A 72,089-nucleotide genomic window follows, 5' to 3' on the forward strand; every position below is an offset into this window, starting at 1 on the left:
TTCAATGCTTTCGATTCTCCGCAATGGACGGCATGTAAAACCATTAGTTTCCGTTTCATTCTGCAAATCCCCAATTGTATCTAGCAATCCCAATTGTATTTGGCAAGACAAATTGCGTTTTCCACCTCACAAGCAATCTTGCCTTCTTCTTTTTCGATGTGTGCAGCAAACCGTCAATCGACATAAAAGGCATCATTTGTGGGACAAACATTTTCTTAACCTGCCAATGACAAGGAGAAAAACTGTCCTCTCACGATTGGCTCGTCCTACCGGATCTTTGCGGTGCACCACCACCGTACGTGTAGGGAAACTGCAAGGACGGAAACTAATGAATCGAACAATGGAAGCATTTTCCAGCCAGCGTTGGTGATTCATTCGTTTGACCGAATCAGGCAATTTATTTTTCCAAGACTGTCCACCTTTTTGCTGTTTGGCAATCAGTAAAAGGCAACTTCGAAACGCTGTCAATAGGGTAAACGTTAAAAGTTTTGTCAAATTTGGTTTTTCAACAACAACAAGCGGGGTGTTATATTTTTTTTACTTGTCGTCACAAACGTATTTTTTTTCTAATTAGAGAATAAAATAGGATACCCCTTCTTTCGTAGCAAACTTTGTGTGGTTAAATTGGAACGTTGAATATGAAATCCGTATGAATTAGTGATAGTTCTTATACTTGGTAGGAACAAACAAATCAATTATCTTTGCTTTCGAAGTCTAAGTCTGAGTATAAAGTTCAAGGCAGCGTTCGAGTCACTTGACCAAAATTGATTAAGGTCCAAACTCAATGGACGTGGGTTTGGCTACATTCCAGCATTTCATCAATTCTCTCATAGATTATTTGCCAAATTTTAGGAACCCAACTGAAACTATGTCATTGTGTTTAAGCCGTTACGAGGACCTACCCTACCTTTTTACGGAAACTAATCAACGTATTGCAACAAACTTTTTTGCTTTGTTGAAAGAAATTTTAAATAGAATTTCACAACTTTTGAGCTTTGTAAACGAAACACGGCTTGGGAAAAGAGAAAATAAGAATAAAAGGTTAACAAAATAAAACACAAGTCTTCTTTTTTTCTCTGATGTTACCAATTCACAAATATTTTAATGCTTCTGCTCATGCACGTAATGATTTAAAAATTTTAGTATCGTTAGTATAAACAGTAGACATTGTTTTCTAAAATAAAAAAAAGTAGCGGTCCCAAGTTGCTACCTAAGCCACATTGATTGGAGAAGCAGATTGTGAGGGAAAATCCCTTTTGACACAAACACTTCTGTTTCAGGTTGATTTGATAAAGCAACATTCATCGATAAAGTCGTCACATAATTTTTCGGTACAAGCAAGCAGGATTCGCACCACGTATTCCAAACGACACCAACGAAGAAAATACGGCTGAACATTCAATGGTTATCAGCAGAAGCAGTCATTGCATAGTACTGTCGGAAAACTGATGAGCGGATCAGTAGACTGGTTGGAGAGAACCTGAACGGGTTGTAGAAGTACATCCACGATGCGACCAGTACTACAGCGCAAGAAGTGTTGGGTGCTACTGTGCCAGTGTCAGTGAGTGACTGACAAGAAGAATCGAGCCAGAACACACCGCTCAGGAACTATTTACGAGCTGGTTGGAAGGACTCATCCCAAGTAACAATTCCAAGTTTTATTACGTTCGTATAGTGGTTTTCATGACCAATTTCATAAAACCGCTTATAAAACTATGAACTCTACCAGAACTTTCTGATGACCGCTATAAAATTGCTTTCTGACCACTTGGCCCGCTTCTCAGAATGTTTTCATAACCTCTGTAAGAATCAAGTTATAAGCTTTAGTAGACGTATCACGCTCTGCTGAGAGCAGCAATAAACCCGGTTAAGCTTTCGCTGCTTGACAGCCATCGCCCTAATTTAATAAAGCTTTTCGTTTTTCGCTCTGGGAGAAGTTAAATAAGTTCGCCAGCTTTATCAACTTGAAAATACATCCGTGAGCAACAAAGTTAAAGTTTTACTGTCAGATTATTATGTTCGATTTGGTTTAGGTATAGTGACCATAATAAAATATCCCATAGAATATTTGATAAATTTTAAGCAATTTCGTTGGTTTGCAGCATGTGCGCATTTAATTTTATCGTGCCTATTGATATGATAGGTGGATAAAATCAACGCGCCACTGAAATTTTACAATTTTCGAAAACTGGTTGTTTTAACAGGCTAAATATATTCAGTTAGTCCATCTCAATTTCTAGCAAAATCATTTTAATTGCTTCCTGTGACAGGAAAACCGATTGATAATAAATTTCTTTCTGCAAAACACTTGGCTTAAATGAATTTTTGTTGCGAGCTAAAACAAAATACTAGAATATGACAATAGTGCCTCGCAGAAAAAAAAGGATTTCTACTATTCTTCATAACAGCAGCAAGAAATCTGATTGGTCGTGGTGTTTCCGTTTTAATAACTCTTTAAAACAAACAGATTTATTGCGACAATTGTATTGCTACGCCATACTTATGGTAAGTTTATAAGAGACGTGGTGCAGCCAACAAGTTTTAACGTGGTAATATAAGCAATCATAATAAATTTGCTTTATTAATAGTTTTATTATGGTTTTCTAGCTAGCTATAAGTGTGTTTGAACTCGTATCCTCTTGGTATTGCGCAATACCACAACCTTTATAAAATTCAAGTAAAACCAAGTGGCTTAAAATTGTTACTTGTGATCAGGGTTGCTAAAGCACAGATTATTCAGATATTTGAAAGAAATCGCCTGTACAGAATCTGTATGCATAGAATACAGATTTTCGCCAATTACACAGATTAAACAGATTTTTAAGCTATTACATGAGAGTGAAAGAAACGGCAATAGTCAGCAAAATGACATTCCGTCTCTTTCATTCTCATTGTTTTGCATTGGACAAATTTTTGCACAGATATTTTTCCTCGTTGTATAGATGACCAGATTTTTCCAACAAAAAATACAAATTTATATGTGACATCCCTGCTTGTGATATGCCCTATTTCATAAATGGCCACCGACACGAATGCAGTAATTATCAAGGCATTACACTCCTCAACTCTGCATGCAAATCTCTCTCCCACATCCTGTTGCATGGACTGAGACCGTTACAGGAAACTTTTATTGGTGAATATCAGAGCGGTTTTTGCTCCACGACGGACCAAATGCCAACTAAACACATTTTGATATTTTTAACATATTATGTAACAAATCGAAAATAAACTAATGAGGACGCAAATTCAAGTTTGTAACAGATTCAGATACAAGTAGCACATTGAGTTATGAATGAGCTATATAGATTCCACCACTAAGCATGACACATTTCGCTTTAATAACAAAATATGTTACTTGCAAATTACTTTTATAACAGTTATTTGCAAAAATTTTTTTAATTACCATCATAATTTTAAAAATATATTAAATCCGTCACTTCACAGTTACTAATACTTGCTAATATATCTTTATCGGCTGTGTTATTTTTGGAATATCTTGAAATGTTGACAATGAAGCTTTAACACAATGTGTTACAATTAAGATAAAATCATTACGTGGTGTGTTATGATTCAGGTATTAATTATAGGCAGTTTAGTTATAATTTTTGATATTTTAACCACTTATGGAGGCTAATTTATACCAACGGTTGTTATAATATGATCAAATATATCAAATTAACCCATTATGTTCTAGTGAATGAAATATCATACCCCGTCTTCAAAACCTGTTTACTGCTGAATTTCAATAGTTAGCATTGTTAAAATATCACTACAAGAGAGATAAGACCTCACTCTGATGTGTGTGTGCGATAACCTGTCAGTTTTTGTCATTTCATCCGTATTTCCAACAGTGCAAAGTTGTGATAAATGGCGGAAAAAAGTTGAAAAAATGACGAAAAAACCTTTGTTTCCAAAACGCATGAAAAAGTCTATATTTTGTGATGAACCATTACCTGAAATGTAAAATGATATTTATATGTAAAGTCTATCACAAAGTTCGATAAGAAATACGTAAACAACTTTGTAATTTGTTTGTTTGAAACTGAGCGTATGAAATATAGAACCCGCGATATTTTGGCCTTGAAACCATTCCAAACGACGATTTTGGGTTTCCCGACACATTCGAGACATAATATAATAGATTACACAGTTTTACTTCATTTGGCCCAAATTTAGGTATACCCGGGTCATAATGGGTTAATAACAACTGTTGTTAGAAAATTTGATAACAAAATAACAAGATCTGTTATAATTTTGATAGGTCCTCCTGATCGGGCATCTTACGACAGATACACGAAAAATTTCAGGAATTTAAATTGCAAACTCACCATTTCTTTATAGACATCAAGGCCGCGTACGATTCAATTAAACGAAATGAACTTTTGCGAATTAGGCTTGAACATGCTTGGTTTTCAAACAAAACTGATTAAACTGATAAAATATGATAACATCTACCGAAAACAACTAAGGAAGCTAATCAAACTAATTCAATCTACGATGGATGGTACACAGTGCTGTATTCGGATTTCGGATGGATTGTCAAGTTCATTCGAATCACACAGGGGGCTTCGTCGAGGTGCTGGTCTGTCATGCCTGCTGGTCAACATGGCGCTACAAGGTGTTATGATCCGAGCGTATATCAACGCGCTTAGTTGATTGGTCATCAGTGCACTGAGTGTTAGACGTTTATGAAGCATATGTGTTTGACGATACAAATGTTATTACTGGTTTTAGAAAACCTAACCCTGATGGAATTCCTTCGATTGTTTTGATCAAGTGCGCCGATGTTATTTGCGCGTCTTGAAAGTTCAATTTTTATTCTATCACAAGCAGTTTTTCCGGCATGCTAGAAGAAATCAATAGTATTCTCAATATTGAAACTGGATGATAAATCCAACCATGGAGTGACCTCTTTATGTGCGGGATCTAAACCTTTTGAACTTTTAATAGCTGAAAAATCATGCATTTCCCAGAGCGACACGAATTTTTTCCTGTTAGATAGACACCGTTGCTAATCTAGTCCAGTTCACATCGCTGTGCCTAGTGCTATTATTCGTTATTTCTAACGTTTTTCGTGACCATGTAACTAATTTTTATATAAATTTATAGGTATAGTCCTTAGTTTATAAACGTTCATGTAGACTGACTATCCAATGAATGTGAACGAAATAAATAACAAACATGAAGAGTTTTAAAGAACACGATACCGTATATATTCTCCACGAAAAATTATACTCATTTAGTAACAAACTGCAAATTCAGTTAAAACGTGGAAAACAGTTATTAAATCTAATATTTTTTCCTGTGTGGACTCATCACTGCGACCAGTATAGTTGATCTATTGTGATATCGCTGTATGACCTGCCATGCATTTCGTTTTACTATAATCGCTATTGAATGAGCGATATGCTTTTTAAATTTATGAGTGCTTGTGTGTATTGGAGGTTACCTTTCCTTCAAAGCTTGATCTACTTTACCCACTAATTCCTCACTGCCAGTACTATCCCGTATTATAGCCGTCCCTGGCGAGGACTCATTCGTTCCTCTGACCAGTACACTTAACTATAGGAGGGACTTTTGCACTGTCAAGAGGCTTCAGTGGGTAAATTTAGAATTCAGCATGAAGGGTAGGGTAAATGAATCTACCCAGGTAACCGCTAAGCACTGAATTAAGCTTGAAAGCTGCTCTAAATTTGCAAGTTACATGCTGCCAGATATAATTCAGCATTGTCAAAGCATAGCAGCTTTAAAATGGCATTCTCAATGCTGAATTAATATTTACTTGAAGCACTATGAAAAGCTGATTAGATGCTCTAAGCAAGCTTTATTGCCGTTACCGGCATCAAAAGAGATTTTGAACACTGCTCACACTTGCAGGAAATCTCCATTCGAACGTACGCGTGATATCAGAAAAAATGCTTCCCTCTCTTTTTGTCTTACGCAAAATCCTGCACCGCCGATTGAATAAACATCAACACGAATCTATAGGGCATATGCATACGGATAACATGCAAGAAATATTTATATACATGTATGCCATCACATAAAAAGAAAATAAAAGGTAGGTAATTCTCCCAAAGCGCAACTTATGTAAGATATGTGAAAAACAAAATCTTTCCCTCCATTCCGCCTTGATAAGCAAATCAAACATCCGAGTTAAGAATTTCGGTAATTTAAGTAGAGCTATTGGCAGCTGACTCGCAACTACCGTTTACAGATCAACTGGTAAAGGCGTTGCCCTTCTCCTCTATTCGTATTCCTATCGACAGATTGGCTGGCGGTTCAATTCTAACCGAAAAATAAAATAACAAAAAGCATTCTTGAAACGTCAACAAAGTACGCCATATAAGCATAACAGAGAGGGAAGATAAAAAAGGATGTACAATATATTTTTCGCATTTTTTTATGTTTGACGTTTTACCGTTACGCAACAGGCGTTACTTTTTATGACTTTTGTAAAGCTCCAAGCACTAATATAGCCGGATATTTCGCCAAAACCGGCTTTCTAGCAGCTTTTTATAGGCATATTGAACTATGCTGCACGATATGGTGTGCACCATAGGCTAATGAAAAGCTAGATTTCTGCTTCTTTAAGTGCTCACTGGTTACTTGGGTAATATTAAATCTAATATTAACTAAGGTGGTATAAGTAAAAGTTATGCGATTTAACAAAAACTTTTTTTGGAACAAAGTAGGTGCTTCCATTGATCGAGGGTCATTTTGCTTGGAATGATCCATTCATCCAACGATGAATAACGAAACAAATAAAATGTTTTTCCTTTGAGATCCTAGAAACCTAGACTCTATTGTTTCGTGATAAAAAAAAGTTTAATTAGACAAACTCTGCACTCTCGCAAAGCTTTTCTTAAATTATTTTCTTCCATGAATGAATTCGTGCGAAATCCGTCAGTGTCAAAGAGTAAATTAGTTTATTCAACAGCATGAACAGACCCTCGGAGAGATATTGCAAATTAAGAGTTTATTTCGATTTCTTTTTTCAGCTCTTCAAGTAATTATCCGTTTTGCGCAGTTGAACTGCTGCACTGGTTAAATGTAAACAAATCAAACACCAGCGAACACCACGGACGGAGCGGGCTAGTCTTTCATTACCAATCACGCAATTGCAGCTTACCGGCAAGTTCGAACTAAAACGATTTTAAACTGCACATGGCTTTGCCAAATTAAACCTCGCTGTGCGAGAAATTTACATCGGTACAAAGCGGCCAGGTCCAGATTCATACCACAATTGTCTAGAGTAAACCGAAAAAACTACGCAAATGGAAACTGGAGGATTTGTTTAAACTAAAGTATCCGAATATATTTAGGTATAATTCAGCAGGTAACGTTGCGCAGGGATCATCTATCGTTCGAATCTGAGTGGAACAACCGACCCTGTGGCATCCACGCATTCGTCGAGTTGCTGTGATCAGCTGTAGTGTATTTATAGCGCTAATGTAAATTAATGCGACTTGAGTACATAAACATATGTCTAAGCAAATGAACTATTTTTGCAGCTAGATTACAATTTAGACGAAAACATTAAGGTACGCATTAACCTGACCCTACGGTAGCGTTGAGTTCGTTTCAAATTGCTCCAATAACCAAGGCTGCGAATATAAATTAAAGTCATGCCAATTACACCACCAGACAGACAGCTCAGGCGTACGGTGTTGATATGGATACAAATGCTGTTTGATGCAGCTATGTTTATACATATGTACAACTAGGTATAGTAGCAAAATTAGCATCAACTACTGAATGGCGTGCACCGCGCACGTCTCTAGCGAAAGTGAAGTAATCTCATTGAGATGTTAAATTCAGCGCTCGCTAAAAATAACGTGATTAAAATAAACTAAAATCCAAGAATAATCCTCGGGCAGAATAGCACGAGCGAAGGGATTAGTATTTTTAAACATTAACCATCTGCAAGTATGTAGAGACGTAGGAGAATTTGTTCGCCAATAAAATATAATTGATAGATTTTCCAGAAAATCAATCCTAAGTGAGGTGGAAACTGTGCTTAATGTTTAAATTATGATATGTGAATTTTCATAATAAAAAAAGAGAAATGAATTGGAAACAGTCTCTGATGCTAATGGTGTCTGCTTTTAGTTACAAATTCATCGTGCTCTCTATGACGTTACAAATCATGATGATTTCTTTATTGTTATTTATTTTCTTAGCTCGCTCTGTTTGTTTCCTTTTTACCCTGTGAGGTCGGACTTTTGCTTTATTTTCGCAGATAAATTCGCAGAGACGAGCTTCCATTCAGTAAACGGCAGTCAAGAGAACCGTGCATGACTCTGCTGTGACTTGTTATTGTTGATATTTACATCTTTAGGACATTGAGTTTATTTTTCCTTCCGCCATCGTACCAACCACTATAGTGCCACGCATGAAGTATAGGCGTGTTATTAATGATCGTTTCCATTTTTGCGAATCTCTCTCATCCATGATGGTTCGCTTGCCATGTATTCGAACACATAAAACCGAGGACTTTCCATGGTAGCCACGTGGATGCTGCTCTGCTGGATTTGCTACATCGAATCAAGAAGATTTTTCGCACGGGCTTCTCTCCGTTGTTGGTCGAAGCAATTCACCAGTGATGCTGACGAAGCAAACTCATAAGTATGCTATCTACCTGTCAACCTGGCAAAAAAATAAGCCAGACGTGGCTTTCGACCTTAATGCGCAACACGCGCACCATCGTTGTCGTAACCCCCCCGGGGGGCTATTCCGTTCAATTGAACATCTGCCAAACCGTGATGAAAGTGTGTTGGCTACTGTTGTAATTCTACTTAATAGTGAAAACGAAAAAACATAGAGCGCACGCCAAACCAAATGGTTTCCATTGAAATTGTAGTGCAAGTTATAGGTTTTAGCGTGATGGAGAAAATTAACTGAAGTCGATAGTTTCAATTCAATGTGCAGTCTGTGTTTTTGTTTATTTGATGAAATTGCAACAAACAACGACGCGACCATAACAATTTCATCATGGTTTGGCAGATGTTCAATTCAATTACCCATATGGTCTCCGCAGCCAGGATTAATTGAGCCGGACTGCATGGTAGTAAACTGAATAGTTCCATAGTGCAATTACGCTGGATAAACCCTTTTAAATGCATTGTTTAGGATTTGATGAAATATGATTCAAGGAATTTATCTTTTATTGTAATCGGGTGTTTTGTGACAGGCTACATTTGGCGGCTCACTGAATATTTAGTTTAAAATTTTGAATAGTTTGCTAATTGTCCAAAATTGGAAGCTAATTGACCCAAGCGGTACCAAATCGCAGTTTCTATACGGCCAACTATCATTGCCAAAATCGAACGCAGTGTGTAAAGATCGATAGTTGTATTTGAGAAGTTCAATTGTAAGTTGCGTTCTCTTGTTGAAACTACGAGTCTTTCAAGCAGCGATAGTTCCATCACTTAGATTCATTGGTTAGTACCGTCTCAGCCGAGGAATGCTTGACAATGTTATCTATGGGACATTTGTAGAACTAGTTTTTATATACAACTTATCTGAATAACGTTTTGCTATACCTTTTGCATTTACCGTGCTACAATGCTGGTTGCTCGATGATAGCACAGTGAACGTGCATGGCGTGGGACTAAATCGCAAAAGATGTGTAATTTTTCAAGGATAGTGCTTTTGGAAAACTTGATGTATAAAAAACGTATAGAGCATCTTTTTACACTAATCGAATTACCATGACCTATTAGGGAATTTATTAGCATATGAAAACACGCTGCGCTTTCACCATTTGGTGTTCCACAAGGCTGTAATTTGGGACCAATTTTGTTCGTTACTTTCTTCAAAGACGCCACTTATCCAACCATAAGGGTGATGCAAACTTTTGTTTGTTTCAATACTAGAAGCTGTCGTTCATGGTTTTATTCGTCGTGACTTCAGAAACTACCACAGACTAACCACCCTCTCTGTTGCTCCAAACTTTTCGTCAACGACCGTATCCCAAAAGCCTCGAAATTTCATATCCCTTCTGACCAAAATGGTTTCGTTTCCAGTAGATCGGTAACAACGAACTTTTTGGACCTTATTGCCTTATTATTATTAAAAGCTACTGAAGACAGATCGCAATTTTATGTCATCTATATGGCTTTGAAGCCGGTGATCGAGAAAATTGAGCTGAAAATTTCACTTCGTATACAGTTGCGAATGATCGCATTGAGCAGACTGGTGCCCTCATTTTTTGTCTACCTGACTAGAAGAATATTGTGTCTTCGCCTTTTGTTAATAAGTCTGGTATTGCACAAGATAGTAATTTGGAACTGGATGTGATTTTTGTTTATCACTTTCACATTGCCGCCTAGTTATAGATGCAAGGTTATTTACTTCCGCCGATGATTTGAAAATCTACGCAATAGTGCGTCGTATCGAGAGCCGTCTCCATTTACAAATATTACTAAACGGGTTCCGAAATTTGGGATTAAGTTTAGAAAATATGTTGACAGTATTGCTAACCACATCGACGGCGCTATTGTTAATTTCCTTCAAATTGAATTATTTTCAAGTGAACCCGATCTTTCTGTCTGTCTGTGACTTGCAAATATTAAGTGGGAAAATTTGTTCGTGTCAAAAGATAGATTCCAAAGTTGTGAGCAATGTTAACGAAATGCGAGACTTACTACGATCAATAAACATTTTGAATAATGACAATTGACAACATTTCATTTAATTTACATTTTTTGTAATTTTTTTACAAGCTTTCGTTTGACGTCGAAACAGGAGCATTGTACGGCCGTCATGTCAACTTTGTGAATGCATCTCTTGATTCTACTAGTCAATTATTTGCAATTCGTGGTTCTCCAGTTATTTTTGTACACCAAGGAACTCAAAATCGCGAAGAAATCTTCGATTGGGCTCACTGAGACAGATTTTTCGGGTCGTGGTTTTTGGGTAAAAATGGGATCGAATGGGTATTCAGAAACGATTGTGTTTTTTTTTTGGCGTAATGCGATGATGCTCTATCCGGCCAAAACACGTATTGCCCATCTGCATGTTTTTGTAGAAAGGGAACCAAAATTTTCCTCAAACATTTGTCTGGTGCATCTTAATTGAAAGCTAAATCAGAGGGCTTGTTGTTGAAGAAACGAGAAAGAGAATGATGTCCTTCTGCGTCCATAATTTTGGCTGGTCTCCCACTACCTTGCTTGCAAATAGTTGTTGGGCATCTTAGGATATGGTAAACAGTCGAAGCCGCAACATATTCACTTTTTAAATGTTGTACCGTGTACTTTTTGCCGAGATTTCTGTTGCAGTTCATAGAACTATACAACGCGCTTCCGAAATGCTTCTGGTTTCGACGCCATTTTTAGCAAAACTGGGCAAGCATAAACAAAACAAAAAATATTAACAAAAAGAGGAGAGAGAGAACTAACACATACATACTCTCATTTCTCTCTGAGCCCGTTTGTTGTTGAGCAGTCGCTGGTATTTCGCTTGTAAAACACGAATTCTTGAAGAACAAAACAGAGACAAACATAATTCTGTGTGAGTTTATCTGCTCATTCACTATGCACTCTAGAGTACCACAAAGTAGTCATTTAGAACCATTGTTGTCCTCATCATTGTGATTTCAATAAACAAATTGCCTGAGTATAGGTTCCTTGCGGTTGTTCTAATTTGCGCAAACGATGTATATTTCCTATCAAGTCCATAGATGAATGCTTGAAGTTATAACTAGACTGTTCCCGGCTGCGAACGGAATATTCCATGCGTCATCAATTTTATGTACGTGCAGCATAGCATCACACCATCCCATCACCACAGGGACAAAGCGAACGACGCATCAACGAGGAAACAAACACGGGGGGCTCTCATAAAAATGAAATACAAATTTCCTCATAACTCGAGAACTAATCAAGCAAATGGAACCAAATTTAGCATGTGGGTGTTTTTGTAGGCAATTTTTTTTCTATGGTGAATTGAGTCCCCTTCCCTCTTTAGGAGGGGAATAATGACCCCTCTCCCTTTTAAGAGGAGGGCTTTCTTACAAATGAAATACAAATTTTCTCATAACTCGAGAACTAATCAAGCAAATGGAACCATATTCGGCATGTGGGTTTTTTTGGAGGCATGAATTTTTTCTATGATGAATAAAGACCCCTACCTTTTTACGAGGGGGGCTCCCATACAAATGAAATACAAATTTCCTCATAACTCGAGAACTAATCAAGCAAATGGAACAAAATATGACATGTTGGTGTTTTCAGAGACAAGAATTTGTTCTATGATAAATTAGGACCCCTTTTTAGGAGGGGGCTCCCATGCAAATGAAATACAAATTTCCTCATAACTCGAGAATTAATTAATCAAATGGAACCATATTTGGCATGTAGGTGTTTTTGGAGACAATAATTTTTTCTATGATGAATTAGGACCCCTCTCCCTTTTTAGGAGGGGGGCCTCCCATACAAATGAAATACAAATTTCTTCATAACTCAAGAAGTAATCAGGCAAATGGAACCGAATTTGGCATGTGGGGGGTTTTGGAGGCAGGAATTTTTTTAATGATGGTTTGAGACCCCTCACCCCTGTGGTAGGGGGATAAGGACTCTCATACAAATAAAACAGAAAATTTTGCGTAACTCAAAAACTAATCGAACTCGAGAAATTTTAAACTCTTTCATAAAACATTAATCAATAACAAGACCACCAAAAACTACCAATAGTAACATTAGATAATTCAGCGCTAGACGGCCACAGGCGTCGGAAGCGCCGGCCACTGCGGGGGCAACCCTCCGTAGAGATCACCTCTATATAGGTTTATTTATTTTCTTAGATCTACTGACCTCTATAACTTTCCTTGAGTTGGGTCACCCCTGCGAAATGGTACTGGTCAACCGAGAATTGGTGTTCCGCAAAATGGTATTCGGTGAAATGGTTTGTAATGATGGCGAATATTTAAATGCTATCCGCTTTATTTTATTAGGCTAAGCAATGGGGGGAGTTGTTTTCTACTTTACTGTGAGGAAAATTTGTATATTAAAACACCCATGAACTCCCCAGAAACTTGCAAAACTCAAGATTGTGACAAAGGTCATCCGAGATTCACGATTTATGTACAACACAGTTTAATTTGTGGCAATTCAAAGTTTGTCGGGTCAGCTAGTTAGTTCATAAGTTTGCTGACCATTATACGGTATACATCGAAAGATAAAGTGTTAGATAACGAAATCTTGTGACTGTTTGTCATGATCTGTACGGATCGTGATCTGTGCGTGTGGCGATAACTCACAGATTTGATCAAAATCACTGATTTTCCATTCCTGGACAGCAGCAAGCCAGGAAGCGGTTAGGAGGTACCGCGCACCCACCCACCTCTATATGTTGGGAAAGGCGTCAACATAGACCCAGGAGCAATGTTGCAAATCGAGTGAGAAGCAAACGATGCCTACTGACGCAAGCGAACGAAAAACGACAGCTGGTGCTGTGTGCTTACATTCTGCTACCTGCACACTCAAAAACGCACTCTTTCTGCACAGCCTACTCCCGAGGTTAACAACTCGTGGGCAGCCTGCAGCCCACGTAGGCTAGCGGCTAGCTGGGATACAGGTTATGCAAAGCAAAACCTTGGGCTTAAACGTTCTTTCTAAGACTTAACCCTTCTTTATCGACAGACTTCACAGTCGGGTATTAGAGTACAGGACAGTTGCACGGAGCTAGTGCAACAATCCTACTGACTCTATCTAGCAGCACCGCACAGCCGAGCGTATGATGGAGCCGCACCGTACGGCGACTGGCATGTTGGACCAGCATCGTACCTCGAAACCAACTAAGCGGTTGTGCTCTTCTTTTCTTCTACGTCTTATGCCCTCGATTACACATACGGGTATAATTACGAGCGCCCACGAGTAATCGGTATCAGCTGATTGGGCTACCTCAAGGAAGTATCCTGGGGCCCCTTTTGTATAACATATATACATCTGACATCGCTCCCCTTCCAGATGGTGGAATATTGTCTCAGTTTGCGGACGACACAGCAATCATGTACGAGGGTCGTGCCATACGTGCCCTCACATGCAAGCTTCAGAGAGGTCTGGATACTCTGACAGAATGTTTTACAAGGTGATAGATTGAGATCAATGCGGCTAAAACTTAGGTAATCATTTTCCCACAATCGAAGTCTCCAACACTGATTCCGGTTGCGAACGTAAGCGTCCGGTTCGGCGACTTCGTCATACAGTGGTCCGCTTAGGTCGATTATCTCGGACTCACGCTAGACAGGCAGCTGATTTTTAGGCCTCATATTAACAAAATTATCAACAAGTGGAGCATACTCATCCAGTCTTTGTACCCGATGAAATGCAGAACATCTAAACTAAGCCTGGCGAATCCACTGGCTGTCTACAAACAAATTATCTACTCGGCAATAGGGTACGCGGTCCCGGTCTGATCCGGTTGTCCTAGGACACACAAGCTACGGCTTCAACGCGTACAAAATAAATGCCTAAAGATGATCCTGAACCTGCCCCCAGCACGAGAACAAGCGAAGTGCATGAGCTCGCTACCCTGAATACCCTGGTTTGATGCACACAAGCTAAAATACGAAGAGAGATGTTCCCGCTCAGTACATGAAATAATTTAGTTTTAAGTTAGATGAGTAGGTAGGATATATTTTTAATAATTCTAACAAACAAAAATGTTTCAACATTGAAAAATATTAGGTTAATTAAACAAACTAAGTCAACGGAAAAATCAAGAAGTATAACAAACATGAGAAGCAATATTTTGATGCAAAGCACTTAAAAATATAAATATTGTAGAATTTAGTCAAAAAAAAGAAAGACATGCTCATGCCGATGTGTTTATTAGATCGAGAACGCGTGTGTGAGAAAATTGGACCATACGAGTGTGGGCTTCGCAACACTGTCTAGGGCATGTTGAAAGGTGCTGCAAAAACCGGTTGCCCGCTTTTCTTCAACAGACACATTGACAATGTGTTCGAAGAGAGCTTGAAACTGTTTTCACTTGTAAGAAAATTTGGTCGTGTTTATTGTTAGCTAGCTGTAGCCCGCGTGGGACACCTCGCGTCTAGTCGTTCGTGAGTGAATCGGTGCTACTTTTTACTTACTTTACGTTCGCCGATCGGAGATACCCAATATACTTTTCTATTATTTTGGCGAAAAAAAATTGTAATATGATAATTTAGATTCACTATAACGAAGAGAACCGGAATGTATGACCGAAAAGCCTAAATGTATCTCTAACGCTATATAACTCTATGAGATGCAAGTACGTTACTGATGCTTATCTTGGATGTAAACTTAAATACAACCATGGCATTTGTTTGAATCTTCGCTTACATTCAAAGACTAAAAATTGAAAAGGACCCAAGTACAAAATGTAAACAAACCAAGTGAGAGTTATTCCTTGCTGGAATCTCGGATGTCTTGATTTATATACTAGTTCGACGCTGTCATTTGCGGCGCTGGGGTTTTAATCAGGTTACTGACGTCTGTAGTCTGTACATCGTTGTACTCAGGGGTTTGAAACGAACGTCAAATGCATATGATTGCAGTGTAACCGTTTTTTCTGACGTTTCGGTCCGAGTGACGACTAACGTTTTATTCAATGGAAATTTTAATTGCCGGCGAACTAGTTAAAGGATGCTCTCTTCACTCCTACATGAGAAAGAGATAGCATGATTACATACCCTTGGTTGTACTACGAATATTGTTCTGTTGTTTGCAGCACAAATTCTGCGCCTCTTAACTTTCTTGCCAATAATAAATCCTGCTCTGGATGACAGTGTAGTCATAAGGTCCTCGCACCGGCTGTAGGTGGTGGTTTAGGTGGCACATTACAGACAGAAAAAGGTGCTTATAGTTATGATTTTAAGGAGTGTGATTCACGTTGATATTTTACATTTTGTAAATAGGTTAGGAAACCCAGCTGGCCTCGAGGTACGATGCTGGACTAATAATCTAGTCGTCGTATGTTCAAATCTCGGCCGGTAGAGGCTATTAAAGTTTATAGGATTGTAGCACTAGCTCCGCTATTGTGCTGTACTCTAAAAGCTGGCTGCGAAGTTTGTTAAGCAAGTCAAGTCAAGTTTCGAAAGCGGAATGTAGCACCTAGAATTTGCTTCTCAATCAGCTAAAATATGTTAAACTCTTTCATGAATCTGAACATTGCTCTTTGCTCGGTGTAATTCATAAGTTTACCTTTTCTTCAAAGTGAAATGTTACAGGTTAATTTCAATCACTTACCGATTATATGACGTTGAACTTACCCTAATTAACACTTTGATGTCAAACGTGTTATGGAAAATTTGGTGCGAAACACTAACATAAATTTCAGCAATCGAAAACAAGACCAGTTGGTGCGAGTGCTGTTGGTGCTACAGAAAATAGTAGTTTAAATTATTAGCTGTGAATGATATATTCCTCTCCATAGTTCAAACTAGAAAATTCAAATTAAAAATTTAATCTCAATACACCACTCCATAAAACGGCAGTTGAAAGGCTCCAGCGAGTTCCTCTAGTGGCCTGCATTCAAGCTGGCAGGACGGATAATGAAATTGTGCTCTCCGGCTCCCAGCCAGCACTCGACCGGCGTTTGCAGCTGCAAAACTGGTGACTACAACTGCCATGAAACAAAAACAAAAAAAAACAGAAAACTTTTTCTCTCTGTGCACTACGAATAATCGTAATTGGACCATCACAACACTTCAGTGCACCAAAACTCTTCAAACAACAGCAGAGCAGAGTTGATGCTCGCTAAGAATTTCACCAAATGATTAATCCACCTGGTTTTCTTTTATCTGGTTTTTGATTAAAACCGAATAATATGGAAAAATGGCAACTATGTTGCCAGTTTGCTAAGTTATTTCTAACGACGGTTTTTTCGCCGCAAGTAACTAAAATAACAAATAAATAGTATAATACTTACTTATACAAAAATAGTATAAGATTTACCCACTATTTTCAATACTCTTCCACTTGATTTGAAAAGTAACTAAAAACAGAAACATTGTTAATATTTTATATTGCATTTACCAAACATGAATATGCTCGAGTAATCTACAACTTTCGGACTAGTACCTACCTGCTAAACATTCAATATAAGAAATAAAACGAGGGATAACTTTTGCGAACAAAAGCACACCTACAGCTCAACTCTTCCTCGGTAGCACCTGAGCAAGAGCAACAGCAAATTGGAGCTCTCCTCGGAAAGACAGAAAAAACTTTATCATAAAATCTCTCCAATTTTTCCTGATGCGTACGGGTGGCCTCTGAAGAGCAGGTTCAGGCTCCTGAAACAACTGCAGCAGTGGTAAAGTTGGCTACTTCTGAGCTAGGTACCAAGTAGCAGTCGAACAAGGCTCCGCTGCCCGAAGCTCGTTCAAAGCTGCTAGACAGCTTATAAAAAATTTACGTGACTACCAAAGCCGATGGGAGAAAACTAGATCTGATTCTTTGAAGTCGTCAAATTAGTTGGGTGAAAAGATGAGGTCGGTTTTTCCGTCGGTGACGATGCACTGCTGGCTACTGGCAATGTAGAATTTATTTTTCATCTCACCCATGTCGGAGCATGTCCAGTAATTTCCGAGGAAATCGGTTTCTTATTTTGTGGTGTAACTATTCGGTTAGGTAAATCAAAAATTTAAAGGTAGAGAACTTGTGAATTTTGCTGCAAATGGTATTCATTATGTACGGTATTTTAGAGAGATTTAAATTGACTAGACTTACCAACCAGGGCTTGGTTGCAGTGGTTACACCTGAAAATAAAAAAAGACAAACATGTAAGTTATATCTCTACTTCTAAGGAAAATTGAATCATTTTAGACATTTTACGAATATCGCCAACTTGGTAAACTTTACATATTCTGCAAATATCCCAAAAAAGTTTCATATTTAATTGAAATATTTTTTATAATAGTATCCCTCGTCGCTCATTTGACTCACCAGTCAAAGTTTCCAGCTTCTAAACTAAGGATCACGTTACGGAAGCTAAATAAAGAAGAAGGCTCTTCTTTTCTTATTTCATCAAGCGGAACAAAAAAGGAATCCGGAAGCAACAGCGCAGCGCACATCTTCAGAAACCACCACCGTAATTCTATTTGCAAGAGGCGGCGAACTCATTGCTGTACATTTGATTACATTCTAGATAAGCGGCAACCATAAGTACCGCCGGGATTAAGAAAGTAATTTATTTTATTGCGAAAGGCTGACGAAAAACTATTCTCTGGGATTTTCATGAAAATAGCACTGAATCTTGCCGAGCACTTGCAGGATTAAAAGCGGAAAATGTTTATCTGGAGCAACCGGGCTATGATTATAATCATCGCAAAAATGATATCCAGTATTACAACAATTGACAAATAATAAAGGCGCAGAAATTGTCCCACTTTTTCCGGCTTTTGCAGTCTGATTTTGTACGTACATAACACAACGGTAAAGCTTTAATCTAATTAAACGAGTATTTTTACCCACGAACAAGCTTTAGTAGGAAAACAACTGCCCAAAAATTATCCTATGTTGCTGTCTCCCGTTCGGCAGAGGGACTGCCTTGATTATTCATTAGTGATTTCACGGCCGGAATCGACCGTGGACAAACAGCGGAAAATAAATCCAAATTGTTTTCTCGTTTCGTTTTTTGGTTTTGCACTGACAGTAAAATGTTGATGAAGCTGCTGATTTCACAATTAAGTTTCAAGCTGATTGCACTTCTTATCTGCCGCAGGCCGTTTATATTGAGGAGGTGGGAGCTGAAATTTTGTTACATTAAGGACAATTCAGATCCATTACGTATCTAGATTATCGTTTTGTTTTTAACTCGAATTAAAGGCGCCAATTAGTATCAATCGTATTGCTTGTTTCATTGGGTACGCTTGTTAACGAAGTAAAGTTTTCCCCTTCTGGCTGGCACGACCTTTTCCTTACAGCTAATCGCAACACAAAACAAGTAATAAGAAAGTTTTCGGAGAGTTTGACACAGAAAAAATAATAACTAAGGGTACACTGGAATTACTTTTGGGTTGGTTTGGTGCGACAAAGTACTGAAAAGAAAAGAAAACCTAAGGTTTGTTATTTCATATATAGAAGAAATTTCCAGTGGGGAATAAGACGGCTGACCGCAAAACCACATACGAAATCAACGAGCAGGAAAATTCCTTCCAAACTTGTCATTGTTACATGCAAGAAAAAGGCAAAACCGTACCCGTTTGCAAAAACTTTTTTCCGAAAAGAATTAGTCAACTGGACGGACCTCTCCCACTGCTGCTGCTGCTGCTACTACTGGCCGCCCACAATTCAATTGACGATATTGTAAACATGCTCATTCAACGATTGCCAAAAATGTGCGAAAACGAACGATAAACAATAATTTACATTTTGATCGAAAAATTTCCGCCCCGGCCGGCCGGGTGACGAATCCTACCCCATTGGTCCATGAATTATCGCCCATGTTGCTGATTCATGTATTTACCCGGGGCATGTGTGTATCAACCTCCACATCCAGCACAGGGGATGCACGCCCGATGATAGTATGTATAGTCACCAAAGACATTTCCGACCGCTGCTGGCGCTGGCTGGCTGATGCTGCTGAGACGGCAGCGAGATCCTTCGGGTTTGGTGTCGATGATTCATCGCTTCGTATTTATTCAATTCGAATCTAAACACACGATCTAAATAAAGAAAACGATGTGCAGCTGATAAATGGCTGTCATATAAATAAGCAAGCTGTCGCTATTCGACTCAGCTTATGCAGTCAAAAAAAAAACGACGACAAGACGCGTGGCGAAGAGAAGTTAAATTTTAATGCCTTTATTATGGCGTAATCAAATTTAAAGTACTGTTTTTTTCCGGAAATTAAATTAGTAGCCAGATCATACTTGCGCGCACTTGAATTTAGAGACTATGAAAATAAACGTAAAATAAGTATTGAGTATAACATTTCAAGTACATGTCGTTCAAGTTGAGAAAGTTTCGCGTTCCTATGATCCTCGAAAAAAAATTTCTGCCTTTAAAGTTGATTTGATTAATCTGACAAGGAATCGAATTGCATATTACTAACGCGCTGTCTGAAACCAGAACAACACCGCTAATCATAGAGCCCAAATCTGGGGTAAATCCTGAGCTAGAACCCCAATCTTGCCAGTGAAAAATCCCATACAAAACTGGGGTTGTCGTCTGCAATCGTGCAATAAGCTGAAAACGAGGTGGATTGTCGACTTATAAGAAGATAGTTACTTCAAACCTATGTTAAGGCAGACCTCTAACAGCTTGCTGGGTGGGAGATTTTACGGAAACGAAAAGATAAATGATTGTGACAGACATTTTCAAGCATATGGACCTGTCCAATTTCGCTTAGAAATCTGATTGGGTAGGGGCGAGAGAGACTTTCAACTGTCTGTTGTCTGTGAAAAACGTCTATTGCCTTCCTTAAAGCAACATGATTGCTCCATGCTGTTTTGGCTGGATTTGGCATTCGGCCACTACGGAACAAAGACTAAGGAGCCCAAGGACAAGAATCTCACGAACTTTTGTCGGACGCGTTGGTTCGGAAGAGATAGTGCTGGTCAGAATTAATCGTTATCCTTGGATGGTAAATGGTTGAATAATGCGCTCCAGAGCCACCATGAGGTTTCACAGCCTCTTATTCAGCAACTCCTATCTCGACCTCCTCGTGGTACCATCCAGGATACGTTCCTTAGTAGAAATCGGACCACCGGTGGAAACTAGGGTCGTATGCGGACAGAGAAAGGGGCACTCATGAGAAGGCTGAAGTGTAAACTTGAATGGATAAACCCCTAATCCAAGGTGTGACGCGACCCGTGCCGAGGGATGAATGGTGGAGGGGGTTCTATAAATTCTCTCGCCGCAACGGAGCCTGTGGAGTACCAGGGCGCCCTCCACAGTAATTTGCCCTTGCTGCATCAAGCCGGTCACTGATACAGTGGACGATTTCTTACCGTGCAAGCTCTCTCTGCCGAAAAATAAAGAAACGAATGAGGTGGAGAGGAGAGTATGGGAGGAGCAGGACTTGAACGATGCGCTAGCAGGGGCACAGTCCTGATCCTCGTCTATCCTCAACACGCTGACTCGTTGTGAGTCGACAAACGAAGATGTGGCTCCAACTCTCTACTCACGGGTCGAGATTCACTCTGCCTGATCTCTGACTGTGTGCTGGAGGGTGGGCTGAAACAAAAGGAGAGCCGAACAGTTATGGCCAGTAGGATGGCTGTACAATCGCCCATACAATCTAAAAATATATAACGTCGAGTATGGAGGTTACTCAAAAGACGCTGAGTCTCAATAAGTGAGATCTCAGCAAGCTTACCGGTCTTGCGACAGGACATTGTCCGAGTAAATATCATCTTCGGAGAAATGGAATTTTGTGCAGTTCACCATACTGCAGGCTCTTGGGTATGAAATGGGGAAGGCAACTAGGAAAAAGCGTATGTTGAGCGCTCTAGCCATCCCAAGCCCCAGTTTCTAACCTTACAAATGTAGGTTTAGGCAACCATTAAACCACACGACTTTGGCAGCCTGGCTTCTGGTCTAAATGCCATTAGTTCATCCCTGAGGGTCCGGAGTATCACTTAACTTTTACTAGCAAAGATACTCCCAACGACGATAAATAAATCATTATATATGCATACTAGCTGACCCGAAAAACTTCGTATTGCCACAAACTAAACTGTTTTGTACATAAATCGTGAATCTCGGATGACCTTTGTTTGTTAATATACAAATTTTCCTCACAGTAAAGTAGAAAACTACTCCCCCCATTGCTTAGCTTGATAAAATAAAGCAGATAGCATTTAAATATTCGCCATCATTACATACCATTTCGCCGAATACCATTTTGCGGACCACCAATCCTCGGTTGACCATAACGTAGGATATAGAGTTTCGCAGAACACCATTTCGCGAAAAATTTAACGCGGGATGTACCATTTCACGGAAAATCTTTTCGTAGAAAGTACCATTTCGCGAGGGTGACCCAACTGAAGGAAATTATTAGAGGTCAGCAGATCTAGAAAAATAAATAAACCTAGATAGAGGTGATCTCTACGGGGGGCTGCCTCCCGCAGTGGCCGGCGCTTCCGACGGCAGGTCGCCGGCAACACTCGCGGCCTGTGGCCGTCTCGCGCTGAATTATCTAATGTTACTATTGATAGTTTTTGGTGGTCTTGTTATTGATTAATGTATTATGAAAGAGTCTAAAATTTCTCGAGTTCGATTAGTTTTTGAGTTACGCAAAAATTTCTGTTTTATTTGTATGATAGTCCCCCTACCACAGGGGTGAGGGGTCTCAAACCATCATTAAAAAAATTCCTGCCTCCAAAACCCCCCACACGCCAAATTCGGTTCCATTTGCTTGATTAGTTCTCGAGTTATGAGGAAATTTGTATTTCAAGTGTATGGAAGCCCCCCTCTTAAAAGGGAGAAGGGTCATTATTCCCCTCCTAAAGAGGGGAGGGGTCTCAATTGACCATAGAAAAAACAATTGCCTACAAAAACACCCGCATGTCAAATTTTGTTCCATTTGCTTGATTAGTTCTCGAGTTATGAGGAAATTTGAATTTCATGTGTATGGAAGCCCCCCTCTTAAAAGGGAGAGGGGTCATTATTCCCCTCCTAAAGAGGGGAGGGGTCTCAATTCATCATAGAAAAAGAAAATGCCTACAAAAACACCTACATGCTAAATTTGGTTCCATTTGCTTGATTAGTTCTCAAGTTATGAGGAAATTTGTATTTCGTTTGTATAGGAGCCTCCCCCTCCTAAAGTGGGTAGGGGTCTCAAATCACCATAGAAAAAATTCCTGTCTCCAAAAAGACCCACATGTAAAATTTTATTCCATTTGCTTGATTAATTCTCGAATTATGCATAAATTTGTATTTCATTTGCATGGGAGCCCCCCCTCTTAGTGGAAGGAGGGGTCTCTAACCATCATAAGAGCAAATTTTCACTCCGATCGGTTCAATAGTTTCAGATTCTATAAGGAACATAGAGCAGACAGAAATCCATTTTTATAGGCATAGATTTGTATGGGAGCCCCCCCTCTTAGTGGGGGAAGGGGTCCTTTGCCATCGAGATAACCTTCCGTAACCCCAAAAACCCCTACATGCAAATTTTCACGCCGATCGGTTCAGTAGTTTTCGATTCTAAAAGGAACATAGGGACAGACAGACAGACAGACAGAAATCCTTTTTTATAGGTATAGACTAGCTGACCCGACAAACTTCGTATTGCCACAAATTAACCTGTGTTGTACATAAATCATGAATCTCGGATGATCTTTGTCACTATCTCGAGTTTTGCAAGCCCCCCAGTGGGCGGCGCTTCCGACGGCGGGTCACCGGCAACACTCGCGACCGTCTCGTCCTGAATGATCTAGTGTTACTATAGATAATTTTTGTGGTCTTGTTATTGATTAATGTTTTATGGAAGAGTCTCGAATTTCTCGAGTTGGATTAGTTTTTGAGTTTCGCAAAAAATTCTGTTTTGTTTGTATGAGAGTCCATATCCCCCTACCACAGGGGTGAGAGGTCACTAACTATCATAAAATAAATTCAAGACTCAAAAATCTCCTACATGCTAAATTTGGTTCCATTTGCTTGATTAGTACTCAAATTATAAGGAAATTTGTATTTCATTTGTATGGGAGCCCACCCTCTTAAAAGGGAAAGGGGTCGTAATACACCACAGAAAAAAAATTCTGCCATCTAAAACTCTCACATGCCAAATTTGGTTCCATTTGCTTGATTAGTTCTAAAGTTATGAGCAAATTTGTATTTCGTTTGAATGGGAGCCCCCCCCCCTCCTAAAAAGGTAAGAAGTCCTAATTCATAATGGGAAAAATGGTTGCCTCCAAAAACACCCACATGCCAAATATGGTTCCATTTGCTTGCTTAGTTCTCGAATTATGAGGAAATTTGTATTTCATTTGTGTAGAAGCCCCCCCTCTTGAAGTGTGGAAGGATCCTAATTCACCGTAGAAAATATTTTTGCCTCCAAAAACCTCCACATGCCGAATTTGGTTCTATTTGCTCGATTAGTTCTCGAGTTATGGGGAAATTTGTATTTCATTTGTATTGGAGCCCCCCCTCCTAATGTGGGAAGAGGTCCTAATTCATCACAGAAAAAATTCTTGCCTCCAAAAACACCTACACGCCAAATTTGGTTCCATTTGCTGGATTAGTTCTCGAGTTATGAGGAAATTTGTATTTCGTTTGTATAGGACCCCCCTCCTAAAGTGGGGAGGGGTCCCAATTCATCATTGAAAAAAAAAATTGTTTCCAAAAACACACATATGCCAAATTTGGTTCAATTCGCTTGATTAGTTCTCGAGTTATGAGGAAATTTGTATTTCATTTGTACAGGAGCCCCCCCTCTTAGAGTGGGGAGGGGTCCCAATTCATCATAGAAAAAAATTTTGTCTCCAAAAACACACACATGCCAAATTTGGTTCCATTTGCTTGATTAGTTCTAGAGTTATGAGGAAATTGGTATTTCATTTGTACAGGAGCCCCCCCTCTTAAAGTGAGGAGGGGTCCTAATTCAACATAGAAAATTTTCTTGCCCTCGAAAACTTTCACATGCCAAATTTGGTTCCATTTGCTTGATTAGTTCTCGAGTTATGAGGAAATTTGTATGGAAACCCCCCCTCTTAAAGGGGAGAGGAGTTATAATTCCCCTTATAAAGAGGGGAGGGGTCTCAAATTACCCTAGAATAAATTCTTGTCACCGAAAACACCCACATGCCAAATTTGGTTCTATTTGCTTGATTAGTTCTCGAGTTATGCAGAAATTTGTATTTCATTTGTATGGGAGCCCCCCCTCTTAGTGGGGGGAGGGGTCTCTAACCATCACTAAAACCTTTCCTGGCCCCAAAAACCTCTACATGCAAATTTTCACGCCGATTGGTTCAGTAGTTTTTGATTCTATAAGGAACACAGGACAGACAGACAGACAGACAGACAGACAGACAGACAGACAGACAGAAATCCTTCTTTATAGGTATAGATTATGGAACATTTCGTATATACCGACCAGGAAAACCCCGATCTGCTCATCGAATTGCGAATTATCGCCGCTATGGTCGTCAAAAGTTTAAACATAAATAAACAGACGAGACACTCGCGCTAATTCCATCATCCATTCAAAAACCACTCATTTTCCAAAAAGGCATGTTTCGCAAGATGGCCACAGTGCGGTGCTCAAGTGTGGCTTCGAATTTTCAGTATAAAACCATACATAAGTAAAAACCCTGCTGATTCAAGCTTGGTTAAACTGACGGGTCATTGATGAGATTGGTGAGAAGGCAGCATATTGGATGGTCTGGAGATCCACCTGAAGCATAGTTCTTGGTCGCAGGACTCTAGAAGATGCGTAGAAACCGATTTGCGATAACAGATCCGGAGCGTCGTACTCTGCAGTATTCAGTTTTACGATGAACACAGCTTACGATGCTTTTCGACGCTGATCTAATGTTTTGATGCCCAACAGACGATCTTCGTAGAAAAGCAATTTGTGCGGATCATTCCAAGGTAGATTCCTCAGGGCGTAACGGACGAATTTGCGTTGAATGCTCTCTAGTCTATTAATCCATATTGACTAATACGGGCACCAAACAATACTGGCTAACACTGGCATGGTGCTAGTGAGCAAGTAAAATGTGTAGGACGATCGTTTTTAAAGGATTTTCTTCTATGTGTCATGTCAGTTCGTCAGTGGATTAAGGCTGGTGATAGGCATCGAATTAAACAGACGGATAGCATCTTGGTGGGTTGGGTGGTTATGAAATGTGGATAGTTACCTGGAAGGAGTGTGGAATATAACTATGGCCCTCTCAAGTCGCTACCAGAGGCCTTCTAGTAGAAGTCAAACGATAACGATCGATGATTATGCCTGAAAAGACTTCATGTACATACTGGAGTAGCTAAACTAGGAAGTGCGAATTTCAGCACCTGTTCCCCAAGTGAGGTTCGGCTCAAACAGCGTCTATCTTAGAGCAAGTCCATGGGTATAAACGTCCTTAAGAACTTGACTCTTCTGTATCGACAGACTTCTCAGCCGGTTATTAGAGTACAGGAAAATTACGGGGCTAGTGCAAAGATCCCATTGGCTCTACAGAGCGGCATCGCCAAGTGGAGATTCGAACATACGACGACTGGCTTGTTAAACCAGCATCGTGCCCCGGGGCTAACTAAGCAGGCAATCTTAGAGGGAACTGCTGAATATGCAAGATGGCAGACCCATCAGCTGAATGCAGTTATCATGATCGCGTTAAGGTAGTATACCGAAACTCTCATACTGTACAGTGGACCTCATTGCAGGCACTTCATTTAGGTACTACATCTACTACAAAGTAAAACAAAGCCCAGGTATTATATTCCGTTATCGAAAGTAGACCTTCTGTTTTTATACGATAGACTTCGCAGCGAACTGTACAGGGCAATCGCTGGACCAGTTGCTACGATCCTGTTGACTCTAACAGTCTCTCCCAGCCGAGATTCGAACATACGACGACTGACTTATTAGGCCAGCATCAAACCTCGAGGCCAACTGGGAGACAACATCTACTACAGCGGCGGCAGAAAGACAGAACATGGAATCGGTTTCGTAGTATTGGGAAAGCAAAAGCAACAAGGCCCGTAGATGACCCTATATGTGTGTGTTGAGAATTCAGGGCAAATTTTTCAACTACGGCCTAATCAACGTCTACGCACCAGCAAACGATAAATCCGATGATGATACTTTCCACGTTTGAATATTCGGAAACACACCTGAAGGCATCCAAATGGTGACCCTAACTCTCAGTTCGATCATGTCTTGATTGACAGTCGAAACTTATCGAATATCATCGATGTACGGTCTTTTCGGGGACCAAATATCGACTCTGACCACTATCTCGTAGTTTGTAAGATTAGCGCAAAGCTGTCGAACACGGCGAAGGCTCGCACTGAGAGGACACTGCGTTTCAACATCAAGCGCTTGACGGCAGATAGCGTGGCAGTGGAGTACGCCAGGAGGCTTGATCAATGAATCGCAGTACAGCAGGTAGAAGGTGAAGATATAAATGAGCTGTGGAGGAACATCCATGGTGCCATCGAAACAGCTGCGAGAGAGGTAATAGGCACGACGCGTGGAAGACAGCGTAATAGCTGGTTTGACGCCGAATGCCAGAGAGTAGGATAGATGAAATGAACCAGGCCAGGAGTCGCATGCTCACTGCGGCAACGCGTTAAAACAGAGAGATGTATAGAGAGATATAGTGGACTTTCAGGCGGTGTGCCATTGAGTCAAACGAAATGAGCTGTGGCAGATAATGCTAGAACATGGTTTTCCGACGAAACTAATTACGCTGATTCGTGCGACACTGGATGGGCCCAAATCATACGTTAGAATAGCGTGTAAGAGCTAAACCGCTTTCGTGATGTTGGACGGACCGAAGCAAGGGGATGCACTCTCTAACCTGCTATTCAACTTCGCCTTGGAAGGTGCAATGCGAAGAGCAAACGTGAAAAGGAATGGAACTATCATCACGAAATCTCACATGCTTCTTGGCTTTGCGGATGACGTCGATATCATCAGAACCAACCGTAAAGCAGTGGAAGAAACCTTCAGGCCTTTTAAAAGGGAAGCGGCGAGATTTGGGTTTACTATTAACACTGCCAAAACGAAGTAGGGTATGTTGCTGCTTCGTCGTAATTACCTATTTCCGTCCTATCCAACACAAATTATTAAAAATATCAGCATTTTTATGACCCGCAATGCAAAACTAGTTATTCGCTAATATTTTAGTTTGTTGTCTATCATACGCGATCAATCAAAGTGAGCTGAGATCTATTTAAATGATTTTTATCATTAAAGAAGTCCTACTAGCCAAATTTTCTACGTTCTTTTCGTGCGACGAAGAAGAAAATGTCGACTAATCGTTTTAATTTTCGTCATTCATAAATGAAAATAACTCACGCAAAGCATTGTCGGTATTCCACAGCCAGGAAAACTTGCCTGGCCTGCAGAAATTTTGTAGAATAACATTTGTCATGCCGTCCTACACAAATATATGCGCGTTAGCTTCGTAAACATTGTTGTGATTTTTAGTTCGGACGATGAAAAATTTTGATGGACGGATTTTAAAACGATACGACGAATTTAAGAAATAAAGTCAGTTGCGTAATTTCAATAATATGCTTTAATAATCGCTTTTCAGTGATTTCGAAGTTCACGGATCGGAAGGTAAGTGTGTTCTAGTCAAATCAGCACAAGAACTTTTGAAGTATTCATTAAATCCATCCAACAAATGATGAAAATTAGAATGGCTTTGCTTACTACGACGGGAATTAGAAATAAACACTACATGATTGCCGGCAGGGAACGTGGAAGACCAAGTAGTGTTGGTGCCGAGGTGGATGGGGAACGGTATGAAGTAGTGGAGGAATTTGTCCGCCCAGTTAGCTTCGAGGTACGATGCTGGTCTAACAAGCCAGTCGTCGTATGTTCGAATCTCAACTAGATGGTGCTTGCTAGCTGGAGTCAATAGGATCGTTACACTGGCCCCGTAATGTTCCTGTACTCTAACAGCCGGCTGCAAAGTCTGTTGATAAAGAAGGGTAAAGAAGGAAAATGTCTAATGACGGTTTAAGCCCAGGGCTTTGCTTTTAGTGGAGGAATTTATATACGAAGTAAAAAGACGAATTGACGAATTTCTACGGATTACGCAGTCAACTTAAATCCAGTAGTTTGCAAATTTACACAAAACTGGCGTTCTACAGAACACGAATCCTTCTGGTGGCCCTTTACCGACACAAATCATGGACGCTAAAGGAAGCTGATCGACGAGTGCTTGGTGGTTTCGTACATAAAATTCTGCGATCCATACTTGGTGGCAAAATGGAAAATGGAGTGTAGCGCAGACGCATGAATACCAATACAAATATGCTGATATAGTGAAGGTAGGACAATCTTGCAGGCTGCGCACTATGAGATATCAGGCGGACAAAAATCAGAAAACTGACTTTCACTAATCCGCTTAATGAAATTTTCTATTGATAGCAAATACTTCAATTAAGAAAAACCCAAAATAGGAAGTCTGTAGTCGATGTTGTTTCTGAGATAGAGGCTGTCAAAGTTGAAAAACGATATGACATATACGCTTTTTGCCATTCAAACACGTTTACTTTCAAATCAATTTTTAAACAGTATTTCCAAAATTAAATCTTATGTATTATATATCATTAGAAAGGTAATGAAATGAGCTTTCCGGAAAATAAATTGTTTAGACGGCTAGAGGAGAAATTATAATAATAAAAAGCATGAGAAGCAGGAAAATATAAAAAAATAAGAGAATTTTCTGCTTTCTTAGTCGAGAACTTTTTTTCTCCAGATATCTCCAGGTTAATTCCTCCTTCTGGGTTAAGTCTCAGGTATATACTATCAACTTATGAAAGAATTACGTGCCACCATGCGCCACTCTGCGAAATATAGTGTTTTGAAAATTTCTAGTTACCATGAGAGATTTCAAGATTAAATATATTTCCAGCGAATAACACACACACACACACACACACACACACACACACACACACACACACACACACACACACACACACACACACACACACACACACACACACACACACACACACACACATACACATACACACACACACATACACACGCACACACACACATACACACACACATACACACACACATACACACACACACACATACACACACACATACACACACATACACGCACATACACACACACATACACACACATACACACACATACACACACACACACACACACACACACACACACACACACACAAGCGCTAACACGGCTAACTGCTCAACGTGAAATTATGTCAACAGAAGAAGCATTTAGTATAATCATATTTAGAAACTGGGTTAAACAGTCTAAAGTCTGGATGGAGTCACCATCGAGATTTCCTCCATACAACGTTAATGGAACTAAATGAAGAAAACATGCGCCCCTCTTGTTAAGTTCATCGAAGAAATGTCTTCGAAAATTTTAAATTGCAATCCATATTGAGTAGGCTGAATTTTTAGACCTATGGCCTATTTCAAGATATGTTCTAGATCTGCTGAACTTATGGACCAATATCGGTAAATCTTACAAAGCTTATATGGGACGAATGAATAACTTAACTGGCCTGATAAACTCCATTAAGTTAAAATATTGTTAAGAATAGGGGAAAATCAGCAATACTTTCCGATGACAATTAAGGAAGGGGTGGACACCATGAGATTTGCCGGAAAATTTTACATAAAGTCAGTTATATTTGATCAATTGGCAGGCATTTTCTGAATTTCGTTCGTTTTAGGCTAGGTTTTCCCGTAGTGCTAATAGAGCCATTTTCAAAATTACTTCGAAGTTTCGAATAATTTCAGAAGTGAAATACCATAATAATTTTATCAGTGAAATGCATTATATTGCACAAATAAATAGCACAATTAAATATTTATAAAAATTGGTACGAAATTATTACTTTTATTTAAATACATATAAAAGTATCCAGAACCTCAAAATTTATTATGTTGATTCTATGTTGAAAATGCATCTTTTTCATTAAAATACATTATTTAGTCATACAAATGTCTGACAGCTTCAGGTAAACGTATTTAAACATACTTTTACTAATAATTCAGATAGAATAACGCATGCCCCGGATATTCAAAACACCATATCTCCCGAACTACCAATATTGTCTTTTCTAGTTAAGTGATTCTTATGTAGAGGGGAATATTTTGAGCATATATAATTGAAAATAAAATTGGGGGGGTTTTGAGGTATTCGCATTTTTGGTTTTAAATTGCAAAAAAATGTATGATCTTGACAAATTAGATAAAAACTGATAACATCACTCGATTGCGCGGTCAAAAACCCATAGAAAAAGTATATTGGCATGTCTTCACATCAAACTGTTGCAGAGATATTTAAGCCCGAAAAATGACTTTTTTTGAAAATCTGTAAAAAAGTAAGCAGCCCCGCTGCTAGGGAAATTGATCAATCGTCGTATAAAGGCCCAAACAGAATGCAGCGTTAACGCATCCGTCAGCGTCAATTTGACAGTATACCCATGGGAAAACTGTCAGAATAACGCTGACGGACGCGTTGACGCAGCATTCTGTTTGGGCCTTAACTTCTGGAAATTGGTTGTGGGGTCGGAATGAACAATTATGCCAACTTTGGTTGAAATCGCTGATGGTCGAATCCAAACGTTTGAGATGGAATGACCTAGGAATGACCCATATTAGTTTTTCACATATGGCAAAGGTAAACAGTTAAACCTTTTTCAAAATATGTTCGTGAAATGTTTGCAAATGTACTCTAACAACATATTTTAATCATATCAACTAGAAAAACGTCAAAAATCCTAGGAAAAATTCGAAAATATTTTTGTCCGCCTGCTTGTATGGAAATCCCCCATAGTGCTGCGGTGGGCTGGGCACGTGGCCAGAACGCCCGACAAAAGACTAGCCAAAACTATTTTCAGCAGAGAACCAGAAACAGGCTGTAGACTCCGAGGCAGACCCCGCACCCGATGGGTGTGCGCTGTCGAAGACGATAGACGTTCGGCTGGTGTTTGTGGGGATTGGAGAACGGCTGCCCAGGACCGATAGTAATGAAGGACCATTCACCCGAGGCAGGATCGGTAACGAACCGTTACCACTAAAGTACAACCTTTTGGACCTTTTTTCTTAGTTTATATTTATAGTTTATATATATTATATTTAGGAAATTTTAGTGAGTTATTAAGAAAATTTTAATATTTAGAAAAATATTTTTGGACGTAAACAAAATCCAAACGCCATCTGGATCTGCGAGGTCACTATGAATCCGGAACCGATTTCAATATCAGTAATACTTGTCATGTGACCTATAAACAAACTACAGCATTCGACGAAATTGTGAATGGTGAGCAACTTATGTCTCTCAGCAATTATATGGCCGATTCCATGTCCTTGACAAGTTTTTTCGATATCCGTTCCGTCCTTAGAGCAGAAATTTTTTTTTTTCAGGGACTGGAACCGGTCATATGGCGTCTGAGAGGCATGAAAAGGTCCCGAATCGTTATTTTGTCGAGAGCAGATGTTTTTGGAAATCCGACATGACATCCCAAACAACAATGTGAGTTTTATTGTACTCTTATGGCGGTTTTCATGACCAATTTTGGGCTTAAATGCTATCATAAGAGTGTAATAACTCCCAAATTGTTGAAATGTCCCCTTATTGGAACCGATTCCGGATCCATAGTGACCTTCCGGATCCAGGTGGCACGTACAATGGCTCGCAACCGCAGCAAAGTAACTGATATGGCCACAGATTTCAAAAATTTGACAAAATTATCTAAAGCAGCTATGTGGCAGTCCCCTAAGAAACACTGGAATAACTCCGGACCATGTGACATATGACAACTATCTGTAGGGATGAAGAAAATAGATACGATTTTCGGAAAGTTTCCAAATTAGGTAGAAAAGATATTGAAAGATAAAAACGTAACAGCCATTTTAGCAAATTTTTCGGTTCTAAAATTCGGCACTAGGTCTGCAATATGTAAGCAAACCGAGTGAGGGTTTCTTTCCCTATGTTAGTCCAGCAGAAAAAAATCTCTCCCTCGGTTTGTTTACATTTTGCAGATTGGCCCTTTCGAAAAGTTGGTGTCGAAATGATTTAGACCTTAAAGGGGTAAAAATAAAATTATCTGCCAAAGAAAAAATATTATTGAATTTCGCGAATTGTATTTTTGCAAATTACTTTTTGCTTAATCATATACAAGTAACGAAATTTAAGCCATTTGATTACACTGATATTAGTCAGTAAGCATTAAACTGAATTTTACACTTTTCATAACGTTCATTTGATTACTTCGGATAGAAAATGCTTTCGTTCCCCTAATCGTACCCGTCCCGCGGAGAATGGTAAAAAGAAAGCAAACCGGAGTTGACCTGCATTGTGATGCAAATCCACTCGCTTTGCTGAAGATAGTACGAACTAAATTGCCAAAGTTCCAGATCGTTTCACCTCGTTGACTCTACTTATCATTGGACACGGCTCATAGCGGTGGCGGCGGCGACGGTACGGTATCCGCCGAATATTGTATTCCTACGGCAGAAGACGAAAGGAAAGTAAACTCAAACGTTCAAAGAACAGTTAAACTGCACACTAGCTGACTTTATGCCTGGCAGTCTAGGGGATGAAACCCCCGGATTATTGCAACAACAGAATGCTGGTAACTGTACGTGTGTAGGGAAAGATGGTTCAACTTTTCCAAGTGAGTTGTATTGGGCTTCTTACGATTTTCCACAAGTACCATTTCGGTGGATCTATCGCACTTCAGGAAGGTTCTAAGCGATTTGGGTACCGACCGGACTGAGACGTAGGCAATGAATCGTCGAGAAAACATTTCAGTGTATTTGCATTTTCTTGTATTTTTCCTTTTGCTTTTTGCAAGTTGGCGCTTTTCTTTGTGAAGCCAAGCGCAAGAAAAGCTTGTTATTGTAAATTTTTGATTACTGCTCATCAGTATGAGCAATGGAAGTGTACATGTAAATGTTCAGAATCTTATTAACTGTAGTAATGTTTTTATGCTGTAAAAACTTCGAGAGAGAAAAAAACGAACCTCCTAGTCATCACCATGGTCACCGTCCATTTCAGTATGATGCGATATCAGAACTTGGAAAAAATTGCTCTCACGTTGCAGTGATTTTGTTTTTCCTTCATTACTTCTTCGAGCACGTTCAATTCCAATCTCTTCTCGTCAGGCACTCCAAGCCCGTGAAACAGTCATTCTTTTTCTTTTCCTGGAAGATTCCCGACCCAGCCGCACCGCAACCGCCATGCGAGAGCAGAATCAATAACCGATGCGTCTCCTATTTCCCTCTGGGAGCAACGCCTCGAGGTGGATTTTTTCCGGCATTGAAACAAAGCCAGTTCGCCAGTTGACTTGGGCGGGAAGCCGATACCGGGAGCACCCTTCGGTAAGGGGTACTAGATTTGATTGAAGTGGAGGGAAATCAATAAATTGTTGCGTGCGTGACGTGAATCTAGCTTGGGCGAGGCTCGAGAGCTTGATTGCGTTGACAGTTTGTGAAAGAAAGAAAGCTGCTAGGAAATCTGGTCATTCTTTTATTTTATTCTATAGATTATTTAGTTTATAATACTATTGACACCAGCTCGTAAACTGCAAATGTATGGTTTTGGCAGTGGCGATGGAGAATGTGATAGGTCGCGTTGGTAACCCAACGTCCCCATTCATTAAAAGAATGCTGACAGAGTGGCCGGAGTCACCAGTTGTCTTAAATTTCCTTCGTTTGTTATCTGGCATGCTGTCGGCTCGTCGACTCAAGCCTAGCCTGGCAACAATCGGCCGCAGAACCAACAATTGAAGTGAAAGTTGAAACACGTCTTATCGCTAATTGAAGCATCGTCAATGAAGTCGTCGTCCTCTCGAGCGTCATCGAGAAAGACCTGTATTTCATGCAGGAAGTCCTTTTAAATGCTAGACCACACTCCGGCATATTATGAGCCAACCGTAAGACGAGCTTCTGTGGCTCCTGTCGTAGTGGCCGTTGTTGGCGTTGAGATGTGCATTGAAGAATAGAGAGATTGTAGATACGTACTAATATCGATTTTCTGCGTCTTGACATTGCTCAACTGAACTGGATGCCACGCGCAGTTACTCAGAAAGCCATTTGAAACTAGTGAAATGACGCTCATTTTTGGGTAAAATGTTACTTATTAGAGAGCGTCTGTGTTGAACTTATAAAAGGAGCAAGCGTTACTCAAAATAGTGTGTAGAAACTTCCATATATTTTGAATTGTTCCACTTTTTGTGAAACACAATCAGTTTTTTTAAGCGAAGCATCCTGATATTTATACCTTTGAAAGGCTTCTTTTCTATCAAATATGTACTTAATTGTTAGTATTCTTTGAACGAAAATGAATTAAAATTGAGCAACAATTGTTATACTGTAACGCAAATTCTAATTAATCTAGACAAAAACGACAAATTTTGACTTGAAACAAACCGACATCAATTGAAGCTCGCCTGTAAGCTTTTGTTCATCAAATGAAGCAAGTCGCGTCATGTATGAAGCGAATGTAAGTGAAAATCAGCTTCATTTGTTTGGCTCGATGACGCTCGGTCCTGGTCAAGACACTCAAAACGAACTGTATTTTTAAATCAAAATGGACAATTCTATTATAAATAAAGGTAACTCTTCGGTTTGATTCAAAAATGGGATGCGTTTTGAGCATATTTTCGCCTCTACAGTTTACAGTCTCGTTAATAGAAATGAGCTGCACAAATTTTCCGGCTCCCTCACATATTCATGGCCAGTTCAATCAGTGTAAAATAGATCATGCGGCATCGTTAAGCGTCAACCCGAGCGCTAATCTAGAGAAGCTATTTAATAGGTTGAAATCGACTGACGTGAATGTGTCATTGGATGATTCAGGGGATTTTATATACATGATGATTAATAACAATCATAATTTCAATGAATCATGTTAAGTTAATGTACCGATACAAGGGCAGAAAATTAAAATGGAAGTTGATTGCCGATTGATTGATTTATATTTCATAAACCGGAAAAGGATTATATTAGTAACTAGCTGACCCGATAAACTTCGTACTGCCACAAATTAAACTGTGTTGTTCATAAATCGTGAATCTCGGATGATCTTTGGCACAATCTCGAGTTTTGCAAGTTTCTGAGGAGTTCATGGGTGTTTTAATATACAAATTTTCCTTACAGTAATGTAGAAAACAACTCCTCCCATTGCTTAGCCTGATAAAATAAAGCGGATAGCATTTAAATATTCGCCATGATTATACCGTTCTGATTCAAACTTAGAACAGTCTCAAACTTCGAACACTCCAGAATAAAATGCTCGTAGTATCGCTAATATGATAAAATATTATGCTTAGTGTACACCACCGTATTCGTTAGAATGTCCTCTATCCGGTGAGGTATGACATTGAACTGTAGGACTCCTTGTAAGAAATCAGCAGGCGCTGGAAAAAAGTGAGAACTCAGATTTGAACTTCGTTCGCATACTCTTAGCGTTTCGTGCAAAAGTAGCTGTTTTTCGTTTGCATTATTTTACCAATTTTAGAACATTTACCTTCCCACTTCGCAATTATTAAGTAACTGCAAAATATATACATGCTAAAGCATGGTTAAAATACAATATTTCATGCATTATTTCAAAGATATTAGATAAATAAAAAGTGTTCGAAGTTTGAATCACGTTTTGAGGTGTGATTCAAACTTCGAACACCCACGAATAATATCCGGTTTTTCCGGATTTTCCTTCATACTTCGGAAAAATGAATTATCTGCATTGTAAAGCTGTACTAAGTTAACTTGCTTCAGATGTGGTACATAGAGTTTGAAAATATTAGCAATTGACTACAGAAGTACGGATTGAAACTAATTATTGTGTGAAAAATTTAAATCATGCTGTTAGGTGGATTTAAAAAGACAGTGTTTAGAAAAAGGATGAAATTTCACTTATTAAAGTTAAATGACACTAAAAACATTAATACTTTTGAAAGTAATAGAAGTGTTCGATGTCTGAGACTGAAATATTTGAGCTTTGAATGTCGACCATGAAAGTGTTCGAAGTTTGAATCAAAATCGAACTGCAGTTTTTTAGTGTTTTCGGTGTAAATTAACATTTTATCGTCATTTTTAAAATTTCAACACGAAAATAATTAAACTGTCAGGCTATTAAACCATTTATGGGAGTAGAATAAAGATGTTTTCGAACATTTTTCTTTGAAGAAAGTTTTAGCATAGCTTAAGTGTTCGAAGGTTGAATCAGAACGGTATAACATTTCGCCGCATACCGTTTTGCGGAAGACCACTCCTCGGTTGACCATAACGCGGAATATAGAGTTTCGCGGAATACCATTTCACGAAAAACCTTACGCGCAATGTACCATTTCACGGAAAATGTTTTCGTGGAAAGTACCATTTCTCAGGGGTTATTCTCTCCTTACTCGCTGTCGCTCGTTCGGACCCAACTGAAAGAAAGTAATAGAGGTCAGTCGACCTATGAAAATAAATAAACCTGATTGATAGTTTTTGGTGATCTTGGTTTTGACTAATGTTTTATGGAAGAGTCTAAAATTTCTCGAGTTCGAATAGTTTCCAAGTTACGCAAAAAATTTCTGTTTTACTTATATGAGAGTCCTTATCCCCCTACCACAGGGGTGAGGCGATTAAAAGCATCATGAAAAAATTTCTGCCTCCAAAACCCCCCACATGCCAAATTTGGTTCCATTTGGTTGATTAGTTCTCGAATTATGCAGAAATTTCATTTGTATTTCATTTGTTTCATTTGTATGGGAGCCCACCCCTCTTAGTGCGGGAGAAGTCTTTAACCATCATAAGAACCTTCCTTGGCCCCAAAAACCTCTACATGCAAATTTTCACGCCGATTGGTTCAGTAGTTTTCGATTCTATAAGAATCATCTCGACAGACAGACAGACAGAAATCCATTTTTATATATAAGACTAGCTGACCCGACAAACTTCGTATTGACACAAATTAACCTGTGTTGTACATAAATCATGAATCTCGGATGATCTTTGTAGCAATCTCGAGTTTTGCAAGTTTCTGAGGAGTTCAACCTTAGATGATTCATTTTGGCAGTTACGTAACAGTTATGAAAGCATCCCAGGTAACCAATAAGCATCACCAATGCTATTCAAATGTAGGTCAATAAGCATTTAAATCGCCTTAAATGCTATTTAAATGCTATTTTGGCAAAATATACAGCTACTTTACTGATAACCTTCTTATAGTGCTGACAATGCTAATTTACAGCTAATTACCGACACGAAGAATTTGAATACAATTTTGGATGCCAATTTACAACACCTATGCAGTCAAAAAGCTAACATACAATAACGTGCAGTATAAAATGCCAGATACGCTGATTTGCTGCTTACGTTAAGGCTTATTGGTTACCTGGAATGGGTAGTTTAACCGTTATGTGTGCGACAAAAAAACACCTTTAGCAGGGCGACAAGGGTACCCGGGTACCCAAAATTGATATTGTTATAACATCAACAATTTTAAACCGATTTCGACGAAATAGGTGTCATTTGATTCGATTATTTATCTAGTTTTGAATCATTTGGCCATTTGGCCACTAAAAGACATACGGGGCCCGAAAATCCGGAATTCCGACAGAGTGTCCGCTGTGAGGAAGAGAAATGATTGTATTGCAGGAAAATCAGTCATGCGGATATAAAAAGTCTAAAAATTCATACAATGTACTATTTCATATAATGAGATGAATCAGGTTGGCCATTCCGGAGTAGGTTCCTGTGGGGTCATTGGTGGCCAGTCCAGGATTGGAGGTAAAACCTAGCAATATGGGTATCAAAGTTCTTGGAATTAGTTCGGTAGGTGATATTTTTTACATTTCGATGTATTTTGATTGGTTATTTCGAAAATGGTTTCTACGGGGTCACAGATGATACCGCAGGATTCAAGATAATGCTTAGCATTATCAGAACAGTTCAAAACGTAGATCCATCCGTTATACATTCGGAACCAGTTCTGAAATTATCAATCAGTACTAAACTGACCATATCAGTTCAAAACATCTAAAAGATCCGCTAAACCAATTCTAGTATTGGATTAGGCACTCAACTGGCCATCTGTAAACCTACAGGAACCCAATTCTGGAATGGCCAATGCGATCTAAAGTCACCAATTTATATAATAAGATGAAAAAAGGGTTCACAACGTCAAGTTCAAAGCTAAAAGCTTTGCAGAAAGCTGATATTCTTTCAAAACAAGCGGCTTCCCACGTTTTACCGGACATTGCTCCGGAATTACCGATTCCCGGGAACTATATGTCATTTTATGGCCAAATGCTTTATCTAATCAAAACTAGATAAATGTACGAATCAAATGCCACCGGTTTCATCCAAATCGGTTCAACATAACTAAAGTTATGAAGATAGCAAATCATGGGTACCCGGGTACCCTTGTCGCCCTCCTACGTAATAAAAAAATTCCAGTGACTCTCATTGCTAAACCCCTTTATGGATATGCACCAAAAAAATCTCAATTACTTAAGATCAACGAGTTTTACGATGTCGCAAAAATTCAATGACGTATGTTTTAAATTGAATGAGTTATAACTATTTTAAAACTGAAAAGGTACCCGGGTACCCTGTCGCACACATAACGGTTAATATACAAATTTGCAATTTTTCCTCACAGTAAAGTAGAAAACAACTCCCCTGTCCCCTCATTGCATAGCCAGAAAGCGGATAGTAATATTCGCCATGATTGTACAACATTTCGCCGAAAATCATTTTGCGAAAAACCTTAAGTGGAATGTACCATTTCACGGAAAACTTTTTTGTGGAAAGTACCATTTCGCGATCCTCTCCTTACTCGCTGTCGCTCGTTCCAGGAAACCCAGGTAGACCTAGGAAAACAAATAAACCTAGACAGTAGTGATTTCTGCGGGGAGTTGCCTCCCCCCAGTGGGCGGCGCTTCCGACGGCGGGTCGCCGGCAACACTCGCGGCCGTCTCGTCCTGAATGATCTAGCGTTACTATAGATAGTTTTTGTGGTATTGTTATTGACTAATGTTTTATGTAAGAGTTTCGAATTTCTCGAATTCGAGTAGTTTTTGAGTTTCGCAAAAGTTTCTGTTTTATTTGTATGAGAGTCCATATCCCCCTACCACAGGGGTGAGAGGTCTCTAACTATCATAAAATAAATTTTAGACTCAAAAATCTCCTACATGCTAAATTTGGTTCCATTGGCTTGATTAGCACTCAAATTATAAGGAAATTTGTATTTCATTTGTATGGGAGCCCCCCCTCCTAAAAGGGGAAGGGGTCGTAATACACCATAGAAAAAAATTCTGCCATCTAAAACTCCCACATGCCAAATTTGGTTCCATTGGCTTGATTAGTACTCAAATTATGAGGAGATTTGTAATTCGTAATTCGTAATTCACCATAGAAAAAATTTCTGCCATCTAAAACTCCCACATGCCAAATTTGGTTCCATTTGCTTGTTTAGTTCTCGAGTTATGAGGAACATTGTTTTTCATTTGTATAGGAACCCCCCTCCTAAATTGGGGAGGGGTCCTAATTCACCAGAGAAAATATTCTTGCCTACAAAAACACCCACATGCTAAATTTGGTTCCACTTGCTAGTTTAGTTTTCGAGTTATGCGGAAATTTTTATTTCGTTTGTATGGGATCCCCCCCTCCTAAAAAGGTAAGAAGTCCAAATTCATCATGTAAAAAATGGTTGCCTCCAAAATCACCCACGTGCCAAATATGGTTCCATTTGCTTGATTAGTTCTCGAATTATGAGGAAATTTGTATTACATTTGTGTAGAAGCCGCCCCTCTTAAAGTGGGGAGAGATCCTAATTCACCATAGAAAATATTTTTGCCACCAAAAACGTCCACATGCCAATTTTGGTTCCATTTGCTTGATTAGTTCTCGAGTTATGAGGAAATTTGTATTTCGTTTGTATAGGAGCCCCCCCTCCTAAAGTGGGAAGGGGTCCCAATTCATCATGTAAAAAATTTTTGTCTCCAAAAACACACACATGCCAAATTTGGTTCCATTTGCTTGATTAGTTCTCGAGTTATGAGGAAATTTGTATTTCGTTTGTATGGGAGCCCCCTCCCCTTAAAATGGTAAGGGGTCCTAATTTATCATAGAAAAAATTCTTATCTCCGAAAACACCCACATGCCAAATAGGGTTCCATTTGATTGATTAGTTCTCGAGTTATGAGGAAATTTGTGTGTCATTTGTATGGAAGCCCCCCCTCTTAAAGGGGAGAGGAGTCATAATTCCCCTTCTAAAGAGGGGAGGGGTCTCAATTTACCATAGAAAAAATTCTTGGCACCAAAAACACCCACATGCCAAATTTTGTTCCATTTGCTTGATTAGTTCTCGAATTATGCAGAAATTTGTGTTTCATTTGCATGGGAGCCCCCCCTTTTAGTGGGGGGAGGGGTCTATAACCATCATAAGAACCTTCCTTGGCCCCAAAAACCTCTACATGCAAATTTTCACGCCGATTGGTTCAGTAGTTTTCGATTCTATAAGGAACATCCCGACAGACAGACAGACAGAAATCCATTTTTATATATAAGATTCCATGAAAAATTGATATGACAATATTCATATGAGCTCCAATATTGTTTAAATGTTGTGTGTTTATACGTTTTTAGAAAATTTTTGTCCCGTGTTTTTTAATTGGTGCTTAAGGAGCTTCAATCAATAAAAATGTAGGCGTGGGTAGATTTTACTCCCGATATTTTTGCTAGATCTGTTGGATGGTAAAAATTTGCGCGTACGTATAAGCGGTAAAGTATGCGAACCTCAACTGTCACCAATATTTATATTGCTGTGATAGAGTGTTGTCAGGCACAGGGAATCTCACTTCTTTGACGTTAATCGATAGTTTGTTTACATGGACTTTACAAGAAACATCACAGACAAACAGGCGAAACACTGACATTAATTGCATGCTCCACGTAAAGGTCACTCATTGTTAAAATAGATTTGGGCTTAACTAGTTTGTATTATATTTTGTTTGTTTTACTAATTAAATAGAACAAAGACAATTTGAGTGTCCTACCGTTCACTTGGCATCGAACTCGTAACCTCAACTCTGGTATTTTCTCTATTAAAGTCCGACTACGACATTAAAAAAATCTGGTAGGTGTTTTGTGCTGTTTTATGGCTCTAATTATTATTCATGTCTCCGATTATTTATTCAGGTTTATTGACTGATCTTTATCGACGGTAATTTGCGATAGCTTCAAGTCACAATCAAATATGGCTACTAACTAGGTATAACCGAGAGCCGTCAGCTGTGTTCCACTTGTCGCCGATTTCGGTGGACGCCGCCCGGTACCGCACCGGATTGGATTGAAAGTAACAGTAAAACGATGAAATCGAACTCTTCCAAAGCAGTCGATACCGCCGCACTGCGCCGGGGTTGTAAAAGAGCGGAAGCAAGCTCGAAGAAAACGACCGCCGAACAGCCCGGACCGAAGTTTGTCAGCGCCAACGTTTGAAGGGCAAGGGTCTGCCGGGGTAATCAATCAATTTTATGCCTATGATGATAAAGATTCTGTTTTCGAGTTTCGGGAAAGTGGAAAATAATATCTTTCCTGGAAATTATACTTAGGAAGGACAAGCTGCCCGGGGACCGAGATCAGTGTCTCGAAAGTCGAATTGGGATATAAATAATTTTTCCGGATAAAATTTGTCAAGACATCCTCGGTGGCATGTTTTATAGGTTATACCGAATGACATGTAAAGACATATTCTTCGAAAATATGACAAGCAATTCCAGCAGAGGTTCAACAACCATATCCTTTAAGCACTGATTTCTGCTTAATGTACCAAACAAAGCAATTGCTTCTGTGTGCCCAAAATAGCCAGCTTTATTGGACTTACACTTTGTTACGATATTCCACAGAATTCACGGCGGAAAACGAATGGACGGGTAAACGACCAGAAATATGGAAATAAATTCACATTACTTTTTATTTTAGCCAGTCACATTCCTGCACTAACTCTGGCACGGGTTACATCACCGTCGTCGCAAGCAGAGGTTGAACCGTTTGCTGTCCAGAACGAGCTAGTTGCTATGCTGTTCGCGAACAACGGTAGCCTTAAATCGTTAAGGTGACAGTACACTGTTTTCCTTTTAGCCAGTCGTCGGTTTTGTTTGAGCCTGCTTTTTCTAAGCGCACATTCTATCAGACCAAGCTTTCAGTCTATACCATCGCACCGTATCATTTTTTTCGCACATACTCAAACAAACACAGTCACTCCCCAGATATTTGCTAACTGTTACCCCACACGCTCCCCCTCGTAGCAAGTAAGCACACTGCCAACCCTGCCAATCAATTCACCATCCCGTCAAACCCCGTCGAAGAGAAAGGCTTTTGTTTTCTGATTTATTCATCGCCGCACACATACACTCACACGTAAAAAGCGTGATTCTATTTCTAGCTGGAAGACGCTTTCGCGGGAAATCCTTTTGCTTTCCACCAGCAAACAGCAAGTAGCCTGTTTGCTGACTTTCCCCCCGTTGCGTTGCGCTTGCGGGTCGGGCGGCTGGTTTAAGGCGATTACACCAAATAAATGGAAAAACTCTCACTCTCGGCAACAAACTTCGCCGACTGGTTGTAGCTGGTTGGTAGGTATGGTTTGAAGGTTTGATGGTTGCCTCTATAAAGTAGAGTGAAACAGTAAAGCTCTACTAATTGGATGAATGTTAACAGCAATAATTTCGAACCTGAAATGTTGCCATGATTAACAGCGACTGATGAGGGTGATTGTGATTTTTAAATACTATAATTTAAATACTAATTTAAAGTAGCGAGCTTTAGTGCCACCGTGCTCTATGATCGGAATATGCTGGTACAGAAATAGAAGCAGAGCTTGGTTAGTCGTTTTCGTGGTGGCGTTGCGTGATATTCCCCCGGCGCCTTGTTTATTGGTTCACACTTTTGCCGCTGGCAGAGCTTTTTTTAGATGTATTTGAACTCACTTTCTTGTATTGTTTAGCTGGCTTTACTGGAAAGGTGCGTGAAAATATTTTGACAGGAAAGACTTGAGCAATCGAAACATCGAACGTGCGGGTGCTTTGAGTAATTTCTTCTTTTGCTGGTAGGGTTAGAAATGGTTATGTGAGCTGTCAAACTAAAATAAAATGTTTCCTACATACAATAACCAAAATGACTATCTCTTTTTATTTCGTTCTACACATCTTCATTCGTTCACATTTGTACAGAGTACTCTATCTATATACACTAGGAAATGTCATAAGAGTTGGGTTACCGTTTGGATCAAATCACCACAATTTTTTAGTAAGTACACGTTACTAATGTTCAATGTTCAATGTTCAAGCATTGTAAATCTTCTTTCTGTGACAGCCAGGTTTTCACAATATTGTGAGCTTCGATTGTATATACAAAGTAGGGACGTGGCTTGAATTTAGTAGGTAAACCATAAATAAAAGTCTTCCAGACGCAGAGAGCTTTCTTCAAGGGAGTGATTCGAAAAATGCAATGTATCAAAATAAGCCTTGAAAATGCATTGACTGTGTTGTTCATTCGAAAACCATAGGGAAATTTCTTCCCGTAATGTGTTTGAATAAGATAATGTGAAATGCTGAGTCAGCGGTTCCTAGTTGAGAAGTCACGTCTTTCGAAAGTAAGATACGAGATGATTTTGAGTTATTGTTGCATTCACCGGCAGGGTCTCAGATGAAACCTGGAGGATAATCGATGAACATGAAGAAAATCGAATGCCAGCCATTGGCGTGCCCAGGCTGGAGTCACTAGGACACGTGCCTTAGAACCTTCTCCGTAAAATTTAATGTAAAACATAATAATTTCTGTGACCCAGAAATCTGCAATCTTTAATTTAATCAGCCACAATTTTTGCAATAAGTAAATTAATGGCTTAAAAATAGCTACAGTTTCGAGTCCAATTTAAAGTTGAATTTGAGGTTACAAGTTAAATTTCAAGTTTAGTTTCAGGCGTAATACAAGCTCAATTTCAAGAGCAAATTTAATTATAATTTCTAATATACTAGAGTTTCTTTTTACACGAATTTTTTTTGACGCCATGTTTTTGGCACCATTTCGCTGTCTTTTGTCATCTCTTTATTGTCTTTTCTTCGTATTTATCGTCTTTTGTCATCTGTCCGTCGAATTTTTGTCATATTTTCATGATCTTTTCATCATTTGCTCATCATTGTTTGACTACTGTTTTCAACATTATTTGTCACTATTTTCTGTGGTCTTTTTTTAATAATTAAGTTAATTGAAAATATTTTGTAAAGTATTTGTCCTTCCGATGTTGGGCGAAAAAACACAAGGAGACTATTTTTAACGAGCAGCAAAAATATGCGTTTTTACTTAAAGTTTAAACATCAAAACCTAATGTATTCTTGCTTTTCATATATAGGGTATGTTGCTGCTCGTCGTAATTGCCTATTCCCGTCCTATATTGAAAATATCAGCGATTTTTATGACACACAATTCAAAATTAGTTTCCCTAATATTTTAGTTTGTTGCCTCTCATACGCGATCAGTCAAAGTGAGCTGAGATCTATTTAACCCTCTAACAGGCAACATCGTTAAAATGATGCGATCAAGCAAATGACCACTTTATCATGAAAGTATACTCAAAAGAAGCTCGAGTGTTGATTTTCATGGAAAAATGTTTATCTGTAGAACCGCCAGGTATGAAATAGTCCAATTTCTCTTTTTCGTTTTTCATGCCTAACGCTCTACTCAAATATTTTTTCAGTTCAAATTTGTCACAAAACTCATAGAAAAAAATTGAGGTCGAACATTTTGTTCTAGATGTCCTTTCTCTTCAAGAGTAAAAAAGGAAATATTCGCAGCGTAATTTTTTCGGAATTTTTCGGAATTCTTGTTTTTGAAAAATGATAACTTTTGAGCGCATGGTCAGAATGTTGTGATGTTAGAATCAAAATGTCAGAAAATCTGCTCTGAATATATTTTTCATATTGTCAATTCAAGACAAGTTTCGCATGTGGCTCTGGAGTTCCAAAAGCGAAGACCGTCTACAGACAATCTTACCCGTTAGAGGGTTTTTTTTCATTAAAAAATCCGAGCAGACAAATTTCCAACGTTTTTTCGTGCGACGAAGAAGAAAATGTCGACTAATCGTTTCAATTTCCGTCATTCATAAAATGAAAATAACTCACGAAACGCATTGTTGTTATTCTACAACCAGGAAAACTTGCATAACCTTCAGAAATTTTGCTGAATAACATTTGTCATGCTGTCCCTAACATATACATGCGCGCTAGCTTCGTAAACATTATAGTGATTTTTAGTTCAGACAATGAAAAATTTTTATAGACGGATTTTAAAACGGTACGACGAATTTAAGATATAAAGTCAGTTGCGTAATTTCAATCAAATGCTTTATTAATCGCTTTTTAGTGAATTCAAAGGGCACGGATTGGAAGGTAAGTGTATTTGAGTCAAATAAGCAGCAAAGCTTTTGGAGTATTCATTGAATCCACCTAAGAAATGATGAAAATTAGAGTGGTTTTCCTTATTACGACAGGAATTAGAAATAAACCATACGTTCTAATTTTCTATGCAAAAACCTTTGAAAAAGAAGACAAAATCGAAAGAAGCTGAGAAGACAACTCAGGGAGTGAGGTTTGGTATCCCGACCCCCCTACTGGGGTGTGAGGATCCAGACCCACTAAAACCCTACTCGAGTCTCCAGCCTCAATCCTCCCTGGCACCACCTTATCGGTATTACTTCGTCGAGCCCTATTGATTGGCATATGACACACGGCTCTCCGGGCCTTGGATTATTTTCGACCAATTTCTAAACCTTTGTTATAGTATAAGAAAGTAACAGAAAAAGAAAAAAGTGCAGAGAGGAAAAATGAAAACGAAATACAAAAGCGACAAAATGAAACAGAAAAACAGGACGTAACAGAAAAGGAGAAAAGTAGCGTGACAGAAAAGCAGGACATACTAAGAGGAAAAACGAAATAGAGGTAAACAAAAAACGTGATAGACCTCGAGTTGAAAAGCGAAAGAAAGACGACAATCGAAGACCGAAGGCATGAGGACCGAAAAATATAAAATAGCAAAAAGCACCTGCCCTTGGCCTGAAAACGAGGATAAAATAAAAAAGCAGAACTAAGGAGAATATGGATTCCGCAGAAAAACGGGAAAGAGAAGGGGAACAAACAATACGGACAGAAAAAGGAATAACGAGAGAGAAAAGGGAGAAACATTAGAAACCAAAAGGGAAAGGAATAACAACGAAAGAGAATAAAGAAAGCCGATTGAGAAAACAAGGAATTCGGGAAAAAGAGTTCAAACGAACTCCTGCCCTGGCGCGATCCAGTTCGTCTACCGCATTACGAAAACCGATGCGCGCTTATCCATCTACCGACGCTGACAACTAGAAGGACACTGCTGCAACGGCTTTTTGTTTTCGACCTTCTTGGCAATAATATCGATTGCCCCGACTTGCTGAGCCGTGTTCTAATCAACGTGCCTCCAAGGCCTACTCGCCAGCCTCATTTTCTTCGGCTTCCTTTGTATCGTACTCAATATGCCCAAAATAATCCGTTTAATGTTTGCTGTAGAGAGTTTTACAATATCTCAGAGTGCTATGATTTTAACATTAGTAAAATAACCTTTAAACATAGAATAAGTAATATGTAGTGACAGTCTGTGCGAATTAGTCGAAGACTTGTAAATGTAAATAAATAAATAAATAAAATATAAAGGGAGAAAGATGCAACAAAAAACGGGAACATGGTACAGTGAAAAAAGGAAAGAAAAGTAGGACTGAAGAGAAAAATAATCCCGAAGATAACCGTAGATGAGTTAACGAAATGTGGGAGAAAAAAAAAGGGAACGGAAAAGAAAAAAAGCGAGCCAAAATAGGATAAATTTGACAGAAAAGACGAAAAAACGGGGGACCAAAAGGAGGAACAACGGAACACATGAAGACGAAAACGAGAAGGAATGGAGATAAAAAGAGTTAGAAAAAAACAAAACCTGGAAACGGAGAAAAGGAAAACAGAGAAAAGAAAAGGCGAAAATCAGAAAAGATACACATCGAGTGAAAAACACGCGGAAAATAAGATAAAATGGGACAGGAAACAAACAAAACAGAACAATGAAAAAGGGGAAACACGGAACCGGGAAAAAAGCAAAGTGAGAGAAATTGAGGAAAAGGAAGTGAGCGCAAAAACTGTGAAAACTATACAGAAGAGGAGAAAAAACGGAAAAGTGGGGAAATGGGACTGGAAAAGAGAAAAACGGAACAGAAAAGTGGTAAAACGATGATTAAGTGTGAGGTAAGAAGAAAAACGTGTGGGAATTAGACGAAAAAGTCAATTCTAATTTTAAGTAAAACATCGTGTCTAATCTCTTGTCCATGTTAGGTTTAAAGTAAAACTTTGAGTACAAATTAGTCTAAATCCAAATGTAAAATACCAAGACAGCAGAGAGAATGACTACATGATATTCAGGTTCTGGGACAGTCGAGAATTTGGAGACGGACGACCATGGAGCGAATTTGTAGGTGAAACATTATTATGCAGGTCAAATCCTGAGGGACATCGCACCAGGACAAGTAAGTACGTATTGCACACGGCCCGGAAAATGTTTCTCACTAATATTTTTCAATTATTTCGAGCGTCTTAATGGAATTCGCGAAGAAAGGTAAAAAATTTGGAGAGATACCTTTTAATTCTACCATTCAATGTGATTTTCACAGAAAGGAGTATTTCGGTTACGATTTCACCTTCATCATTGAGGAAAGTTAAAGACTCTCTTAACCGTTATGTGTGCGACAAAAAAAACACCTTTAGCAGGGCGACAAGGGTACCCGGGTACCCAAAATTGATATTGTCATAACATCAACAATTTTAAACCGATATTGATAAAATAAGTGTCATTTGATTCGTTAATTTATCTAGTTTTGAATTATTTGGTCATTTGGCCATTAAAAGACATACCGGGCTCAAAATTCCGGAATTCCGACAGAGTGTCCGCTGTGAGGTAGAGAACTGATTGTATTGCAGGAAAATCAATCAAGCGGACATAAAAACTCTAAAAATTCATACAATGAACTATTTCATATAACGAGATGAATCAGGTTGGCCATTCCGGAGTTGGTTCCTGTGGGGTCATGGGTGGCCAGTCTAGGATTGGAGGTAAAACCTAACAATATGGGTATCAAAGTTCTTGGAATTAGTTCGGTAGGTGATATTTTTAACATTTCGATGTATTTTGATTGGTTATTTCGAAAATGGTTTCTACGGGATCCCAGATGATATCGCAGGATTCAAGATAATGCTTAGCATTATCAGAACAGTTCAAAACGTAGAACCAACCGTTATACATTTGGAACCAGTTCCAAAATTATTAATCAGTACTAAACTGGCCATATCAGTTCAAAACATCTAAAAGATCCGCTAAACCAATCCTAATATTGGGTTAGACACTCAACTGGCCATCTGTAACCCTGCAGGAACCCAATTCTGGAATGGCCAATGCGATTTAAAGTCACCAATTTATATAATAAGATGAAAAAAGGGTCCACAATGTCAAGTTCAAAGCTAATAGGTTTGCTGAAAGCTGATATTCCTTCAAAACAAGCGGCTTCCCACGTTTTACCGGACATTGCTCCGGAATTACCGATTCCCGGGAACTACATGTCATTTGATGGCCAAATGCTTTATTTAATCAAAACTAGATAAATGTACGAATCAAATGCCACTGGTTTCATCCAAATCGGTTCAAGATAGCCAAAGTTATGAACATAGCAAATCATGGGTACCCGGGTACCCTTGTCGCCCTCCTACGTAATAAAAAAATTCAAGTGCCTCTCATTGCTAATCCCCTTTATGGATATGCACCAAAAAACCCTCAATTACTTAAGATCAACGAGTTTTACGATGTCGCAAAATTTCAATGACGTATGTTTTAAATTGAATGAGTTATAACTATTTTAAAACTGAAAAGGTACCCGGGTACCCTGTTGCACACATAACGGTTAACTATTAACATTTTCAGCTTCAATAGGAATGGCGGTCATAATAAAAATAAGAATATGAAACCAGGTGACACGACCTGTCTTAGGCTTATATCATAAAGGCGCTTGTTATCTGCTGCAAATAGAATACTCATAGGCGGAAAATAGAATCAAGAGGCACCGACAGGCAGAGCTGTCCTCCATTTAGCGCATCGATTTTGCTTATTTAACTGTACCACCTCAGTCAAGCGAAATTCGAAAATGGTGTGTATGGGACATTTTTAGAGCTAATTATTAACTATAAGATTGCTGAACTAAGTATTGCTCTATCTTAAATACCTATGGCGCACTCCCAGTTCCCACCGAGTGGTATACCAAGAGCGCTCTTCGTGCATAAGGTCAACAAGGAAAATCAATGTATGTAATAATAATATAAAACTAAACCACGCGTTTTAAAGCATATATTTGATAACATTCCGCGGAACAATAACGAGAACAATGCTACTTTTCGGAAGCTGCCGCCGTCGAGTCCGTAGAAACTCTTCAGAGAAAATCTGCAGTGCAAACACAGTTCATGTATTACGAATTGCTAAGCTCTAAAAGCGTTACAAGTTGTTCATTTGTTACGGTATATTAGCAACATTCTTGTATACTAAGAATAATGAAATCCATGTCATGCAGTTGGACATGGAATTTATTAATGTTTGGAATACAAATTGCCAGCCAGCTTAACGAGAAAACAAGCACAAAGGAATGCTAAGCACTTTCACCAATAAAATTCCTTTCCATTCAAGTGAATCACCCGGAAGTAACACTACCTGTAAAGCACCGAACATAAAAACGGCCTCTTTCGCTTTATTGGACTACTAAAATGGAAAACATGTATCGAATGAATACATGCGCCAGAAACAAGCAGCGGCTAGGATTAGAGCGCTCATAAATGTTTCCATAAACTAGAAACCCATTCAGAATAAAGCGAAACTCAATTTTATTCTCAAAGACACCGGTTTCAACACATTTGACACCAATAAGGCTCGATAGAATTTCTAGGCCGGTACCGACGACGACGCTTTATTGGAATGAACACGCACATCTCGGACGTTCCCTCTCGAGCGAGCCGAGGTTATCAGCCGATCAGAACTCCATCGACAAGGTATTTGCTCGTACTGGTGGCACATTTCCCACCCATTCCAGCCACCTTTTGGTGGTCCCGAAACCAAGCTACAGCTGTTTGGCAATGAGTCGTTACAAGTTATGGGCTATTCGCTGCGGCTGTGCGTAGGATATTCGCACGCTTTTGTTCTGTTTTAGGTAATTTTGCCGTACACTCGGAAGCACTAATGGGTGCCAAGGTACGAGACGACAGGGCACACAGGCATGCCGAATTTGGCCGCCGGTAAAAGTGTATTCCGTTTCGAGCGCCAACGCTGCAGGGTGTGTTCAGAGGTGCAGAGCCATCGGGATGACAGCCGTCAGGGCTGGGTTAATTTAGGTCCCGCTTTTTTCTGCTGTCTCTAAACTTTGCTCCGGGTGATAGCGAATTGGAGTGGTGGAAAATGCCAGCATTACGTAATCGAGCATTAGAACTGCCATGCCATTTGCCGGAGATGGTTACGTTTAGAATTTCTACTAGACACGTGTTGAAAAGTTGACTGCAGAAAATTGTCCAGGCTGATGTTAAGCTGACAACGCAAAAAACTGTTCTGAAATTAGCAGTCGTTGTGATCTACAGTTTAAAATTTTGAACAAATCTATTTGTCTCGATTTTCAAACATTTTTGCTTTGTATATTGTAAATACGAGACAATTTCATACTCAAAAATTGCGGGATATTTAGCGGCGCGAAAGATGCAAAACAAAATCCCCAATGTTTAACGCACAAAATGACAGTTGTTCATAGGTTTTCAATAGCAGTAAAAAGATATCGTAACACTAACACCATCAACTCCATTCTCCTCAGCAAGCAGCCTTTTCGCTTTTTGGCGTTTATTGATCGCATTTTGCTCTAGCAAAGGGCGGGGATGAACGATTCATTCTTTTTCCACTAATTGGTTTCTCTCCTGCTGGCACTTGTTTTATTGATTTCGAGTGGTGGAAAGTGATGCTATATTATTTTGCTACGATTCATATTGTGCTGAATTATTCTGAGAAATGACAAATTTAATACAGAATTAAACAACGAATCAGCAATACTTTTATGCTGGTTGAGGATAATAAAATATAAACTAATGTTTTACATTACTTTGTGATAATGAATCTTGTTGATTTCACATCGAATTGTAATAGTGAAATGTAGCGCAAGATGCAATTGACGAAATATATTGTTCATTCCACTGGAAATTCACGGTCAAAATTTTTTTTTCTCGATGAAATATTTTTTTTACGTTCTTTGTTAAAAATGATTTTTTAAAGTATTGTAACCCGAAATAATCACTGCAGGGTTGTTGTCAGACTTGTTATAAACACCGTCCGGTACGGCACGGCTGCTACCCGTCCAGATACGCACGGCAGCGGGTGCTTTTGATAATGGAACGCACTGGCGTTGCTACATATTGGTACGCTCCCCGACAACGCAAGAGCCCGTTCAAGGAGCTCTGTCTTCGGCTAGGCACCGACGAGCACCGTACCAACAACGGCTTGCATGATTTCGTTCTTTGCTTTCTTTCTTATTCCTTTATATTCGGTATACGTGACTGAGTTGTCAGGACGTTTGGGCTCCGTGCTCTAGTCGTGCTCTAGCACACGTGCCGGCTGATGTAAGCTAGCGGGTACCTTCCACAATTCCGTGTTGGTGTTCCTTATCAGCTACTGCTGCTCAGTAAAAATTATTGGTCAGACCTTATTCGACACAAGTGAATCTTTTGTTTGCGTCTGTCCTACGTTGTCGTTTTTTGGCCCGGGGCCGCCCGGGGCGCACCGAACACACATAATACTGTACCGAAAAGGAGAAATCGGAACTAAGGTACGGTATTATATTAGTTCGAACGAGAGCAGGCAAAATACATCGAAACCGGGAGCGTGTGACTTGTGAACGGAGGGGAATATTTTAGCACGGATACCGGAGCGGTGCGTGCTTTCACAAGTCTGGTTGTTGTCCGGATTACCTACGAATGACCGAAACACAAATGACCGAATCACGAATGGCCGAAACACAAATGGCCGAAATAACAATTGGCCCAATACATCTAAAGATCGAGTCACGAATGGCCGAATCACAAAAAGCCGAAACACGGTCGAACGTCAGATTCGGTCAAAAAAATTCACGGTCTTCAACGTGCACAAACGTTGGATACATGCTGTCCTTGCTCGCTACTGCTCGTACGGGCTCAACTAAGGGATAATCCCTACTAGTCAGTAAACCTAGGAAAATGCATGCATCTAAATAGAAGTGGGTTTTGCGTCGGAAGCTGCTAAACCGTTGTATTGCTTATTGTGTTTTTGTTTAATTAATGTTAACTGCTTGTTTGCTTCATGTTTGATTTTAACTGCTTACCAATTCATATTTTTTATTGAATAATTATTTAGGCATTCCGAAAAAATTCGGCGTTACTGTTGTTGAAATTTGGCCATTTGGATTTCGGCCTTTCGTGATTCGGTCATTTGAGTTTCGGTCATTGGGTACCAACCCTGTTGTCCGGCATTCTCACAACATGTTCCGCCCATTGTACGCTTCCGGCTTTAGCAACCTCAACGATGATCCTTAGCACACGATGCTCAAAAACGACCAGTGCTTTCAAGTCCACGTCGGACATTGTACATGTTGCGTGCCCGTAGAGAACTACCGGTCTTATTAGAGTTTTGTACATTGCACATTTGGTACGGGGGTGAAGATTACCAGACCTTAGGGTCTTGTGAAATCCGTAGTAAGCACGACTTCTGGCAAGAATACGTCGACGTATTTCTCTGCTGGAGTTGTTATCCGAAGTCATCAACGACTCGAGGTATACAAATTCGTCCACCGCCTCGAACTCGTACCCGTCGATTATTGTCTATGCGAGCTCGATCGCGCTTGGTTCCACCTGACAACAGGTACTTCGTTTAAGATGTATTCACCTGTAATCTAACCTTCACTGCTTCACGTTTCAGTTTGGTATATCGTCTGGAATGTCCTTCCGACAATGTCTACGTGATCAGCGAAACAGATAAATTGGCCAGATTTATTGAAAATCGTTCCCCGCATGGTAAAACCCGTACGTTTAATAATACCTTCTAGCGCGATGTTGAACAGGAGACAGGAAATACCATCGCCTTGTCGAAGTCGCCTGCATGCAACGCGCCCAATATACCCAATATAATACCGAACATCATGCATCATGGTCTTAATCACTTTTGTCAGCTTACTGGGAAAGCTGTTTTTGCCCATAAGTTTTCATAGCTCTTCACGGTCGATAATATCGGAAGCGGTTTTGAAATCTATGAATAGGTGATGCGGTATTCGCGACGACGCTTTTGGAGGATCACAGTACAAAGATTTGGTCCGTTGTTAATCGCCCGTCCACAAAATCGGGTTGATAACTTTCCACGAATCTATTTGCTAGCGGCGATAGACGGCGATAGATGATCTGAGAAAACACTTTGTAGGCGGCGTTGGGGATGGTGATCGCTCGATAGTTCTCACACTCCAACTTGTCGCCTTTCTTGTATATTGGGCATATTATTCCCCTCTTCCACTCCTGATGTAACTGTTCTGTTTCCCGAATCCTTACTATAAGCCGGTGCAGACAAGTAGCCAAGCTATCCGGACCCATCTTGATGAGTTCTAAGAGGACGCTACGCTTCAACATCCAGCGGTTGACGACAGATGACGGGACAACGGAATACGCCAGAGACCTTGATCTAGAAATCACAGAACAACATGAGGAAAGGCAAGAAGATAAAAGTAAGCTGTAAAGATACCTCCATGAGCCATTGAAGTAATTGCAAGATAGGTAGTAGTTACGACGTGTGGAAGACAGCTTAACAGATGGTTCGATGCTGTATGCCAGAGAGTAACAGATGAGAAGAACTAAGCCAGGAGTCGCGTATTCACTGTAGCATGCACGTCATAACCAAAAAAGGTATAGAGAGACTAGAGCTGTGGAAAATAGAACGCATCGTAAAAAAACGTGATTACGAGGCGCACGTGCTCGCCGATGCAAAGGAAAAATTCGCCAGCAACGGCACACGGAGTTTCTACTAATCGGTGAAAAGCAGGAATTTTTATACGTCTGTAATGTCCAATGATTGTCACTACAACCAGCTTACAAAACGGTGATGGCAGTCAAGTGAAAGAAGCACTTCCAGACGCTGTTGTATGGAGATCAGCAGGAACAGGATAAGAATTGTGAATGAACCTGTGGAGCCACTGACACAGGAGGATGTTAAGAAGGCAATCAATGAGCTGAAAACGGTAAAACTACTGCGAAGGACGGTATCCCGACTGAACTTCTAAAAGTGAGTATCAAACGGTTGTACGAAGCAATCCATCGGATCACTGTCAGGTTCTGGGAGGAAGAACAAATACCGGAGTAGTGGTTGAAAGGCCTCATTTGCCCTATTTTTAGAAAAGGACATCGGTTGTACTGCCAATAAGGTGACAATAAGGTGCTCTCTAGTATCCTCTTCTGTAGACCGTTAGAGCGGAGTCATTCGTAGGTGAGTACCTGCGAACTGGTTCTGGTGAGGGTCGCTCAACGACCCATCAAATGTTTACCCAGGGTCTGTTACTAGACAAGTTCTAGGAGTACAACTCGCAGACTCATCATCTGTTTGTGGATTTTAACGCGGGGTACGATTCAGTCAAACGAAGCTCAAGCTGAAAGACCCGTTTTGTCAAACCTTTTTATTTTTTACTTACAGATAAACATGGTAATCTCGACCAACATGTCAAAAGGTCCAATGTGCAATTGAGAGATACTCTTTGCGTTTCCTCTCTTATGCTTATTACGGCGGCATAAATACATTTCAACCCAATTATCCTAAAGGATAAGCTTTCCAATAACACCAGTAACCGTTTCATGCAAAATCGACGCATTCAAGTGCATTCATGCCGCCGTAATAAGCGTAAGAGACGAAACGCAAAGAGAATCTCTCATTTGCACATTGGACCTTTTGAAATGTTGTTCGTCAAATATTAGGTTTAGAAAGAAACTATTTTCACATTCTAATTGCAATTCAAATCGAAAATAGTCGAGTAAACATGGCTTTTTTTAGCGTTTTGAGCTAGAAATGATCATACAGAAATCGACATGTCTTCGGAACTTAATTCAACTATTTATTAACGCTGTGCTAGTTATCATCGATCTGCATGGTAGCGATAAACAATCTTCAGAGTGTATTTTAACCTACTAAATAACTTTATAAAACATAGGAAAGCAATGAAAACATCGTGTACAAAATGTTTGAGCAGAACTGATTTTAAAGTGGCTGTTAGCTTCGGGGTACAATGCTAGCCTAAGAAGCCAGTCGTCGTATGTTCGAATCTAGACTGACCGGTGCCGCTACAGAGTTAACAGGATCTTTGCCCTAGCCCCGTAATTTTTCTGTGCTCTGATAACCGGCTGCGAAGTCTGTCGATAAAGAAGGGTCAAGTTCTGAAGGACGTTTTAACCTATGGTTTTGCTTTGCTTGATTTTAAAGTGGTTTCTTTAAACAAACCATTAAATTCCGCAACCAGTAAGAGATAGATAGTTACTATACGCAGCAAAGTTGCTTATTTTAGTGTGTTCTACAATTTTTGTGAAGACGCTATTTTTTTGGACGTGTTTAAAACCCAAAAATTTGTGTCACCCTATTAGGCGGACTCACGGTCACCCTAAAAGTGTAAGAAAATGTGCTATATTTTATTAATTAACTGCTCCAAAGAAACACCTGTTGAAAAACTACACATTTTTACTATATTTTTCTGTTTTTGAGGTTTGGTCCCATTAAAGGTTTGATCATTAAAGTTTTCATGAATAAATTTCATCAATCATTTTTAAATATCTTTTGACCAGTAGAACCAATCCTTATGAAATTTCGCCAATAAATTTGCAGTGTCACGACCTCTCGTTTAATACTAAAACAATTGAAACTAAATTAAAATTGTAAAATTGGTTAAAATCATTATAAAGTTACAATACTTTAAACGTGTAACGTGTAACTTCAATTACTCATAACTTTCAAACTAAAAGTATAATCTAAAAACAATTCAATAGTGATCTATCCGGCTATATTATCTTTCAAATGAGACTAATAGCGCATAAATCGGCTTGGACATCTGTGGGAAACAGGCGATAATTATTACCTTGTCAGAACACGTTTTTAAGCATAACTTTTAAACTACTTGTTTGTTTTCAATAAAACTTTTATGAAAATTTTTATGATAGCAAGAGCTTTTATTTGGTACTAAGATCATTAGACTAATCTCAAGTTTTTAGTCTTGACCTTGAAATGCGGTCATACATATATATTAATATTTTTTGAAACGATGGTTCTACAATTGATGAAGGGACGGTAGGGGAAAGAAATGAAAATTTTTTGGTGAAGGAGGGGACGAGTGGAAAGGAAAGGGGGGGGGGATATTGGTAGCTACGCTTGACAAGTAGTCATTTTGACTCCTACCTTTTGTCCAATACTGGAAGGTGCATGAGTCGAACCAATGTAGGAAGAGGCACAATATGTGTCGATAACCCAACCAAACGCGTCGCTATCTTGATAAGTGGATTTTGCAGACTTCTTTTGTCCAGCGCCTCTATGGTTCAAAGTTACAAGTACCAGCGAACCATGGTACTTGTCGGGGGTTGTGGGTTCGAATCCGGTTATAATCTCAGTTTATAGCTTGGTTCGACTCATGCACCTTCCAGCATTGGACAAAAGGTAGGAGTCAAAATGATTACTTGTAAAGCGTAGCTACCAATATCCCCCCCCTTTCCTTTCCGCTCTTCCCCTCCTTCTCCAAAAAATTTTCATTTCTTTCCCCTACCGTCCCTTCATGAATTGTAGAACCATCGTTTCAAAAAATATTATTAAGATTATTGAAATCGGTTGTGTGGTTCCGGAGAAAATCGTGTAACGTAGTTTTCACATTTATGGTTATAACTTTTAAACGAAACATCGGACCACGGAACAATTCAATAGTAATATACTAGGCAATAATACCTTTCAAATGAGACTAACAGCGCATAAATCGGTTCAGCCATATCCGAGAAACAGACGATAGAAAATGAGCTGCACACATACACATACACACACAGACATTGCTCAGTTGTTCGAGCTCTATCGATTTGTATATGTGACTCGGCCCTTCGGGCCTCGGATCAACTTCGTGTTTTTCGACCAATTTCTAAATCTTTGTTATATACTATAACAAAGGTAATACAGCCCGGACTCGATTATCCGGGTGACAATTTTTATTTTCAGCCCGGGTAATCGAATCACCCGGTTAATCGAATCATCATTTTTGGTACAAAAATTTTTTAGGCATGTCAAGTTTTTTGACTTTTAGGTATCAGAAATGTTTTATTTATTATAGATCTATCTTCCCAAAAGGGTATGAAATGGGGAAGGTAACTAGGAAGAAGCGCCCAACATAGCTCTAGCCATCCCAAGCCCCTACCTAGCGCCTCCACGTGGCCATACCTGGAAATACTTCAATTTGTATAATTGAGTAGCCAAGCTAGGAGGTGCGGGGTCGTACGGTTTTCAGTTCCTAACCTTACAAATGTAGTTTTAGGCAACCATTAAACCACACGACTTTATTTTCAAGTATTATATGATTTAAACTAATATTTTTGGCAAACTAATCTATTTTCAGAGAGCGAAACAAGGCGCTATATCCTTGGCCAATTGCAGCCTGGCTTCTGGTCTAAATACCATTAGTTCATCCCTGAGGGTCCGGAGTATCACTTAACCTTTATTAGCAAAGATACTCCCAACGATTGTAAATAAATCATTATCTATGTATAGGGGAAGCGTTTGGTACGGGAGGTCCACGCTTTCTTCCTTCCCCTTGATTTCGAGGAGTTTAATGGAATTAGATATTTTTTCTGGTTCTACTTGATTCCTTGGAATTCTCTCTGCGGTACATGCTGCGCAGTTGGCCTGGCCGTTGACAAGAAAAATGATTGATTCAAGTAATCGTCATTTTCCAGGATGCCTTCAAGAATTGGCTGCGTTAGTGTGAGATTAGATTAGATTATTGATCTATCTTCCCAAAAGTCAGAAAATTCCTTTCTTATGATTTTTTCCACTTATAATTTTTTTGGTACCATATTATTTTTTGAATGTTATGTTTTTCAATATTTAGGTATTATAAACGTTTTTTTATTATTGATCAATCTCCCCTAAAGTCATAAAATTCCTTTTTTGCAATTTTTTTATATTGATGATTACGATGATGATGATGATGGTAATGGTGATGATGATGATGATTTTTAAGTAAAAAAATTGATTCCATCATCGCAGGATTTATTTTTGTTTTGTTCGCCGATAAAAGGAATATGAGAAAGGAATTTTGTAGCTTTAGGGAGGTGTATCAATACTTGTCAAGTTGGAATCATCATGTAGCATGAAAACTTTAACATTAAGGTTTAAAATAAATCATTGAAAAAAAAATATTTTTTTTTTCACCCTGAAATCGAGTCTAAAAACCCGGATAATCGAATCCCCGGTTAATCGAATCCCCGGATAATCGAGTCCGGCCTGTATATACTATAACAAAGGTAAAAACTGAATCTGGGCAAAAGTTTCGTGCAGAAAGCCAAAACTCGAGCTGGATTACGTACGTTCAAGGTTAAAAAAAACGCGGTCGCAAAAAACCGTCTCTGGAAGTTAAACAATCAAATGCTGGCGAAACTATGCTGCTGCGTTATGAACGACGAGTGATATGTGACAACGATGTAAGCCGTGAAGTAAAACGATGAATTGCAGCTTTCTACGGATTACGAAACCAGTTGAAGTCCTGTAGTTTGCATCTTCGCATAAAACTGGTGCTCTACAGAACAATAATTCTCCCGGTGGCCCTTTACGGAGACGCATCACGGACACTAAAAGAAGTTGACCGACGAGTATTTGGAGTGTTTGAACGTAAAATTCTGCGATCGGAACTGGTGATAAAATAAAAATGGAATGTGACGCCGACGCGTGACTCCCGAGCTGTATCAAGTATACAAACATGCTGATATAATGAAGCTAGTACAAAGCGGCAGGCTGCGGTAGGCTGGGCACGTGGTCAGAATGCCCAACGAAAGAGTAACCAAAACTAATTTCCCCAAAAGACCAGAAAGAGGCCGTAGACTTCTGGCTTGCTTCTGGCGCTAGTGGACAATTTAATGTATATTAGGGCCAGAAGCAAGGTATTTTCACTGCAAAACTGGCTACTTGAATGATCAACTGCTCAGAATTGCTAATAAATTTATCAGAAAATTTCAGGTAAAAAGTACAAATCCGGCCTTACATATCGGAAAACCGGCCTTCTGCCGGATTGACCGCAAGTGCAAAACCGGTCGGGCCGGCCAAAAACCGGCCACTTGGCAACCGTAGTCTTAAACCTATTCAATATTTTAAAAGAACGAAAGCGATAATTTATGCAATTGAAAATAAAACTTCTGCATCGAATAAAAACGTTTGACCTTAGAATAGCATTGCAATAGTCCTATTAAGCTAACATTAATAGAACGGTTGACGGGCGCCACTTCATAGGATACGTCTCATTTTGAGCATATGTCAACCGTTGTATGCATCGCGCTTGCAGCTGATTGGAGACGACGCGGTGTCTTGATTAAGTATGTGATTTAGAAATCACACGACTAACAAGCGTGCAATGGGTGAGTACGACAGTAGTGTTGCAGGTACTTGCGTGGCAATTTGACATCCTGCACTACAGTAGCGTCGCCGTGCATAAATTTACTGAATGCATTTGAAATTCTTGGTCTCAGTGTAGAATGGTTCACGGTTGGTTTTAGTGTCTTTTTCTTCAGTTTCTTACAACTGATTTGCACATTTTGTGTAATATATAGAGTTAGTATAGTTAAGCGATATAGGATGACAATTTTTTCGACTAGAATACCTGCAATTACATTTCTATTGGTACATTACAAACGATATGCTCATTCCGTGAGTTTGATTTAGGATTTTCCCAAAATTTTCGTTTCAATAATAAGAGTCGAAGGCAATACTTCAACAACATCCAGATCCCAAATCGACTAGTGAGTGACACCCGGTGCGATCGGAACCAACCTAACAAACATGCGGCATTCATACAAATGACGCACAAAGTGACGGCAGTGCACTTCTATGCAGTACAGCTGTAAGTCTTGGGGCCAAAGTCTCTTCCCCTACCGTGTCTTGTCCTGCCTTCACCTACAATTCATTCAACTCAACTGTTAGCTTCAATACTAAACAAGACGTGAAACATAACCGTTCTTCTTATATTGTGGAAAATACGCTCCCTACTTCAAATGCAAAGCAAGTGCTTATATAGTGCGGCGAGTTGGTACCGGACAAAGCTCTGCTTTGCACCAGCAGCAGTCGGTGCTGCAGGACAACAACGATGGCGATGACGATAATGAATCTGTATGCACCGTTGCGCTTCGGGGTTGCGCCTCCGATGGCGCGGGGCGCTTGTCATCCCTCGTTTGCTGCCAAAGCACCAAATCAACATAAGCGAATGCACAACTATATAGCGTTTGCACATTTATCACGTTCATTCAGTTAAAATAAAAACATTAATTTTGCCGCAAGATAAATGCACTTTTCTCTCTCACTCTGGACAGTTTGTTGAGTTGTGGGATTTTGTTTATCTTGATTACATGATTCTCTTCCAGATAACAGCATACTGAAAGCGTTATGTCATTAACCATTTTTTTAATTACATGTTATCCCCAATTGTCTGTAATTGAGTTGATTATTTGTTGATGTAGCTTAACTGTTGTTTGTATGTTTTTATTTCTGATGACATGGGTTCCCACTTACGCAGCTTGCATGCAGAACGATACAGAACTGAATTCTTGTATTTTTGAACGAACGTTATTCTCTACTAGACTCTAACTCTACTCTAACATATTATCAAGGAAGTCATGATATACATAGTTCTCTAAAGAACAATTCTCATTAACATCAAATTCGCAACTTTACGAGCTGCTTGCAGCAGTGTGGGAGGCATTATCCTCAGCAGCCGAACGGCTGCTGTGTAACAAAGCGTGAAATTCAAAAGAATAAAGATATCTAAGGAGAGCACAACTGAACCTGGTTGGTCACTTTGATGGAACCAGCCAGCACTGGCGAGATGAACGCAACGCTAGTACATTTCGCTTGCTACAGTTTCAAACATTATACCTTTCCGGAATTTCACCCTCACTCACACAATTCGTTTCCTTTCTCAGCTCGTTTAATTTGCCCCTTTTTCTCTACTTCGGCAGAATAGAACCGACTTTTAGTCGGTAAATGGAAAATCAGCCAGTCGAATCAACTGGGTTTGACGGTGGATGATGGTGGAGGTGGAAGAAATTCTATAAATTTTTAATACGAAAAATTTTACTTTGAATCGCAAACACAATCGTAATTGTTTGAGCACTTCCACATTTGCACAGTTGTTTTATTTATCGAGGGAATTTGGGCTACCATCATGCTCCATCAAATATGCTGAACCTCCGGTCCGGTATTTGCCCTTTGCAATCACCAAATCGGCGCAGTGTAGGTTCACAGTATAGTTCAGTCAGAGCTCATACTCGGTTAGGTACCTTCATTCCGGCACTGACTGATGTGGTCAGGCTCTTGTATTCCTTAGAGTATAGTCGATTGTATCGTCAATCGTAATGTTTTTGAATTTTTATTGGTGCAATTTGGTTTTTTAATTTCCTTTTTTGTAGGATTAAGTCATATGGGAAACTAATAACTTTTTAGATTTGCAAAGCGTTTGTGTTGTGGTATATTATATTTGTTAAGTAAAATATTTTATGTAAAGAGTGTTCCACATCAAATTGCATCACTGAACCAAACACTGTAGAAAATTACGCAGTTGACTGATTCTTTTCAAACTTTCAGACAATAAAATATAACCCATTAGTATTGTGCCTCGCAACAATTTTACGAGTTTTAGGCAAATTCGTATTTTAATAATCATTGTCCTGTACTTACTAAATACATTGAAAGCATGCTTGTCAAGCAAGGAGGGGTACAGTGGAGAGGCAATGACGAAAAACTAATGGTTTAAATTGCTAGATTGCAAACGTGTGTGGCACACGCAGAAAATAATCACATTAATAATTTTCGCGTGGGAGTATAAAAAAGTGGGATCTCCGCAATAGGCTTTTGGAATACTTATTTCATTTAACTTCAATACCATGACCGCATGCATGCACCACTGACGAACTGACATGACACATAGAAGAAAATTCTTCAAAAACCATCGTCCTACACATTTTGCTTGCACACTAGCGCCCTCTGTTATGCATGTTGCGGAGTAGCTTGCATTTGCAGGGTTTTATACTGTAGGTTTTTTACATTTGCAGGGTTTTAACTGTAGATTGTTTACATTTGTATGGTTTTATACTGGAAACTCGAAGCAACACTCGAGTGCCTCGGTGTGGACATGTTGCGAAACATGCTTTTTTGAAAAATAAGTTGTTTTTGAATGGACGATGGAATTAACGCGAGTGTCTCGTCTGTTTGTCTGTAAATGCACCTTACGCTTAAAAAAAGCAAAGCCTTGGGCTAAACATCTTTCTAAGACTTGCCCTTCTTTATCGACAGGCTTCGCGGTCAGTTATTAGAGTACAGGACAGTTACGGGGCTAGTGCAGCAATCATACTGACTCTATGTAGCAGCACCGCCTCGCCTCGACGACTGGCTTTTGTTAGACCAGCATCGTATGTCGGACCTAACTAGGCGCTCATTCAGCACCAACTCGCATATTAATGTACGAAAATTATCGTAAATATCTCTTACAACATCTGGCTTCAGCTTCTTCACTACGGTAACTCACTCTTTCTTCATGTATTCCTCAGATTTGACCTCCTTGAGATGCTCCTGTAGTGCCTACTTCCTAACAGCCCAGTATTTTTCGGTGGGTCTTAGTTCCGGTGCGTTGGAGGGGGGCGGATTCATGTACTTGGGTACGAAAGTGATCCCGTTAGCTTCGTACCCCTTCAGGGCTTCCTTTGAATAGTAGTACGAAGCTAGATACGGCCATTGTAACCATTCGTAGACTAACCTTTAAGAAATTTCTACTTTAAACTTGGTGGCTTATGCGCCACTCCCGGTAACCCGAGAGACCACCAGTCGTGTTAGGTTTGCCCGACTAATGTTTAGCGTGAGATGTTTCTCAGGGGTCGGCTAGAACGGTACAGGGGTTACGCAACTGAAAATAGACACCAAGAGAACCGCTTCGCACCGCCGTGCGATAGAACCGCTAAAAATAGGTATGCTACTAGATCCAAACCCGCGAACGTTACGACCCGGAACGAAGCTGAAATACCAAAGTGAAGGCAACGAAAGGAAGAGTGAGTGATCCTTAGAATGGACTCTGCTCAAACGTACGAATGAAAAACGTAAAATATCTTGAACTTTGTATTCAGTAACCGTATAACGTTCGGGCTGGACAATTGTTTGTAGGTTTTCTAGCACTGAGTTTATGGCCATAAACGTATCACATACCTGCGCAGGGTTTTTGACGATGCTCGACGATGGCTAGCGTTGTCCTGGTCGACGGCGAAGATGGCGACGTCACGGTCGATGGCGGTTGACTCGTCGCCGGGATGTTCGTGTGTGTATTGACCGAAACTAAAGGTGCGGAGGGTGGTTCGGCTGGACGGAAGGCTTCCGATTTTACTACTCACGAGAGCGACGCAATGACTAGGGTCATGCGTACCCGGGTTTTGTTCTTGGCAGGGACCAACGTGCCCGGAAGACCCCACGTACTACGTTTCCGTGATAGATCTCCCGAAACGGAATGAAACCCCTACCTCAGACTCGACAAAAGGCACGCAATTGATGACGTGTCCTGATTGTCGGCTCTCGGACTTCGGCCACGGAGTGTAACGATAAAAAGGCCGGTAAAACACGCGCGGCAATTGACGACCGCCGTGTACACCTTCGCAACGCAAACTTAACGAAAAACACCACACGCCCCCGTTTAACTGCCATGAAGGCGGGCCTTAATTGCACACACGAACGGAACGGAAAGTGGACCGTAGCACTCCAGAATCCAGCGAAAAAGAATTCCGTACAAAAAGCGCAAGGAGCGCTACTGTCCAATTCGAACGAAAATACGTAAATTACTACACCAATATTTAAACAAGAATTCAAAAATTACCTTTGTACGAATTATACCACGGTACACTTGAACAGAGTTCTTCTTTGAAGGGTTTATCAAATACTAACTTTCTACTGGAAAATAAATAAATTTCTTAACAACTCACTCACTTTCAATGGTAATAGCACAGACAAACAGACATAACACTCGTTTTCCATTCATCGTACCGATTAAACCGTCATTTCAAATTTGGGCTTAGTTGGGAATGTCTCCGTTTTGGTTAAAGTGGCGCTTTTTGACGAAAGAAGGGGAATTCCCCATAAAAAATACTTGCTACTTCGAGGGATACCCATATTGCTATTTGATATTTGGGAATGTCGATCATAGATGGTGCTAGTGTTCAGGCTAAATGTGAGGTGCGATAATTTTTGTTGATTTTTCTTCCAAGAGTTATGTCTGTTTGTCTGTGGTAATAGTGTTGTACCTTTATAAAAGAATTTAAAAAGCACAATTAACCCCTTGGTTAATCTTCAATATAAGAACACAATGCTCGTTAAAAACTGTATTCAACTCGATAGCACTTTTAGGAACTTCTGTTCACCAGCCGATGCGTAAGCGAAATGGACGAGTAGCTTTAATATTCTAATAAAGAAACCTCGGTTCCTTTATTTAAATTTTGGCGGTTTCTAGACAGCATGGCTGCGCCCATTAAACGGATAAACTAATTTAAGTATGGCGAAATGAGTACCTTATTTTCTCTTGCACACCTTTAGCAGCATAATACTAAAGTGACATCTAGCGGTCGTTACCGATTTATGTTTTATCGAGCTTTACTTTCATGATACGAAATATTTCACGCATGCAATTAAAATAACTCATCGCACGCGACTTCCCGTATGAGCGTGGTCTACATCCCGGCGTTACCCGAAATAATTTGAACGTGAAACTTTTCACTTTCGAGCAAATCTTTTAGTCGAGCTGAGCAACATTAAACAACTGATGCTAAAACAAAATTCATTATCTAAATTTCGGCGTAAAATCCACAACATGTTACACCATATGATCATAGGGCCCTCATGTTGCTTCAACAGAGGAAGCAGATGCTTCTGCAGACACTCCTTGAAGTAGATCTGCCCGTTTACAGTTCCGGTAGTCACGAACAGCGCACTCAGATCTGCCACATGGGCAGATCGCTTGCCAAGTTATGTATTTCTTGGCAAACTTGGAAAGTTTCTGGTTCCTTACTTCCTCAGGAACGTCAAACATGTGCTGGGTGGTGAAGAACAGTAACGCTGGAAGCTGCCGGAAGTCTGCCTTGACGTATGTCTCAACATCCACGAAGAGACAATGAGGCTTTGTCAGCATCTGGATGTACAGTTTCCGGGCCCGTAACTTTCTCACCGTATTTTGCCGTTCGTCACGATTTGGAACCTTCTGCACTTTGTACGTATGCAGTCCCTTCCGGTCCTTGGCTCTCTGAACAGAAGACATGGACAGATTCAACTTTTTGGCCACATCCCTAACCGATGCTTTGGAATTCCGCTTAAACGCTTTTCACGACACGCTTGTGATCCTGATCACTAATAGAACATCAATTCTGACCGCATTTCTCCTTCCATTCAATGCTCAGAGTTTCGTAGTTACGTATAATCACACGACTCACCGTTAACTGCACGATTCCGAGTTGTTTTCCGATGTCCCAATGAGAGATTTGATGATTTTCAGGGTGCTAACGCAAAAGCAATTCGCGACGTTGCTTTTCGGGTGACGCCATTTTTTCCAATTGTCGAAAAAGTGACAGCGATAAAAGCACAGTGTAAACAAAATACTCTAGGCTACTTTTACCCCAATTTTAAAGAGAAAATACCAAATGGGTAATTTTTACAGCGCTTTTTCCGTGATGCAATTCGGTATGGCACACCCTTTACTGCTTACTTCCTACATACTATACTCATACAGATGAAATGAACTCAGCATTGCCAACCTGAAAACAACAATTCAAGCGAAACACTCGCGTTCATGTTCGTGTTGTTCTCTACATTCATTCAATCTCGACTTTAGTGCATAAAATCAAATATTAGTTATTCTTTCATTTTGAACTGCCAACAAAGGCAAACGAAATTACAATAAACGTACAGATTGCGTTTTAACCCATTAAACTACAAAAGTTCAAATTAATGGACAAAGTAGTCAAATCCCATTCTAAAAAAAAAAAAAAACCATTATGACCCGGGTATACCTAAATTTGGACCAAATGAAGTGAAACTCTGTAATCTATTATATTATGGCTCGAATGTGTCGGGAAACGCAAAATCGTCATTTGGAATGCTTTCAAGGCCAAAATATCGCAGGTTAAATATTTTATAGGCTCAGTTTCAAACCAACAAATTACAAAGTTTTTTACAGATTTATTATCGAATTTTGTGAAAGACTTTACATATAAATACTAATTTACATGTCAGGTAATGTTTCGTCACTAAATGTAGACTTTTTCATGCGTTTTGGAAACAAAAATTTTTTCGCCATTTTTTCAAATTTTTTCCGCCATTTGTCACAACTTTGCACTGTTGAAAATACAGATGAAATGACAAAAACTGACAAATTATATCACACACACATCAGATTGATGTCTTATCTCTCTTGTAGTGATATATTAACAATGCTAACTGTTGAAATTCAGCAGTAAACAGGTTTTGAAGACGAGGTATGATATGTCATACGCTGGGTCATAATGGATTAATTAATTTCCCTCAGCTAGGTTTTAGTTGATTTTAGAAAGCAGGCGCACCGTGGGATGAAACCCAAATCTAGGTGGACAAAAGTAATTACGCAAAACCGTTAGTCCATAGTATCTTCGGATTAAATTTTGGTATTTTAACTTCCGCATTTTTTGGTGTATATGACATTAGGGTGGCCATCACAGTAAGCGAGTGCAAACCATAAACTTTTTTATGGCTTAAGTTAGCTGAATAAAATGTTCAGCAAAGTTAAAGAACATTAAATTTTGAGTGACTTTACTAAAGAAATGAAAGATCTGCCTCTCATGGTTGATGAGCAAGAGCTACTTAAAGTTTTTTGATCGGGGTGGACCTGAAAATTCGTTTTTTCTTCATATCTCCTTTATTGTTTATTTATCACAAAGCATGTCTTCTGAACACTTTCACATGTATGAAAAACGCACGTTTTGTATGAAGGAATCAAGCCGCTATCTCCTTCGGTTCCGAAGCTTCAGACATTTTTGTTAAAAAGATATGCTTTTTTCAAATGTCAATAATATAAAAACTGCTCAAAAGCAGCAAATCAAATTTTGACCTATATTCGTTTTTTAATTCATTCTATTAACGTAAAAATTGCAAATTTAGTAAGTAAACCGATAATTTTTAATTCATTATTCAATACGGTCTAGCAAAAAAGGGCCAACCTGGACCGAAGTGATCTCTATTAATTTCGGAGGCCAATATATTACTAAACATCTATACAAAATTTGATTTGCTGCTTTTGAGCAGTTTAGAGAGTCTTTTTTAGAAAAAATGCCTGTATCTTCAGAACCGAAGGAGATTTCTTCAAACAAAACGAATTTTTTAGGTCCATTCCGACCAAAAAACTTTAAATAGCTCCAGCCATCAATCATAAGAGATAGACCTTTATCTCTTTAGCCAAGTTACTGAATATTTTATGTTCTTTAACTGTGCTGAACATTTTATTCAGTTAACTTAAGCTATGAAAAAGTTTTTGTTTTGCACTCGCTTACTACGATGGTCACCCTAATGTCATATACACCGAAAAATGGGGAAGTTAGAATAACAATTTTTACTCTGAAGATACTATATACCTACACGCAAAATAAACCACACGTTATTTCCACGTGAAAAATTACGTAAATTTCTCTACAGGGAGTTACGTGACTTTCAGTTGAACATTATTGGAAATTACAATAACATCTATCTGATTTCCATGTAAATGCACGCATGCTAATGCAAACTACATTAAATTCACGTAAATACTACGGGAAAAATTAGATGGAAAATAATCACATAACTTTTCACGTAATTTCGACGTGAAAATTATTTTGAGTGTAGGACTAACGGTTTTAGCATAATAACTTTTGTCTACCTAAATTTAGGTTTCATCCCACAGTGAGGCGGTTTAAAATACTAAACTTTAAGGTCTAAAATATCAGTCAAGACAAGTGGTTGGACAAAATGAACATTTGAATCTATGAACGCCTCTCATGAACATACACTATTTGCTTCTGCTGCCGATTAGGCATTTACAGCCCGGACTCGATTATCCGGGTGCTCATTTTTATTTTCAGCCCGGATAATCGAATCATTTTTGATACAAATTATTTTTGGTATGTCAAGTTTTTTGACTTTTATGTATCAGAAATGTTTTATTTATTATTGATCTATCTTCCCAAAAGTCAGAAAAATGCTTTCTTACGATTTTTTCCACTGATGATTTTTTTTGGTACAATATTATTTTTTGTATGTTATGTTTTTCAATATTTAGGTATTATAAATGTTTTTTATTATTGATCAATTTCCCCTAAAGTCATAAAATTTCTTTTTTGCAATTGTTTTACTGATGATTACGATGATGATGGTGATGATGATATGATGATGGTGATGATTATTTTTAAGTAAAAAAATTGATTACATCATCGCAGGATTTATTTTTGTTTTGTTCGCCGATAAAAGGAATATAAGACAGGAATTTTGTAGCTTTAGGGAGGTGAATCAATGCTTGTCTAGTTGGAATGATCGTGTAGCATGAAAACTATAACATTTAAGTTTAAAATAAATCAGCGAAAAAAATTTTTTTTTTCACCCGGATAATCGAGTCTAAAAACCCGGAAAATCGAATCCCTGGATAATCGAGTCCGGCCTGTATCACCATTTGACTTTATCACGAATATAGCTCATCATGAGCATCGCATGTTCGTTCATAAATTGAATGTTGAACTTTGAACGCAGCCGATTTAATGGATATAATATAGCCGGGAATGCCAGAAAGTGTCCTAAATAGTATTACCGTTAATAGAGAATAGTTTAAAGTAGTGCTAGTAGCTTTTGAAGCAGCAGAAGATGTTACATCGCACTTTTGCTTTGCACACGATATTCGTATATTCAGCGATGCTACGAAGCGTAAATGTATGCGGCTCATTCGATGTGGCGAATTGAACCATTCATTTTGGTCTATACTCGTGATAAAATTGCTTGCCGATGCTTGGTGTATATATTCCATTTGCGAATTCTCCAAACTCTGGTCAAGAGCAACAAAATTGACCGACAGGTTAGTCGAGCAGTCATTCAGTACTGCAATTCGTGAATGAAATGTTTTGAAGGATAGAAAACTGAGAGAGACAGATACTATCAGCAGTTCAGTAGTCAGATACATGGACCGACGGACAGATGAATACCTACTACCAGGGGTAAAACTGTATGCGCTGAATCCGTTTTATATTCGCATTCATGTAGGGCTGTCAATTTTTTCGAGCACTGTCTCCTACAAAACAATTTTGGGTATTCCCGTACGCGCGTAGCAATACAAAGCTGTTCATCAGAGCAGCTGCTTGTCAAGCTGCAATAAAATTTATCAGCAACGATATTTCCATTAATTTTAAATTACCGACTGCTCGAATGTTGTTGCAGCTTTTTAGCGGTTATTTCCAAAATTTGGGAGAAGGAGAAACTGCCAGAAAAATGGATGGAAGCAGTTATTCGTCCCATCTACAAAAGGGGTCATCGGGTCGACTGCTGCGGCTATCGCGGCATAACGCTGATTGTAGGCAGAGTTATCTCCCATATCCTACCCAAGTAGCACACAAAACAAATTAGAAAATAATATTCATGGAAAGTAGTCGTTTAAGAGTACTATAAAAGTATTTTGAAAACATATTTCGTTATTAGGTTTTGAGATGTTTTGTGATAACATGAGTTTATTTGACAGCTCATATCAAATGAATAACAATTGCTTGTTCTTGAGATATCTGTTTTTGCCAATATGCCAACACAAAGCTTTTATTATGTCTCCATTATTAAATTTAAACTACCGTGAACGTACCAAATTCTGCGCAGTTAAGACATTTTTATGATTCTTCCGCTATTCTAAGTATTCTAGATTTAAATTAACAACGCGGATAGCAGCAACGTGTAGTCGTACGGTCTATAATATCTGGTAAAAAATATGGGAATTATAAGTCGACCAACAATTGAGTATATTTTTTGTTTTGTAAACTTATCCACGGTGCCTTATTCTGCGCACTCTCTTGTCCATGTTCCTAATTCTGCGCATGTTGGCTCCTAATTCTGCGCACCCAAAAAGTGAAAATAATTACTCCTGACATGCTGTTTATGACTTTAGACGCTGAAAGCACTCCAAAAAATCCGGCATTAGCCATTACCATAATTAAATCTATGATTCGGTCTTCTTGTGCTGTCCGGGCGGCAAAGGAATAGTGTTATCATTTTGATTGCCTCATTTTAAATATTTTATTCTCGATAACGTGAAAGACGAATTGATTTGGGTTTTCTGCATACTGAACATTACACTTTAGATACTTTTTACTAGTAATTGTGTTTTCATATAGAAACCACTTCCCCACGCTCTGACAGCCCCATGAGATTGGACATTAAAAAAATAGAAGACATGGTTTCATGAATTGGCGCTCGTAGGTTCGGACCCCGAGATACAGCACAGGATTCCAATAAATGCAAGTTAAAGATTCTACTTGAATTTTCATGCCTCTATACATCAGCCATTTGGGTGAGGTTGCGTATTCTTTCGCGATTTCTTCGTAGGATACATTACTGCGCAGAATTTGGAACATGAATAAAAAATCTGTGCCTAAATCTGCGCATTATTGCATCGCAATTTTCTAAGGAAAACAATGCATGCAATCACTCTTTTTGTCTAAAACGTGACTAAAATGAATTATTCTTTCTAATTATGCTGGGTAATTTGATGATCGCAAAGATTTTCGATCATAAATTTGTTAATTTTCTAGAAGGACAATCTTAGCGTTGGTGCTAACGATGATGTTTTCTGCCATATAAAATACTATCAGTTTGACGTTAAATTATTTCGCTCTTAAATATTATGGCCCGTTTGTGAATAATGACGTAATATTCAACAGACATTTATAAAAAAATAACGCAATGATCATAGTTATGCACAATGTTAAAAAATACTTATATAAAGAAAAATGCGCAGAATTAGGAGCTGCGCAGAATTAGGAGCGTTCACGGTACTGGATGAATAAGTTGTAGTT

The sequence above is a fragment of the Sabethes cyaneus genome, chromosome 2 (assembly GCF_943734655.1).
Source record: "Sabethes cyaneus chromosome 2, idSabCyanKW18_F2, whole genome shotgun sequence".
Taxonomy (NCBI): domain Eukaryota; kingdom Metazoa; phylum Arthropoda; class Insecta; order Diptera; family Culicidae; genus Sabethes; species Sabethes cyaneus.